Below are 72,089 nucleotides of genomic sequence, written 5' to 3'. Positions count from 1 at the left end.
CCTGCAGAGCACTAACCAATGTTTCCTTATTCATGTGATCATCTATAATGCCCTGCGCTTCCCATACAACTTTCACGACGAGCTTCCCATACAGCTTTCACAATGAACCTGAAGTGGTCTGGGTCCTCATTTCCCAAGCCTTTAAATAAAGGCATCTTCACTGAATTTTCCATGCTGAACTGCGGTGGAGGTGGATGTGGTATGGGTAAAGTCGCAGGTGATGGTGGTGAAGTTGGAGGTGGTGTGGGTGGAGGTGGAAGTCATAGGAATCCTTGTCTTATTAACTGAATAGCACTTCATGGAGAGGCCTGCACTACTCCCTCTTCATCACCCAATGGAGGTGAAATCAATGGACTATATTCAAGACCCTTTCTTCATTCGTTCTTGTAAGTTTTTCTCCTTCACATAGCTCTGAACATCAAGGTAGATGCATAACTTGATTTTCACATAATAACATCTTAATCTAGCTATTCAAAGATTCCAACTACTTACCTTGTGGTCTTTTGAAAAAATGCCACTCCACCTCACTTTGGCTGACTGAGGTGTCGACCACGAATTCATCCACAAATCCTCCTATGATGTGATCAAGCCAATGATTGAGAGTGAGGGTGATCTCATCCTTAGAGGCTTCTAGTCTCTGTACTAACTCCAGATTCCAAACAATAGGACTGTCAAGTCTCCACCTTCCTTACCTATTTGCTAGCTTCGCGATCCACTCATATAGCTCAATCGGAAAGGAACATAAAAAGATCTCGTGTATTTCTATATATAGCTACCTATCCAACCACTATTCCTATGTCAATCACGGGCTTCTATTCTCTTGCGCTACAAATTTGTGGATCTTCTTATTGAACTATTCTTCGATCTCTTTCTTAGTTGTTTTCCAATGATACAACATCACACATCTCTTATGTAGATTCTGGTTCTGACAATGAAACCATTTGTTGGCTTGGTGGGGCCTGACCCAGGTTCAACATTAGTTAGCCAAAGAAATCCCTACACTACTGGCACTTTCAACATTAGCCCATAGACTGCGGACCAAAGTCTCGCCCGAAGTAGTATGGGGGGATGCTGGAACCAAGTTTCTGCACCCCGAGATGGTTGTGATGTCGATTTATTCCTTCTATTCCTACCTTTGTGGAGGTCGTACAGTTGTAGGGATCTGTCTGTCTATCCCTTTACTCTGCCCTTCAGAGCCCCTGCGAACGGGCATGATCAGCCTTTACACAGCCCTGACCTGCAGTTTAGGTGGTTTCACACTGTTGGGGAAGCGTATCATGCAGATTCCCAACTAGCTTAAGTGTCTTACTTATTTTATTAAACAATCAAAGTTAGCACTGTGTAAATAGATATCATTATTTGAGTTCAATTATCCAAAGTAATTACATACATTTGCACATCACATAAGCATTATAAATGAAATTCATACACAATATGACAAGATGCATTAACCAGAAACAAAGACACATAATTTGCAGAATACTTCTCTTTATTGATACATTCAAGTGATTACAGACTCTATCCACCCTATGCACATAGCTGCATGGGTCCATGCACTCAGCTGCAGACTTCTACCCTAGGCCTCTATGCACTCAGTTGCAGACTTCTACCCTAGGCCTCTGCAAACTCCGCTGCAGAGCCTCTACCTACACTAAGACCCGAAACTTAAAATTCTCTCCTTATCGCTCAAGACTTCATCTACAACTTATCGATTACTACTAAGACTACTTAGAGCTTAATTACTTAGCTCTTTTTATACAATCTTGTGGTAGGTGGACCATGGGTAGAACTTTACATCCAACTTTACTTTACAAAAATAAGGGTGGACAACCATTCATGACTTATGACACCTTCATGCTCCACGACCACAAAATGCAGAGACTTTACACTTTTATTACAAAATTCAACCCAAAACATGGGCTTTTAGCCCCAAAACTATCCTTGGGTGATCCTGTTCCCAACAAGTTACTTAAATGAATGTATGTAATAAGATGGTAAGGTATGACAACATCCATTAACTCGACCTTCAAGTCTGAGAGTGAATAATATACAAGAAACATATTCATAATCAATTTCATGAGATTCACAAAACCTGAGAAAGTAAGATGTATGCTCAACTATGGATGTCTCTCCCTTGCCATAAAAATTTAATTGAGACAATTTATAAAAGGCTTATGGAGGGATTAAAATTTTAGATTTGAATATACTAGGAAAACATCTAGGGAGTATGATTTGGGAATCATCAATTTAATATAAGAGATTCAAACAGACTCAATGTGCACAGCTTGTCATCTCACCCTCCTTCTAGTGACAAAATTTTGATGGTTCTAGAAATTTTGCCAACCAAGGGGGTCTCTTTGATGTGAAGTTCAAATGAGACCTCAAACCATTTAGAGTAAGATCCCCATCCAGAGTATCATCCCAATGACCATAACTCAAAGGTTTTCCTTAGCCGCAATGATAAACATAAGAGAGTTCGTAGACAACCTTTGAAATTATCAAGTTGACACTACAAAACACCAATTGTAATGTGTAAAATGAGGCTTTCATGGGAGGGGAGTAAAGAGTGAGTCTTTAGAAGGAAAGTAATAGTACTATACTAAGAAAGGCACATAATATCAAGGAAATATTTGTTAATTATCTAGTGAAGTAGTTCACATAGACACAACAATCATTAAAGAAAATACAATATGCATTTAACAAGATAAGCACCAAGTCTAATGAATTAATTAATTTATTTAGTACATGAACCCAACATCTAATGCAAACATCTAAAGAATATTATTACAATATTCATGATACATGCATGAATTTTTTTTGGCTTAATGACCTTTTGATAATTAATTGAAAAGTACAAGTATACGGTTACGATGGTGAGACAATAGCTCCAATAGTGGAACATTAAGTCACTTCTCGCTTCTCTAAGGAATTCTCTTCTCTCCTATGCCGAGCTAGAGAAGCCAGGGAAAGCTCTCCAAATTCTAGGCCTCTAAAATCCTTTTTCTTCAGTTATGAGGTTTCTTTTATAACAAGACGAATGACCTTTCATATCTCCTATGACTCTTGAGTTACCCTCATAACTTTGGACTTCCTAAGTAACGTATGAAGTTATATTACTCTTTGGTCCTGCTAAGGCCTCAAAATTCAATGCTACAACATGGTGGATAACCATCTTGCCTGGACCTTAAAAGAAACTCGTTTTCCGTTTGGTATAGTGGCTTTAACTAGGGATAATGGGACCAATTTCCCAGAGATGATATATTTGATAATGTTGTTGGGGTGATATAAGATATAACAGAGAATGATTCAACTAAGTATAATCTAATCTAAATAATAAACACATTCATATATCTTAATCTAACATTATCTAACTATAAATATACCCGGGAATAGTATAAGTATGTGATATATAAAGATGTCTCAAAGAAATTGGTAATAAATATCATTCAAATTCCAAAAGAAATGAAATCGTTGATGATAATTTTTTTTGGATAAATAGTTAGACAAAACAATTGAGAAAACTTTATTGCATATAATAATTGTTCATGTATTCAATAAATAACCAGAGATGAAACATCTTATAAAAGTGCAATAATGTAGAACTATAACTCATGTTTTCATATATAAGAAAATCAAAGAAAGAGTATTGCTAATGCATAAATAAACCACGATTATAAGTTAAAAGTACCATATAGGAAAGTTCCTGCTCATGGGCTCAGCAATATTGATCCACTTTCATCCAAACAAATACACCCTAAGCATACATAAGTGCAATTTTAGTAGAGCATGCTCTATATGAAAGAAAATTAGATCTTGTTCCAATAATTTCATCAAAACCTTCATCGAAATACAAAAGTGTAATGTCTCGAAAAGTGTTTTTGACAAAATTTTGGATATCTCTCTAAATACATGAGAGGGGTTTTAATACTATAATACATACCTCAAAAATATATTATAACAAAAAAAGTTGAGGAGGTTTCAAATAACCTTCCTCAGAGTAAGAAAAATTAAAACTAAAAATAGAATTTAAACTAATGACAAGCTTCTTTCAACTTGAGTTATCCTAGTCTGCTAACTTGATCTTTGAGATTGCAAATGTCAATCATTGGTTTGACCTCAGGTGGCTGGATGATTGTGGATTTTAATTGTCCTGCAAATATGGCATATGACAGAGCTAGCACCATTTTTTGTGCATAGATAGTTAAGCATCGTACAGTCATCCACTCATTATGTGGTTTTACCAAATACTGCTAGTATTTCTCCCAACACAGTTTGGTCAGTTGTTTAATTACTTCTTATTTGGTCTGAGCTATTTGTTTCCATTTTTTCTCCAGTTGTTTGATATCTGAGAGAGCCCCTAGTATGAATTCTTTGACAAGGTTGGCACTGTGGAGGTTTTCATTAACAACCTCAATTATATTGTTTCTTACGGTTGCTATTGTCATTGTCGCCCTTCCTGCATGCTTTAACCCTATATCCCAATCTACAAATAGAATGTCTTTGTGGGATTCTTCTATTTTTGGTAGATTAGCCTTTCTTCCCTCACCAGATTCTTGCCATTTAATAAATTCAAAAATATTTTTATCGATTTCTTCATATTCAAACCCTAGGTCAATCACTTCGTTTGTCAATTTATCACTTGTCACATGGTAAGGATTGATCTGTGAGATTTTATGGTAGAACATCTCTTGTTGCTGTATCAATAGGAAACTTAGATTGATTTCTTCTTTGAAGAACTCATCTGTTTGAGGGTTATCTTTAAATATATCTACCATGGCCTTCATTTAGGAAATCTATGAGTCCTTTCTGATATGGTTTCTTGGTGTTGTAACATCATTTGCTCCAATTCCCTCTGAAGCTAAGCTACCTACTATTTTTCCTGCTAGCTGGTTTTCTCTTATTCTAATTTCTTTTCAAGCAGAAGAATTATATGTTCTTTTTCTTTTGGCAAGAGTCGGAGTTCTATTGATTTATCAATGGTCGTTGTAGCATAGGCACTTGCAAACTATGACAATTTCGTAAGGTTTTCTTATGGATCAGTGCTATCGGGAAATCTAGTGTCTATTCAAAGCTGCTAGTCCCACTAAGATGGGTAGCTATCTTAGAAACAGATAGATTAAAGTCACTTGTTTTTTCCTTTACGAGAGAGAGATGAGAAAGAAGTAGAGAGTACCAACCTCAGTCTTCCGTTTGGCTCCTTGTTTGTTTCCTTTCCCCTTTGACAGAATCTCGCCACTGCTTCCTTACTTGTCCCACTTCAAAGAGCACCTGTAGATTCACAACAGCATAATACCATCAAAGCATAGAGATCTTTCACTGTAAACAATATAGGATAAGATATATATTGACCATACAAATTCATATATCAACAAATACACAATAATATGGAGGAAAACTCAAATAGCTTTATTAGTAAAAGTCGTAGAAGAGAGGATTACAACCACTTGGTCTGACCTAGCGTCGTCCTCCCAGCTTGAAAGCCCTCTTCACCTCACACAAAGCAAGATCACCCAACAATGTCTTCAAAGAGAAACCAACAACACCTCTTTGCAAATTACCCAATTCCAACCTTTGGATCTTTGGGATGAGGGATCCATTTACAGATATTTGTAGGGGGTGAGTCAGCTTCTGGCATTTTGATTAGTGTCATCTCTCTGATAGTTCTTAGTTCCACTTGGAGATTTCATGATCTTTTACTCATCCTTGGGCGAACTCAGGAGGAAAGTGTCAAATGAGAAGCTTTTAGAAGATTCTTAGGTTCTCCACTTAGCAGACTACTTGTGCCATTTGTCTTCTCTCACTCATCACACCCTACAAAAGGGCTTTCTAGTATGCATTGCACTTTTTTCATGTGGTAGGTGAGATGCATCGCACCCTTTGCACTGGGCAGTTTGTATGGTCCTTCTTTGACCAGTTCTGAGTGGTTTTTTCATGGAAAACTTCTGGGAGATGATGTAATCAGCTGACCTTGCTCCTTTAGGGTATGAAACAACACTTTAGGGACTTAGAAGCCCTTGGTTTATGGACATATGTGATTGGGGTTGCAGTGCCCAAATATGTCTATAATAGTTGCTCCCTAAAGAATGAGGTCGTAAATCCTTTTTGATGTCGGTTAAATGCTTTATAATGAGGATCCGAGGTTTTTCACACTAGAAGGTGACCTGTAATAAGATACAATACAATATATTATCTTCATAATATTTTCATGATCTAACTGAGGCGGGCATTCCCATGCTCAGCTTTGATAAATTCATTTTCATGTACATAGGATAGACAACTGTCTGTGTGCAGACTAATGATTCTGGTAGAGCGATCATCCCTTAGTTTGGATGATTATCTGTGCAACAATGATGTGCATTTGATGTCTTTATTTTGCTAAATATATCGCAACCTGAATGGATGAAACTAGATCCAAGGTCTTCAAAACTCATTCAATCTTGACGTGAAGTACAAGTTGATCCATGTGAATAGATGTTCTGACGTTGAACATGGAAAGACATCGCCTGATTACCAGCCAATGATGTAAGTTGTTAACAGACATGAGAGGAATCACCGATAATGATGATGACCCTCAAGGTACTACAGTACAATTCACGTGGTGTGAATACATGAGTTGATGTCAAACACCACACAAAGTCTTTCGGTCGAAGGCCATTAGTGTAAACCTGTCGCCAGATGTGAGAAGCTTGCCATTGAGGCATGCAAGCTTCAAAGTACTAAAAGGGTTGTCCCTAGGTTGGCTTCTTGGATAATGAGATGATGTCGACAAGAATTGACCCATCGTAGGAGGGCACTAATGGATCCCACATCTATGACAGGGAACAGAGCAAATGCTTTTGTAGAGGTGAAAACGATATGATGATACAAGGTTCAGGAAATCTAGTGTCTATTCAGAGCTGCTAGTCCCACTAAGATGGGTAGCTATTGTAGAAACAAACAGATTAAAGTCACTTGCTTTTTCCTTTACGAGAGAGAGATGAGAAAGAAATAGAGACTACCAACCTCAGTCTTCCGTTTGGCTCCTTACTTGTTTCCTTTCCCCTTTGACAGAATCTCGGCACTGCTTCCTTACTTGTCCCGCTTCAAAGAGCACCTGTAGATTCACAGCAGCATAATATCATCAAAGCATAGAGATATTTCACCGTAAAAAATATAGGATCAGATATATATTGACTATACAAATGCATATATCAAAAGATACATAAGAATATGGAGGAAAACTCAAATAGCTTCATTAGTAAAAGTCATAGAAGAGAGGATTACAACCACTTAGTCTGACCTAGCACCGTCGTCCCAGCTTGAAAGCCCTCTTCACCTCAAACAAAGCAAGATCACCCAACAATGTCTTCAAAGAGAAACCACCAGCACCTCTTTGCAAATTACCCAATTCCAACCTCTGGACCTTTGGGATGACGGATCCATTTATAGATATTTGCAGGGGGGTGTGTCAGCTTCTTGGATTTTGATTAGTGTCATCTCTCTAATAGTTCTTGGTTCCACTTGGAGATTTCATGATCTCTTACTCATCCTTGGGAAAACTTAGGGAGGCAATTGTTAAATGAGCAGCTTCTAGAAGATTCTCAGGTTCTTCACTTAGCAGACTGCTTGTGCCATTTGTCTTCTCTCGTTCATCGCACCCTACAGAAGGGCTTTCCAGTATGCATCACACTTTTTGCATGTGGTAGGTGAGATGCATCGCACCCTTTGCACTGGGCAGTCTGTATGGTCCTGCTTTGACCAGTTCTTAGTGGTTTTTCATGGAAAACTTATGGGAGATGATGTAATCAGCTAACCTTGCTCCTTTAGGGTATGAAACAACACTTTTAGGGACATAAAAGCCCTTGGTTTATGGACATATGTAATTGGGGTTGTAGTGCCCAAATATTTTTATAACAATTAGCAGTAATGTCATTCCACACAACTTCCATTGATTCATTGTCTATAGTTGCAATAGTCATGATGTCTAATTTCCTCTTCATTCTTTGTCTTTTAACCACATCCTTATGTGTAGGACTGTAAAATATGTTGAGTGGAGGTATCTCTTCAATTTTTAAGAAAATTTTAGAACTGGGAAAAGCCAAAATAACCTCAATATCTTGAGTGTTTGTAGCCCCTTGGTGTATTATCTCTATATTTGCTTTCTTCTGACCCTATTTGGGGGTCTAAAATCCAAATTTTTTCTCAAGACTTGTGCCTATTTTGAGCTTCTAATTAAATTTCTCCCATTCCTTGTCTAGGTCAACGACTAGAATCTTCCCTATTTGAGATGAAGTGGAGTTGACCTCTGTCTGTTTCTTGGCCAAGGCCTATTCGATCATTTACTCAGTATTTCCTTCTATATATTTCTCAGAATCTTTAGTAGGACTCCCTTCTCCATTCTGAGATTGTTTCTTTGGCTGTTCTGGCTCATGAGTTGATTTCTCTTGCACTTCCTCATCATTATTTTCCTTTTAAATTCCCTCTAGGCTCATGCTAGGAGTAGGTTCTCATATTGGTTCAATTTGTAATAGGTTCAATGGGACGTTTAACAATATTTTATTACTATATACATGAAATGAATTAATATCATCTTGGCTTAACTGTAATGATGCTAATAGGATCTGTGTAAATGATTCAACTCCTTGAAAGAGGTCATCAAATGGATCCTCTTCATGAGTAAACTATTTGGCTTTAACCATGGTGGTGAAGTCTTTAGCAACTTGATTTGGGTCATACTGTCGCCTTGGAACTATGGCCAATTTTAGATCTTTTACTGTGTGCCCATATTCATGTAGTGTGAAAGAGCCACACTGTAATGTGAAGGTTGGCCAAATGGCTTTCTTTTGTTCCCTCAGGGCTTTGGTTAAACCCCCCCCCCCCTACTGTATGGTAAGTTATCTCTCTCGCTAATAGCTCATACGCAATATAATATGGGAGGAAATGTAGAGCTGCAATGCTCACAAAAACTCTTATATGAGTGAATGTTTCCTCACCGAACCATCTTACGACTAGCAAGATGTCTGTCTTCGATTTCATCAAAAATCTTACGGGTCATTTTATCAAAACTGGTTTTATAAATAGGTAGCATAATACCATGGAATATTTTGTAAAAATTGGAATTGAATTGTGATTCCCATAAGATTTTATGGTACACATGGATGGGGAGAGGGTTTTGTATAGTCCATTTCCAACCCATGTTTGGAAATTGAGAACAAAAACAAATGGTGTCCATTACATAAGCACTCATATAAAAAGGGGGAATAATTCTTGAGGAAACGCTTCTCTTTTGCCTATATTCCCTAATAGCCATAGCTAAACTGTTTGATAAAATCTGACTCCAATTTATAATCATTGTGTTAACCATTGCATCATTTAATGGAAGCCACTCTATAGAAAATTTTATACTATCATCTTTACCAAGTAATCTACACATCATTGTAGCTGTGAAATTATGTGGGGTAGGGAGGGATCCAATTTGGTACATACTGGAATTCTCTCGTTTGAATTTTCCTAAGCCTGACCTCCAGGTCTGTGTAATGTCCAATGGGTCCTCATTCTCTTTGGAAAAATGATCAAGGAAATCTTTGTCATAGAGCTTTTGAGGCTCTGGTAGATGCCACATCTAGCACAAGTTGTCTTGCATGAAAGACCCCATGACCTCATGTCTTTCATTCTTGAAAGTTATGTATGAGATATTCACATTACCAATCACCCATTTTACCATATCTATTTATGGTAATATCTTAGGTGTTGGAACTATTCTATGTAAAAATGAACATGCTGCTTCAAAGTAGGAAGCGTCGGACGATTCTTCTGCATCAGTTGTTGCCTTCATTTCTAGTGGCCTGGGTTTCTCTTCTTCCAGTAGGTTATACATAACTTCCCATGATGTGCTTCCTCCATCTTTGCTGTAGGAGGTATCGAAGAAGTGTGCTATCATGTTTGATTTCTCAGATGCAGTAGTTTTTCCCTTCTTTGCCTTGTTTTCAAACATTTTTTCCTTCAAAGGCTCCCTAAAATTGAGCAATGGATATTATCAGATAGATATAAAAAGAGAAAATGACAGTGAAAATTAAATGATACAGTTAATTCTAAAAGGTGACAAGGAAGAGGCTTTTATTTGAAAATGAAGATGAAAGATACTAAATCATGTCGAGCTGTTTTAAACATAAATGCCATTAAAACTGATTAAATATGCCATTAAAACTAATTAAAACTTCAAGTTGATGAGTTTGAAGCGTGTGATTCTAGTTATGCGATTGTGATAAAAATTATCACAAATCCCAAAATCTCACTTTCGATTATAAGTTATTTTGAATTTATTTAGAATTTTGCGACATGCAATGTGAGCGGTGTACACTTTATCGTTTTGAGCGCATTTTGGTTGAATGAATGCTTATTGCATAAAGTGACTTTTTACTATGCCCCATGCCTAACCAAATTTATAACAATTATTGTATACTTCCATCGGGTTTGGGTCATATCACATTTCACAACCTTTCATGGTTCACAAGATTGGTCTTTCTGTAAGCCTCGCGATGTGAAGAGCATTCGGCTTGTTATGTCACAATATCGCAACATCGCACTTTCAGTTTTGCTTGTTTGTGATTTTTTGAATCCCTCTATTCATTTGTGATAGGCACTTTATCTTACAAGAAATACTTTCATTGTTAGTTTTAATGAGAAGTTTAATGACACCATAAGTCTATTATAGCGGTCCCTCTTATCGCAATTCACAGATCCTGATTGTTAATTAACCTTTGACACACATGCTCCAACGATATGCCATAAAGTGAGAACAACTAGTCACAAAGGGATTTTGGCTTGATACCTTATGCTTATTTAGAAAATTAGTTCTAATAATTCAAAAAAGAAGCACTTAAGTGCTAAGTTTTTTGGAGAATATTTATAAAGGGTGCCCAATTATCAATAGAATATTAAATATTAAATCAATAAATGGGGGGGATGTTGAATAGTACAATAATTGGTGATTCACTAGAAGAACTAGTTATCTATGATATTTTTTTGGAAATTCTAAAACTTATGAAATAAATATAGTTCAGAAAATAAGAATTATGTGAAATTTAAGACAAGCAACATCTCTCTAAATAAGAAAAAAAAGTCACCTAATTATCATCCACTTGATATCCTCCTGAAACTGAAAATTCCTTTGTCTGTATCAGTCTTTACTTGGTTTAAAGATAAAGTTGGGGTCTCTTGCATATTAGCTTTTAGATGTACTCATTCGTTATAGGTAGAGCCTCTGCTACCAATAGGCGTCCATAGCCTCAGTAGGGTTACCTTTTTAACCATCAATGATTCAGTATCCCATCCAGATAAGAGTGCAATTTTTAGAGATAAATCCAGACACCTATACTTATTCTCTTCTCTCTTTTTAAAACAATTTATTTTTCTTCTAAAATATTTCCTTTTTTCTATTCAAAAGTCACTATCTTGGTTTGGTGGCAAAAAAGGGACAATGCCATTCAATGGTTGTAATTCAACTAAACACGCTGGCTTGTGATGAAACCCCTTGTCTTTTGATTAAAATAATCTCAATCCATTACCCTGTTTTGATATAGAATATTGGTAATGTCAGTTTATTATTTCCCTACAAACATGGTAAGTTGGATCTGAACAAGACCTCTTATATTTTAAGTTTTAGTATATTTTAGAATTACACTCTAAAAAGAGAAAATTTTACTAGATCGGGAGAATCATTGACTCCTTAAGAGTTTCTGTATGACAATTATAGAGTTAAAGATTCTTATCTGTAGAGAGTCTTTTCTTTTTTAAAGATAATTTTCTTGACTGATAATAGAACAAAGGTTTCTTTACAAAGTTAGGGTTTAACAAAGAACAAATAATTTTGGTGGAGAAAACCAGAATTCAGAGAGATAGAACTTAGATTATTTCAAAATGTCGTTATTATTTCCTTAACAAACTCTATTTATACAAGAAAAAAATCAAAATATCTAAAGATATTTTTTATTGTAATGCCAAAGTTAAATACTATTTAACTTTTATTTTCCTAGGAAAAGTAAAGGCAATAATGTACAAGGGATAGAAGAGGTTGTCTTCTATGAAAAATATTTCTTCAAAATCTATCCATTGACAGGCAAAGAATCTCTCTTGCATGATAAATAATTCAATAGAAACATTGATAGGCCAATTTGTTCTACAATCTGAAATGGGCCAAGCCACATTCTTTTGAATTTGGTATGCTTACCTTTTCCCTCGTGTGCTTTATCCCACTTCAATACAAGTTCTCTTAGTTGAAAAGATTTATGACTTATAGAATTTGTATCAAATGAATATTTGACTAACCGTTGATGATGTGAATGTATGATCTTAGCTTTATCTCTTTCTTCTTCGAGTTTGAGGATTTGTAATTGCCTTAATTGCGTAGAAGAGGAAGAAGTTTCTTCAATAAATTGGACGAGGGCTAGAGAGGGAATCACTACATATGTAGGAAGAACAACCTCTTTCCCATACACCAAATTAAAACGAGAAGTGCATATTGATTCCTTTTCTGTTATTTGATCTACCTATAGAGAAAATGTTAAATATTTATGCCAATTTTTCTGATTCTAATCAATAGTTCATTTGATGATCCTTATGATATTTTTATTCATTGATTTAGCTAAACCATTTCCCCAAGGATAATAATTCGAAAAATATTTAAGTTTGAAACATCTTTTAAGAGAAAATTATGACATAGCATTACCTATAAAATAGGATGCATTGTCACACATGAGGGCAGTTGGTAGGCCAAATCTGGTAATAATAATTGATCAATAAATTCAATTATGTTTTCAAAATTGGCTACCTTGAGTGGAATTTTTTCCACCCACTTAGTGAAGTAATCAGTTGATGTAAGAATATACATATGCTGATTTGAAGAGTGAGGAATGATCTCACCTATTATGTCTAGTCCCCATTTCTCAAATGGTTGTTCAATGTTGATCGGTTGTAATGGTAATGTGGGATTCCTTTGTCTTGTAGCATTTGTTTGACAAATTTTTCACTTCCTTACATATTCGTGTGCATATTTGAATAAGGTTGGCCAATAACAGCCAGCATGTGGTATTTTATACAATGTTGTGCCTCCTCCAAAATTCCCAACCACTTGTCCATCATGGAGTTCTGGCAAAAAATTTTCTTCCTCAAAATTTTCAAGGCACCTAAGTAAAATAGAATCATAATTCTTCCTAAACAAAACATCATTGATTATTTCATATTTCTTAGGTTTTAATCTCAAAGGCCTTTTTATTTTGTAACTGAAGTACATAGTGGCATATCCATTTTTCAAATAAAAGATGATATCAACATATTTAGATTCCGTATCATTGAGGCTTACCTCACACATTTGTTTATCATCGCCTGAATATTCTGGTGTTGGTAGTTTGGATACTCCACATATCATTATGCAAAAACCTTTAACTTTAACAATTTCAGTTTGTCTAATCTCATTGTCATATTCTTGCAATGATATTACCCAATTTTCTCTTTTTTCACCTAATTCTCTTTACATTAGTAAATTTCTCACTGATGAGAATGGAACTATTACTTTAGTGTGAGTTTTAAGAAGAAAGGGTCTAAAATGTTTGATTGGTTTCAAAATAGAAAAAGCCCATTTTTCAACACCTGAGTAATTCAGTTAAGCACCCTACAAATTGGAGCTAAAGAAATAAAATGGTGCTTCGGCTTTCTCATGATTGACTTGAGTCAATATAGCTATAGATGATGTTTCAGAAGAAAATGTATATAAAATGAAATGTTTAGAAAAATTCGGAGTTGATAAAGAGGAAGCATTTATATTTTCTTGTTTGATAAGATTGAAAGCTTCATGCTCAGTATGTCCCCATTTAAAAACGAATTTTTTTCTTGATCATAGGTTGGAGGGGTAAAACAATTCATGAAAACTCAGGGACAAATATTTTGACAAAATTTATCTAACCTAGGAAAGATTGCATGGATTTTTTGTTGTGAGGCAAAGAGATTTCAGAAAGTTTTCTTACCCTATCAGGATCTATGTGAATTCCATATTTAGATACAATAAATCAAAGAAGTTTACCTTCACTTCAAGAAAAGAAATATTTCTTTGGATTTAGATAAATTCCATATCTTTGACAACATTCAAATATTTGTTTTAAGTACTTTACATGATTACTGCACTTTTTTGAATACACAGTTATATCATCTGAATAAATTACCATTGTTTTATTCCCCAAACCTTTGAAAGCTATAGCCATGGCTCTCTGAAATGTTGCACTAGCATTGATTAATCCAAATGGCACCTTTTGATAAGCATATGTTCCCCATTTAGTTCTAAATGTGGTCTTTAGTTGATCATCTGGATGCACGAGAATTTGATTATAACCCAAAAAACCATCTAGAAAATACATTAACCTTGAGCCTGCAACTGACTGCAATATTTTTTCCATAAGAGTCAATGGAAAGTTTTCCATCTCACAAGATTTGTTGAGATTGTGAAAGTCTATACAAATTCAAATATCACCATTCTTTTTCCTGACTAGAACTAGGTTAGCAACCCACCTTGAATGTCTATTAGGAAAAATTATTTTGGCTTTGAGAAGTTTATTTAATTCAGATTTGATTTGATTTTCTAAGTTTGGGTGAATCAATCTGAACTTATGTTGTACAAGATTTTCATCGGATATCATAGGAATGGTATGTTGAATGATGGAAGTATCACATGGCTTAAGATATTCATAATTCCAGGAAAGAACATTTTTGTATCTCTTCAAAAAGTGAATAAAGGCTAAACTTTCATCGGGTGTAAGACAAAGACCCAAATTAATACTTTGACATTTAAGGTCAGTTCCAATATTAACTAACTCAAACCTTAAATTTGAACTTTGAAGCTTCGAGTTAGTTGGTTTCTTGAATCTGTCCTGAAGGTCATACAGATCTTCTAGCTTAACCATAGATTTAGGTATGGGATTTAAATTTGTTTCTTGCTTAAGCTAGCTAGCATGTTGGTATTCATCTTTTATATGGTTATCATAAGAGCCTTCATATGTTAAAAAATTTATGATATCTAGATCATTATTAAAAACTTGCCAATTGGTAATGTTATCGGGAATAGAAGGCCTAAAAATTAATTGTATAGAAAATCGATCAGGACAATAATATCTTCATAGTATTAGCTTGGATGCAACGTTATCCAAAAGATCAACACTTTCATTTTGATGTCTTTGAATTGGAGAAATTTTAAATGCTACGAAATGTGAGGTGAGGTCTTAGACTAATGATTGATAATGCTTCAAACGTCCAGAAAGACAGTGTTGGCCCTCATTTTCTATCCAATTTTTCTTAAGAAAAAACACTTAATTTCTATATTATCAATCCATTTTCCATCATATACACATAATTTTGATTTATTTATGCATATTCACTTATATAAATTTAGTTTTGCAGTTTCTAGATGCTTTTATGAAAATTGAATTTTAAGTGTAGTTTTGGATAGAATCAGCAATCCCTCTAATGGCTTCATGGATGTCACATTTTTAGGACACCTGGGCACGAGATGAGTACATTTATAGAACGCTTGGGAACTAATATTGAAATAAATCCTATTGGTTCATTCAAAGCAAGATTAAACAGGCCTAGTCAAAGCTAGTGAAATAGGACCAACCATTCAGGAAATCCCTAGGAAATAGGGTGGTTTTATTATTTCAATGGATTTTCCATATTTTTAGTGATGCGATGGGTGATTTCAACTTGGATAGATAGGATATGGATAAATATAGCTGTTAGAGACATTTTATATCAATTTGTTTCATATTTTTCTATTTAAGCCAAAACATTGAAGGCTTATGGTATGTAGAATTTGCATAATTTCATAGTGAGACTTCTGAATACTTTGTGTTAATTTGAGGAACATGTTATATCTTCATTTTTCTCTTCAATGGTGTGGTTGAATGACTGATTTTTTAGTAGCTGATAATCTCTTCAAGTGTGCAAGGCAAGGGTGGAGGGCCCCCACTCCAAGCTACTAGTACACTTCATGGTTAATCTAGCTTGATTTTCATAAACTAGTTTTGCTTCAGATTTGTTTATTTGATTTGATGTATGATTATTTATTATGTTTTCTAATGAATCTTGGTTTATTTATCATCTTTATATGAAGGGACAACCTAGTGTTCAAGTTGAACCCTCCTTCTATTGGATTAATGAATAGAAACTAAAATTCCTCTTTCTAGCTTTCAAGTGATTTTCTAAATTTTTTGTTTTATAATAATGGAATTAATAATGAATTAATTTGCAATGAAGAATAGAAAGGACCTCCTTAGTGAGTAGCCTCTTCCATTATTTTTTTTATACATCTTAAGTTATTCTCTATTAGTGCTTTTTTATTTATGTTCATAAAGTAATATTCTAGAGGAAGGACAAATCTGGTTCTCCTAAGTTAGTGGTCACTTCTCCTACTTATTACATAATGAATTAGAAATTACTTAGTTGAATTTTATATTTGTAATATGTACTTCTAATTAGTTTATAATTGAATTTCCTTCAATTTCCATTATCTTCTAAAGTTGATTATAGTTGATATCCATACATTTTGGAATTCCTTTAAGTTCTACAAACCTAGATTGATAATGAAATGATTGTGTTAATTTACTCTATAGATTAGCCCAACATTTTAGCACTATCGCCGGTGAAGCATTCATCAACATAGTCAATTAGAGTATTAAAAAAAAAGAAAAAAAACATAACAAAACAAAAAATGAAAACAACAAAAAATTGATTTTCCTTTTAGTTATGTTTCTTTACACCTAAAGATGGAGATCAAAAATATAGATTCATTAAGAAAACCCCTCCCAAAAATTCAACCATCAGAACTAACTACATCGGTTGCTGGTAAACCAACTCTAGAGGAATTATAAGAAAAACAAAGAGCGGGACAAAGATTGACTTTAATTAAACGAAAAACCTTGTTAGCCTTGGAAGTAAAAAGAAAAAAAAAACCACAAAGCAACACCAACTATAGAAAAAAAAAAGGAAATAAGGAAAATTTTTAAACAAATAGATCAACCCATTCTCAAACCAATACATCAACCTATTTTCGACAACAAACAACAACTTAAATCGCAAGTTTCTATAATAGTTGAAACTGTGATAGAAGAAGGACAAGGATCCACTATCCTCGCTCTAGAACAAAGACTTCAATATAAAAAGAACAAAGAGAATGGAGAAGACAAAGAGAGGAAGAGGCAAGAAGAGAAGTTGAAAGAAAAAGAGAAGAAGAAAGAAAAATATTGTATGATAAAAAAATACTAAATGATAATGAACAAGAAAATAATGATGATCGAGAAGGTACTTTTGGCTTTCCAATATTAGATACAAGTGCAATATTAAGAGAAGTGAAAATGAAAAACATTCCACCTTCTGTATTTCTTAACTTTTATGGAATGTCAACAGAAGAACCTGACTCAGTTATGTTTGTATTTGATATCTTCTGTAGAACTTATGGATACACAAATAAAACACACAAGCTTCACCTCTTTCGTGCTACTTTGAAAGTAGCAGCGTTAAAATGGTTTATGGGTTTAGGAGAACGTACAACCAGTTCTTGGGATGACATGAAGAAAATATTTCTAAAAAAATATCAAGCTTGTTGTAGGCCTAGGGACTCGAAAGAGGATGTTTTTAGAATGACACAACAACAAGATGAAACTTTAGAAGAATATTTGGAAAGATTTTCTTACAATATTCAAAAATCTAAACAACACTCTCTAAACCTTGATACCATCCGTACAATCTTTCTTAAAGGTATAAGAGATGAATATCTTAACATTTTGAATGTAATGGGCAAAGGTGATATTTCAAACTTGCCATTTAATGAAATTGCATAACTATGTCAAAAATATTCTAGAGGAAGATCAAAAACTATAAGGAGAGATATTAGTTCAAAAGCTTCAAGATCAGCTGTAGGAGGGGTAAAAAGAGCAGAGATATGGATTTTGCTAGAAAACATCAAAATTGATATTCTAGGCACATTAGGACAAAAGTAGATGTTTTTAAAGCTAAAAAAAAGAAATAGGAACAAGAGCAAATTTTAGCAATCTTTTGTTCCAAATGTAGGAAGAAACACCCATTAAGAGAATGTTTTATGGATAGTATTCAGGTATGTGGCCTTTGAACATAAAACCATTCAACATAAAACTCTCTCAAGTTGAAAGAATTGCAAATGAATCCAATGGAAGAAGTACAAGGGGGAGATGGCCTTTACTATGTGGCACCAAGAATACCTTGGCAGCCAAGGATTCCTCAGCAATTCCCTCAACAAAAATATTAGTATCCTCTTCAAAATTCATCGAATACCCCAATGTCGTGGCAATATTGGCCTGTACAATAATATCAAAACTGACCTGCACAAGGTTGAAGAGGATATAGTTATGGAAACCAACCACCTCAACAAATGTATCCTCAACAATACCAGCAACAATATCAACAGCCAGCTCCATAACAATAGTTGCAATAGTATCCACAACCCATGCCATTTCCACAACAAAATCCTACACCATTACTAACTCAATGACAACAAGTTCATTTGACTTCAAACCAGCCTAGACCAACTCAACTACCAGCTCAGCCAGTAGTAAACCCAAGCAACAAAATGGATAAACCTGCATACAATATGGAAGAAGCAACATATTTTCCGACATACTCCATTATTTCCATAAATGATGTCCATTTAAGGTCTGGGAAAGTATTTCACAAAAATTCTCCTCTGATCATAGAAGAACCAGCTAAACAATGAGAAAAAATTGAAACATCACATTTAGAAAATCAAAATAAGAAAGGAAAAATTGTAATAACTCAAACACCACCATATACTGAGAGGTTAGTAGAAAAAAAAATTCAAATACCTCTTCCTAAATTTGATATTTTGGATGAATTGAAATATACTTATGTCAAAATTCTGTTGTTACAAGTAATAAAATAAATTCCAATTTATGCTAAAACAATAAATGAGTCATGCATCAAGAAAATTGGTAAAAAGAAAAAGGATCCTACTACAATCCAAGTCATTGGAAAACTAGCTAGCTTCATGTCTACAAAGACAATAGTCCAAAAATATATTGACCTTGGTATCCCTATGGTTACTATTTCAATTAATAATTTTTCAATTCCAAACCCTCTAATAGATTTGGGAGTAGCTATAAACGTTACAACTACAGAGGCTATGAAACATTTAAACTTAAACAATATTAGATCTACTACAACCATTTTAGAGTTAGCAGATAGATATAAGCTTGTACCAGAAGGAATATTAGAAGATATAATTGTCTCTTTGGATTCATGGGAGTATCCTATAGACCTCCCCATTTTGCAACCAAAAACAAACTTGGGAGGACATCCTCTAATTTTAAGCAGACAGTGGTTAGCCACCACAGATGCCTTTATTGGATGTAGATTGGGAAGTATGATTATTGCACATGGGGATGAAAGAAATGACATCACACTTTATTCTCCAGCACAAGAACCTTCTTTATTAGACCTTTTCATCTCAGAACCAAATATTTCTGAGCAACTTAGAGTAACTAAGTGTGAAGCCACAGGTAATATTTTGAATCATTGTTTTCAAGAAACCTGCACAATACAATCACTGTAAGATTCATTCACAAATATTTTTCTTGTTAACTCAATTACCAATTCAAAAGGTAAAGTCATTGAAATTTATCCTGGAAAGAATTTCAATATTAATAATAACTTGCAATCGTCACAAGAACAAGAGGTAATAGCACTATTAAAGAAATATTCAAAATATTTTTCTTGGGATTACATAGACATGCAAGGGATTCATCCCAACTCATGTATCCACCACATCTATACTGATGATCATATCAAACCTGTAAGGTAGCCTCAAAGGACGATGAACCCCATGATGAAGGAAATAGTGAAAGAAGTATTACAGAAATTGTTACAAGTTGGATTCATCTATCCTATTTCTGACAGTGAATGGGTTTCTCCCTTAGTGATAGTGCCAAAGAAAAATTGGAAGTGGAGGATATGTGTAGATTACAGGGAATTTAACAAAGCCACATCAAGAGACCATTTCTTGCTACCATTTATTGATCAGGTACTATATTCATTAGCTGGGAAGAAGTTCTTTTCTTTTCTAGATGGATTTAGTGAGTATAATCAGATTAGGATAGCAATGGAAGACCATGACAAAACAACATTTACTTGCCCATGGGGAACATATGCATACAATGTTTTTCCTTTTGGGTTGTGTAATGCACCTGCCACTTTCCATAGAGCATTCCTTGCAATATTTGTTGATGTGATCCATGAATGTGTAGAAGTCTATATAGACAATTGTTTGAAAAATATTGAGAAAGTTTTGAAAATATGCATAGAGACAAATTTATCCCTAAGTAATGAAAAATGATACATGATGTTAACAGAAGGGATTGCGTTGGGGCACCATATTTCCTCATCAGGAATTAAGGTGGACCAAGAAAAAATACAAGTCATTGTGAATTTAATGTCACATACAACTCAAAAGGAAGAAGTTTCTTGGGTTATGCAGGCTACTATAGGAGATTTATTGAAAATTTAAGTAAAATAGCTCTGCCTCTATTCAAGTTAGTTGCAAAAGATGTTGAATTCCAATGGACAAACCATTGTCAAAATGCATTTCAATTATTGAAATAAAAATTATTAGTTGCCCCCATTCTTTGAGGACCAAATTGGTCTTTTCCATTTCATATCTCCACTGATGTATATGATACAACCATAGGTGCATCACTTCGATAGAAACAAAACCAATTCAATTATGATATATATTTCATAAGTAAAAATTTAACACCAACAGAATTGAACTATACAGTTACAGAAAAAGAGATGTTAGTTTTAGTACAAGGAGTAAATAAATTCAGGCATTACATAATAGGCTATCAAGTATTCATTCACACAGACCATTCAACCATCAAATACTTAATGAATAAAGCAATCACAAATGGTAGAATTACAAGATGGATATTGTTAATGCTGGAATTTAACATTACAATTCAAGATCGACCAGGTAAAGGCAATCAAGTCGCTGATTTTCTTTCAAGGCTTCATACACCTGGTGATCTGAATCCTATTTCAGATAACTTCCCAAATGAACTTCTATTTGGAATAACTGCCAAAAAATCATATAGCAAACTATTTATCTTCTGGAAAATTACCATCCCACTTCACAAAGAAATTAAAAAGAAAAATAAGTGCTAGATATAGCTTGATTAATGGTGACCTCTTTTATACTAGTTCTGATTTGATAATAAGAAAATGAGTTAGAGAAGATGAAATCTTAGAAATTTTGAAAGCATGTCCTGACAAGCCATGTGGTGGCCATTTTGTAGACAAGAGAACAACTTATAATGTGCTAAAACTTGGCTACGACTGGCCAACAATATTCAAGGATACCAAAGACTGTGTCAAAAGGTGTGATAGTTGCCAAGGAGTAGGAAGGCCAATAACATCAGATGAAATTCCACTTAAGCCCTAAGTACTCATAAAGCCATTTGAACAATGGGCTCTAGACTTTGTGGGACCAATAAACACACCTTCAAATGGGAAGAGGTACATCTTGGTATGTATTGATTATGTTACTAAGTGGGTTGAGGAAAAGGCGGTACCAAGAGAAACATAAAACACAATAGTCACATTCCTCTTCAAGGAAATATTTGTTAGATTTGGAGTACCGAGACAGATTGTAACTAATCGAAGCACAAAGTTCTGTTCTAAACTTTTTCATGGCCTTACGAAGAAGTACAAGATCAAACATAGAAAATCAACTTCATACCATCCTCAAGCAAACGGAAAAGTAGAGTCAACAAACAAAGTCATGGAGACTATCATGACAGAAACTATACAAATCAATAGAAAGGACTAGTGAGAGAAATTGAGAGATGCAGTATGGGAATACAAGATAACATGTGAGAACACAACCGGGTTCAGTCCATATCAGTTAGTGTATGGAAAATAATTCTTGTTACCCATAGAATTTCAAATACACACTTTAAAATTAGCAGCAAATTTGGGAATGGAATTATCTGAAGCACAACAACAACGAGTAATGGAATTGAATCAACTGGATGAAATAAGACAACAAGCAGTGGAGAACACATCTCTTGTGCAACAACAAAGGATAAAATGGCATGATCGATTCATCAAGAACAAAACACTCAAAAAGGATGTTGTGCATTATTGTTTGACTCTAAGTTTAAAGATTTTAAGAAAAAGTTTACAACCCATTAGCTGGGGCCATATGAGATAGAAGAGATATTTGATAATGAAGCTATCAAAATAAAAAAAATCAATGAAACATCTATTTCATTTGTAGTTAACAAACATAGGCTTAAAGTCTAAAATAAGCCTATAAATAAAGAAGATTTCATGAATAGAATTTCAATACACACTGATCTGGAAATTATGGAACAACATAGAAATATGCCTTCCATTATTCCAGAAGAATAAAAAATAATAAAAAATAAAAAATAAAATAAAATTAAAAATTAAAAATAAAAAATAATAAGTTTTCTTGTGAAAACCTAGGAAAATCGCACAAAGCAAACTTGAATTCATAGAGAAAAATCAACTAATTTGGACCGTATGAATTCTCAAATTTGTTTTACAACAACTTGGTTTTGTAGAATTAATCCTCCAAACAAAGACAAGACTTGAGGACAAGTCTTCACATAATCAAGGGGGAAGTTGCAAAAGGAACTTGAATTGCAGCTGAAAGTTTGAGGAGCCAAACTGCATATTGAACTTGAATTTCATGTCAGAAGGGACCTGAAACATCATTGAAAATATTTTACGGAAGGGACCTGAAATGTCAAAAGAAACATGTATTATATGACAGATGCAACATCCAAAAAAAAATACATGTCAAAAGGGACCTAAATCATGATGTAAAAATTGGGACCTGAATAACATCAACCTTCAAAGATCTTGAATCAATGACGGATGTGAAAACATGAAGCAGAAATAATTCTACATTGTAATCTATCCTGAAAGACGCATCAAAGACATTATTAACTATCATTTGACCAGAAGACATCATCAAATACTTTATGGGAGTAAAGTACAGTGAGTAATTTTTATTTTTTTTTGCTCTTCAAATTTCAATTTTCTTAAAACAATTTCTAGAGAGTGTTAAGACTAATTTAGTACTTGATATGCATATTTACATACATCTCATCACCTTCATTATTCTATTCATTATATTCCTATTCCTATATCCATTATCCTACCCATTTAATTATCATTCCATATACCATATTTCATTTCATACTCCATATACCATATTTCTTTTCATATTCCATATACCACATCATATTAACCCTAAGTTTCTTAAAGAAAATGGACTATAAATAGAGAGCTCAATAGTCAAGCCCTAGATTGACCTAGAAAGCCATAAAACCAAAAGTTAGTATCATAAAATTTAATTTTAAATATGACCATGTTAGGGTCATTTTAAAATTAAATTGAAAATAATGATTAAGAACATATTATGAAATCATACAAGTCATAACAAAATCGAAAAAGTTGAATTTCAATAAGACATAACCAAACTGCATAATACAAAAGGATACAACGAAATCTAAAGTTACAATGATGTAATGAAACGCCAAGACAAATGATGCAATGACATGTAAATAATGCAATGAAACACAAATTATGAAATGGTATTATGATGTGTTTAGGCGGCATAATGTGTTTGGAATGGATATAAGATGGATCCATCACGCATTTCAATGGGCACGAGGCCATCCAATCACACCATGATGCATTCCAATGGGCACGATAATCAAACCATGATACATTTCAATGGGCACAAGATGGAGCATAATATGTTTCAGTGGCATGCAAAGGTATGGAAGTATGGGTATATGGCGACATAAGTAGAACAACAAACATGGTATATAGTCATGAGGAAAGCCGAGAACGTTGAGGTATACACTGTGGAGCAAGTATGTAGGACTAATCCACGAGGGTGTCTCATTCAAAAGTTGAAGCATGAAAAAATGGTCAAACAAGTTTGAAAACACAATGATATAACATTTCAACCAAACAAACTCTGTGCTCCTCCGTGATTTTCAAACCCACAGACCTCTGTAAAATCTTATTTTCTTCACCATCATAAACATTTGTAGGCTTAGGGAGGAAATTAAATGCCATCCAAGCTATTGGCACACATTCGAAATATCCAGTGAAGAGCGAATTGGTGGAGAAAAATGCAGGAACAAAGGAAATCGAAATGAGGAAAGGAAGCATGAAATACGCAGTGGAGGAACGAAGAGATAAGAAGAGCAAGCAGAGTTGACTGGGAGTTAAGCCAAGAGATCTGGTAGTCACGTAGCAAGAACACGTAATCTAAGTGTAGAGATCTCATGAAGCAAGAAAGTAAGAGAAAAACCCAAACTTTTCTCATAAATGCAATGGATATTTCGATGAATAAATCTCAGGATTTGGAGGAGAACGCAAGTTAACCTCAAGTTATAAATTATTGCCTCTGCCATTGTTTGAAAGTTGTCATTTCCATCATTCCTTTAAACTCTACCACCAATAAATACATAGGATTTCTGAGTAGAGTTTAATGGTGGAAAACATTATGAAATGCAAGGAGATAAGGCCATGAATCAAAGGAAATATCTAAATTTCACCAAAATTAGGTAAATCAAATCAGATCTTCTATGATTCATTCACAAAATCGCTAAGTTTTGTTTGTTGAATAGAGTGTTGCATAATAAAAAAAATTGTGAATTATTTGTTGTTTGATTGTACAAATAGTGAATTAAAAAAAAAACTTCAGTTTGTCATATACTGAATTTGTCAAATATAGAGAAAGAGTCATAAATGAAAATTGATAGGCAGGAGGAACTATGGCATGATTTTTTATTTATTTTTATAGTCCACATCAAAACAGAGTTTCGATTTTCATTTCGCAAACAATATTTCTTTTCCTATATACAATAGAGACAATCTATGAATGATTTCTATAGGAAGATAATTTCATGCATAGTAAGGAACAAAACAAGGTTTTGATGAATTGGAATAGAACAGAGATTGGTTTGTGAATCAGAGAACAAGAAAAAAACATGAGCGAGATTTTTTTCTTTTTTATGATTTTCATCTACAAAGAGTAATCTTTTAAATAACAATGACTCATTTTTGCAGTAAAACAAAGATTGAACAAGGCCGACATCATTGTTTTTAAAAGAGTATCAGAGAGGAGGTAAGACCTACATGAATGAACCAATAAAGATCTATATGCATGCATAGTTTTTATTTTCAATTTCAAAATGAGAATGATGACAGTGGAGGGTTATATCAATTGGTGTTTAGAACACATGGCTACAATAATAGAACCAAAATTTCAGATTGAGAAGTGGGAGAAAGAAACAATAGAGAAACTTTATCAAGCTAGACTTATAGGTTTTCTTCAAAAGTTTAATGGGCACAGTGAAAGCATAACCAGAGAATTTATAAACAATTATGCCTAAGACCAAACTATGGTTGGAAACATAGCTATTCCTTTGACTCCAGAATTCATCTCTTAGGCATTACATCTACCATTAATAGGAGAACACTGTCATAAGGGTTAACACTTCAAAGAAAAATCATGGACTTTATTTTTAGAGAATAACAGGAAAGGAACCTTTGATAGAATGAAAGGCATACTTAGAGAATGGTTCAATGAGCTTTGGGGAGAATTAGTTTTAATCATTCAGAAGTTTTTCACATGTGATAGAGGCCATAGTGTGGTACATCTTTACCATGTCAGACTGTTCCAGCATATCAAAGGAGGAGTGAAAATTAACTTGGCATATATCTTCTCCAGGAATATGAGTAAGATGATAAAGACTGTGAAAAATGAAACTAAACTGAAAGAGGCCCAAATCTATCGCCAAGGACTTATAAAAAAATCTTGTAGAATATCAAGTGATAGCCAAGGGTATAATTTGGAAAGAATTTTTAGTCCAAAATCGTCATGAAGAACAGGCCATAGAAGAGAAACAAGTTCAAGAAAGCAGAAGCATAATGGATTCACCTCTCCATCCAACAAATAAATCCAAAAATAAACACAATGGTGTTATAATTGAGAGGGAGGCATCCTTCATATGCACTCGTAGGAGGCATAGGAGAAAGCATCCAATAGAGTCAAGTAGCAAATATCCTGAAGTAAAAATTTTAGAGACACCTTCTACAGAGAAACAAGTACATGATATCATTGAAAGATTGGAAAAAGAAGCATTGGAGAAAGACTCATATTTTGACAATGTTGAGGCCACATCATTTTCATAAAATACACAAGAATTAGAAAAAGAGTTGTAAATGAGCAAGATAAAAGAACTGACAGATTAATTAGAGATAAACAGGATCTTAGAGAGGCACTTGAAGGAAGAGAACAAAGCATATAAGAAAAAGAATGCAAAGTTGGTCAAGGAAAATGAAAAACTAAATGAGGAGGTAGGAAAACTGAAAAGAAAGAATGATCTTCTTTGAAAACAGGCTTTCAAGCGGCTCAAAGACAAAAACTTGTGGAAGAACAAGTAGGAGAAACAAAAGGTCAAGGCTACAGTTTACAAGGAAGAAAAATACAAGGGGATATATTGTTTACTAGAAGAAGCATAAGAGGAAGCATGAAGATCATGCACAGGGTTTACAACAAAGGTTAGAAGATCCAAGAGGAGAAAGCAAGCATGACGACATGCTTGTGCATCAGCAAGGGGGAGATGTTGGCCCTCATTTTTTATCTAATTTTACTTAAGAAAACACACCAAATTTCTATATTATCAATCCATTTTCTATAATATACACCTGATTTTTATGTATTTATGCATATTTAGGTATATAAATTTAGTTTTGAAAATTTTAGACGTTTTTATGAAAATTGAATTTTAAGTCCATTTTTGGACAGAATCAGAAATTCCCGTAATGGTTTCATGGATGTCATATTTGCAGGACACCTAGGCATGAGCTAAGTACATTTCTAGAAATATTGGGAACTAAGATTGAAATAACTCCTATTGGTTCAGTCAAACCAAGCTTAAACAGGCCCAGTCAAAGCTGGTTAAAGAGGACCAGCCATTCAGGAAATCCCTAAGAAATCGGGCAGGTTTATGATTTCATTGGATTTTCCATATTTTTAGTGATAGGATGGGTGAGTTTGACTTAGATAGATAGGATATGGATAGACATATATATTAGAGACATTTTAGATCAGTTTGTTTCATATTTTTCTATTTAAGCCAAAAAATTGAAGGCTTATGGTATGTAGAATTTGTGTAATTTCATAGTGTGACTTCTGAGTACTTTGAGTTAATTTGAGGAACCTATTCTATCTTCATTTTTCTGTTCAATGGTGTGGATGATTGACTCATTTTTCAGTATCTAATCATCACTTTAAGTGTGCAAGGCAAGGGTGGAGGTCCCCCACTCCAAGCTGAGTACACTTCGTGGTTAATCTAACTTGATTTTCATAAAATAGTTTTGCTTCAGATTTGTTTATTTGATTTGATGTATGATGATTTATTATGTTTGCCAATGAATCTTAATTTATTTATAATATTTATATGAAGGGACAACCTAGTGTTCAAGTTGAACCCTCCCTCTATTGGATTAATAAATATAAACTAAAATTCAGCTTTCTTGCCTTGAAGTTATTTTCTGAATTTTTAGTATTCTAACAATGACAATAATGATGAATGAATTTGTAATGAAGAAAAACAAGGACCTCCTTAGTTATGACCCTCTTCCATTATTTTTTTACACATCTTAAGCTATTTTCCATCAGTGGTTTTTGATTTATGTTCATAAAGTAGTATTCTAGAAGAAGGACAAATATGGTTCTCCTAAGTTAGGAGCCACTTCTCCAACTTATTACATAATGAATTAGAAATTTCTTAGTTCAATTTTATATTTGCAATATGCACTTATAATTAGTTTATAATTTCATTCCTTCAATTTCGATTATATTCTAAAGTTGATTATAGTTTATATCTATACATTTTGGAATGCTTCTAAGTTCTACAAACCTGGATTGATAATTAAATACTTGCGTTAGTTTACTCTATAAATTAGCCCAATTGACAATGAATAGTTTTCCTCACCTGTTTTGTTACAATTTCTGAATCTCCAAATACTTGAAGGTATTTTATATCAAGGCCTATGGATTTATAAAACCCTTAAACTAATGCTTCATATTCTACAGTATTATTTGTGCATTCAAATTCAAGTGTGCATGCCAACATAGTTTTTTCTCCTTTGAGGCTAACCAATATGCAACCTACCCCAGCTCCATCAATAGATTTAGATCCATCAAAAAATAATTTCCAAAATAAAAATTTGACTATAGGTTTATCTGCAAAATTGATACATTTAGAAGAATTTGTTTGAGAATAATCTTCAATTTGTGATGTAACAGAATTTTCCAAAAAGGGTGAGGTATGCACATTAAAATTGACTAAAAATGATTCGACTGAATAATTTCCAATGATATTACTACTGTATGCGATGGGCTAATTTTCGCCTTCCAGTTCTGTGATGATATACTTTAAATGTTTCTCACGGTTGACCCTTATTTCATTTGTCTTACCATTATAAAGAAGCCACATATGGGACTAGTCTATTGTGAAACATCCATGAAGCTTTTCAGACCAATCTCTACTGAGGATCAAACCATAGAATTCAGGGATGCCAACTGCAAGCATGTTAATCACTTGACATACTTTCGGATTTGATGAGAGTTTAATGGTAACCTGATTGATTTCTCCTATGACTTTGACTTGAGATCGATCTAACATTACAATGTGAACACCAAATTTCTAGGGTTCGACATTCAATTTTGCACAAATATTTTTTGGCAAATTTGTTGGATGAGGCTCCAAAGTCTATTAAACAGTTGTGCAAATTCTTATTTAAGACTTCAAAATTCAAAATAAAAGGAGGTGTATGGGATTTATATCTACCACCTATTAAATCAACATTATTTGAACTCATTTTATATGATGAAGTACTGTGAGGCCTACCCATTTCTTGAGCAGCCTAAGAAATTACAGCAGCAGGAAGAGGAGAAATGGGAACCACTTTTACTTCTTTCAGAAATAGCTTTTGTTGATGTTTAAGCTTTCTAAGCTCATGGAATGTGATATTAGCTCTAGTCTTATTCATGTATTTGATGATGTTGTATTCCATCTCATCGTACACTAGAAACGTTTTTGTTGGGGGTGAAGAATTGGATTGAGGAGGAGTCATTTGAGTGGATTTGGGAGAATATTTCTTACCTATTGTTTTATCTTTGAGAGCAAGATTTGATGATTTTTGTTTTTGATTTGTTTGTGGGAAATAAACAATTCTCTTTCTTCTAGTAGTTACATGTAATGCTTCTTCTAATTCTTCATTATCTGACACAGGAAGAATAAAATCCCACATTCCTTATACTTCAACTATTTCTTTGTCATCGGTTTTTTCTTCAGTTGTTCATAATTCTTCTTCCTCCACATATTCTTCAACATTTGATATTGTATTTGGAGGTTTGGGATCAGAGGGGGGATTTCTTTTGTAAGGTCTAAAAGATTTCCTCGAATAAGTCTCAACTACGTTCTTTTTAATGTTGACCATTTCACTAGACATGGTTTTAAGTACCTTTTGCAGACCCTCAAGGTCGAAAGGATCTTTCAGTGCTTTCTTCTTAGATTCATCCCTGAAAGTGACCTTCTTGGATTTTCTTTTTTCTAATGCATTTTTCTTTTCTAAGGATAAAATTTGTTTTTCTGCAACTAAGGCTTCTCCATGCTTTCTGCCAATGTTCGTTTGGAAACTTTGTGTAAAGAAATAGCTGCATTTGAGGGAAGAGCAGGAATTTACCATTCATTTTGAACTTCAGTGATTAGCCTAGATGCCACCGTAATTTTGTTTAATATTTTGTTAAAACGGGAATTGGAGTCCTTAATTGGCTCTTTAGATTTAGCTTTTAAGTTGGAGATATCATTAAGAAGAGTAGTTGTTGAATGGTCATGTCCAAACTTGGTTAGGAATTGTTCCTTAAATGCATTCCAACTATCAATAGAAATAGATGGTAGTGAAAAGTACCAGGATCCTACTGATCCTTGTAAAGTATAAGGGAATAATCGTACAACTACGTCTTCTTCTACAACTCCGTTTAGATTTACGAACAACATGAAGTTGTTTATGTGTTCTTCAGTAGGAAGACCATCATTAGGATTAAATTTTGGCAACCATTTTGATGGATGAGTAGGTAATTGATGAAATGGTCCTTCCATTTGAACAGCTCCCAGCTTTTTCCATGATGGTTAAACCATTATGGGTATTTTTGCGGAAGAAGATGTACCAGTGGTTGAAGGTGATTAGGTGGAGGAGGATTGTTCTCTTGTACCTATGTAAATCACAATCTCACATGGAGAGGTGGATGATTGAGTTTGTGATGATGATGTTGAAATGAATGAGCGAGTTTTTGGTGATGATGAAAGAATATCACTATGATTTTTAGAGTCTTATTTCTTAGTTTTTCTTCCTAGAGAAAGTAGATGAGATTCAAATGAAGGAATTCTAATTTCTTCACTCTATGATCTAGTTAATATTTGAGAGGAAGGAAGATGAGAAGAAACATTGGCTTGAGATAATTCAGATTCTTTTTCAGCCAGAGAAATCCCTTATAACTTGTGAATTAAACACTCAACTTCGGGAGTTTCTATAGAAGAAGGTTGATTTTATTTCCTTGGAGAAACAACAGTGGATTGTAAAGATTTCTTCACAAATTCACATTTAGGATTTGGGGATTTGTAATGTGACCGATAAGTCAGAGGTGATGGTGATGGAGTTTTACTCTTCAAAGGGCTTTCTAATTTGGATTTTCTTTCCATTCACTGTTAAGCCCTCCTTGTAGTGCAGAAATGTTTAAGCCTCAAAATTCATTTCTACAACATCGGGGATAACCACCCGATCTGGAACTTAAGAAAAGCTCCTTTATTTTTGGTATAGTGGCTCCGACTGGGGATAATGGGAGTAGTTTCCAAGGGAGGATTGATGTGATAATGTTGTTGGGGTGATATAATATATAATGGAGAATGATTCAACTAAGTATAATCTAATATAAATAATAAACATATGCATATATCTTAATTTAACATTATCTAACTATAAATATCCCTAGGAATAATATAAGATATGTGATGTACAAAGATGTCTCAAAGCAATTGGTAATAAAGATCATTCAACTTCCAAAAGAAATGAAATCGTTGATTATAATTGTTTTTGATTAATAGTTACAAAAAACAATTGAGAAAACTTTAACGCATATAATAATTGTTCACATATACAATACGGAATCAAAGCTGAAAAATCATACAAAAGTGCAACAATGTAGAACTATAACTTAGGTTTTCATACATAAGACAATCAAAGAAAGCGTATTGCTAAGGTATAAATAAAACATGATCATACGACAAAAGTACCATATACGAAAGGCTCTTCTCATGGGCCCAAAAATATTGATGCACTTTCATTCAATCAAATACACTCTAAGAGTATAGAAATGCAATTTCAGTAGAGCATGCTCAATATTCAAGAAAATTAGATCTTGTTCAAAAATTTCATCAAAACCTTCCAAAAAATACAAAAGTGTAATGTCCTGAAAAGTTTTTTTGATAAAATTTTTTACGTCTTTGTAAATGCATGAGAGGGGTTCAAATACTATAATACATGCCTTAAGAATAGATTATTACAAAAAAGCTGAGGATATTTGAAACAACCTTCCTCAGAGTAAGCAAAAATAAAACTAGTTATAGAATTTAAACTATTGACAATCTTCTTTCAACTTGAATTATCTTAGTAGTCTAACTTGATCTTTGAGATTGCAAATGTCAATTATTGGTTTGACCTAGGGTGGCTGGCCAATTGTGGATTTTAATTTTCCTGGAAATATGGCATCTGACAAAGCTGGCACCATTTTTTGTGAATAGGTATTTAAGCATCGTAGAGTCATCCACCAGCTATGTGGTTTTACCAAATACTACCACTATGTCTCCCAACCCAATTTGGTCAATCATTTGATTGCTTCTTCTTTGGTCTAGGTTGTTTGTTTCCACTGTTGTTCTAGCTGTTTGATATTTGGGAGAGCCCCTGGTATGCATTCTTTTACAAGGTTGGCACTGTGCATGTTTTCATTAATGACCTCAATTATACTATTGGTTGCACTTGCTGCTGTCATTGCCACCCTTTCTGCCTACTTTAATAGTGTGTCCCAATCTGCAAATAGAATGTATTTGCCGGATTCTTCTATTTTTGGTAGATCAGGCTTTCTTCCCTCCTAAAATTGTTGCCATGTAATAAATTCAGAAATATTTTTATTGATTTCTTCATATTCAAACATCAGGTCAATCACTTGGTTTATCAATTTATCACTTGTCTCACAGTAAGGATTGATCTGTGAGATTTTTTGGAAGTGTTGCCTTAGGCTGAAAAGACAAGGTTCTAGGTCCACATCAAACCATGCTCAGCCTCGTAGATAGCCCTACGAGGAAAGGAGAGGGTTCTCTCCTGGTCGATCTCGGCAAAAGACAAGTGATGGGGCTTGAGATGACTGAAATAAAAGCTAATTTTTTGCTAGGTATGAAGTACAAGGGTTTTTTGTGAGTTTTTTGGGGTTTTGTGTTGGAAATAGGGAAAGGCAAATTGGGTACGGGGATGAGGCATAGTTTCTGTAGAATTCTAATTGGGGCAAGGAAGGCAGCCATTTTGATGCTTTAAATTGAGTGAAATGGATAGATCGGACTAGTGAGGAGCTAAGGAGAGCAAGAGAGTCTCAAGAATTCTCCTTAAATAGAAGAAAACATGGAAATTTAAATAAATTCAAAGGCATAGCATAGCAGTTAATGGATTCTACCTTAATCACTCATTTGTTCAAATTCAGAGGAAGAGACAGGAAAATGATACACATAACACTAATGAACTTACAACTACTTAGAGGAGAACACCATCAAAACATAAAGCCACATGGATCCCAAACAGTGCTACAAAACCCTGGTCTTTCCTTAGCCAAAAATGGAGAGATAGAATGTACAATGATATGCCAAAGCAATCCCAAGTGTCCAACCCTGAAAATGACTTAGGAACTACATGATATAGACTATCCCAACCCATTCCCTTGCCTTTATGGGTCGACCTCATCATTCTAGGAGCTGTTTCAACCAATTCTAAACAAAGCACTAAAATCCATGCAATCAAAACAACTTGCCTCTATAAGGTAGGAAACTAATTCATTCATTAAGTTTTCACTTTTTAGTGAATGAATCCTCTCGAAAAAGTAAATAAGTGCCAAAATTACATCATGTTTATCCAATTACATCAAGATAGATCAAAAATTACATCACAAAGAAAAACTAGTCAAACTGGCCGAATTTCTGAGCTGGAAGGTGAAAAATTGAGCAAAAATCCTCTATGCGTCGTGCCAAAACCTGTATGCATTGTGCCACTTTGAGGCTGAGTTTGAAGCACTTCCTGAAGTCAAAATTAAGCCCAAGTGTGATTTTTCAAAATCCCTGCCTGTCTAATTTCCAACCCAAGAGGAATTCCTAAATTTGGTGCCATTTTGCCCCTCCAGAACTTCAATCTCCCAAGACTGCTTCCTGTGTGTCAAAATAGGGGCAGTGAGGTCATTTTTTGAGTGTTTTTGACCTCCTGGGGACTCAAAACTTGCCCAAACTTCTTGGCCATGCACCAATAGTCATGATTTTTCATTCCAAATCCAAAAAGTAGACTATTTTCAATTTGGAGCTCCCTAGCAAAATCGAACGCCACGTGGCGCGGCGCATAGGGAGAAAAACCCTGTTTTTTGTACCAAAATTTGCCAAAATGCCAAAAGTGCCCCAAATTTCTTGAAATTTCGATTGAAGGTGCCTCATCAAGCATCACGCTTAGCCAAAGAGGCTTTTGCCAAGATTCAGAGACGATCCTCCCTTTTATGGTGTTTTAGTGCCCTCTTGGTGCATGCAGTTTCAGTTGTAAAGTCACTGTCTTGGTCATATAATGTATCGGTGCCCGCCTCCATGGTGTTGAAAGTCTATGCCAAGTGTATGTTTGGTTTGTTGAGAATGATAAATGAGAACTTGGTGTCTTGTTTCAATGCCAAATGTGTGCCAAAGAGAAATGAGGGACTGTGGCAAAAATGGGACAGTGGGAACAATGAAGTCTTGCCAAGTGGTAGTTTGCCCTTTGACGATTTGACAAACTTTGGAGGAGGGGACAACCACTGAATTTTGGAGTAACTTGGGATTTTACAAATGAGATGGGAAAATAGTAATGATAGGGAATGATGTGACTTAGGGATAGGAAAAATGGGCTTAGGAGTGAATGAGGGAGCTTTAGGGATAACAGCTAGGGTTTGGGATAATGTGAGTTTAGGAATATAGGGTTAGTGAATTTAGGGATATGGGAATTATGGATATGGGGATGAAACTAGAAAATTAATGTGGGAAACAAGGAGTGTGTAAGTTAGGGAATGGAATTTGGCAGCAAAACACCAACTACAAACCCTAAGCACTTGTTTGTGAGCACAAATTCCAAGGTATTAGGGTTTGAATTTTCTTTTACACAACCACCATAAATTGCTTGAAAAAATCCTTCACTCGCAAGGAAGAGGGCTTAAATTACTTGCAAACTAGAAGAGTTGAGTGATTCTGGAAATTTGAGGGAGGTATTGAGAGAAATCATGCTTTTTAGCCCAGTGCGCCGTGCCTTCCTAGTGCGTCGCGCCAGTGTAAATTTACACTGGAAATTAGTGGCCAATGTGCCGCACCTTCCCAGTGCACCGCACCTTTTTCCAAGCGAATTTTGGAGGCCTTCCAGGTGTCCAAATTGGGTGCAGGATAGCTCATTGGAAATTTCTTTGATTCTAATTTCCATTCCAACTAGAATTTTTCAATTTGGTGTTCATTTTCCCTGTCAAAAATCAAATCTCCCTAGACTGTTCAAAATGTGCCAAATGAGGCTGCCTCAAGGCAGAGTGTTGTTGTAGTCAACTTTTGAATGCCTTCCTCAACTCAAAATTGAGCTCATGATAGCTCATTGGAAAGCCCGTTGTGTCTAGTTATTGTTTTACTCATCATACAAGTCATTTAGCTGACTAAGCTAGGATAAAACTTGATTTTCCCAAGGTCACTTTAGAGGTGCATCAAATCTCCTGAGGCAATTGTATTTTTGACATTTCTCTAAAACCATGACACCTCTGTAAAAAGTGAAGTAATTATTTCTTCCTTGGCCTGTTTTGGATAAAAACCTCTCTCAATTTTCCAAAATTCATCTTTTCTTGCTCAGAAACATCATTTGAGTAAAACCTACCCCGATGTGTGGAACAAGAGATTTGTCGAAATGAAGCGAAATAAAGGGGATAGGGAGCTTCTAAATTCTTGAGGAAATTTTTTGAAGTAGGGAGGGATGTTAGGAATTAGGGCAAAGTGTAATCTCTGAAATTGAGTGAGGGGAAGGGGTCCAAAAGGGCAAAACACAAGCCTAGCCTAAAAGATAGGGTTTGTAGCAAGAAACTATGGTTTGTGTGAAAATGAGGAATTTGGGGGATCTCAGTGATGGGAAATGTTTAATAAGGTAAATTAAGGATAGGGGAAGGTGGATGAACATTAGGATACAAGTTTTGCTAATGATTTGACCGTCCAAGAGAAATTGCCTTCAAAACCATAGGAGAGGGAAATGACCTTACCTAGGCGCAATTGAAGCATGAACAAGGTGTAAAATGACCCATTGGAACCTGACATGATGATGAAAACCCTCTGAATGATGGTAGACTCAACTGAACAGTGACATATACTGACATTTGGACAACTTTGAAAGGAGTGAAAGCAATCCCTAGACCTAATGCCTAGTGACCAAATTTTACTTGAAGACTCAATGAAATGATAAAATTTGACCTTCACACCTTAAAATCACTTTGTAAGAGCATGTTTGATCACTGGAGGAAGGCTGCAAAAATTGACACTAACATTGGCTCCAATGGGGATGGTAGCTCCTTGGAGGTGCCAATAACGGCGGATCTTTTGGAGAGCAGACTAGTGCCTTATCCATTGGGCAATGGAGTCATTATTTCGACAAACAACGCAAGACTTTGACTCATTTATTTGACTGAAAATCTGACTAAATTTTGAAACTGAAATGACTGAAAGACTTGACTCAACAGACCAAACATAAATGACTTATGACTGACTTAAAACAAAAGCTTTTGAAAAAGGCAGCAGTCCATCAAGATTTGAAATCATGATGACAACCACCTGTGTTTCTTACAAGACAATATACCATCAAACTATATCAAAATGCCAATGCAACCAATCAAGAAGATGCCTTCTTGATTGATTCTCCTGATCAGATCTTCTGGTCAACAATGAATACTGGTAACTGGGCATCCAAAAACACAGTTGACCATGACCTCCTTCATCACTGAATACTGCAATAATCACCTTCACTGCTGACTGCAACAAATCTACCATTGGATCATGAAAAAAGTGAAGATTTACCTCCTACTGAAGAAACAAGGTATCTTTTTCTTTTGATTCTGGTCTTTCTTCATAATGTACTTCAATAAAAATGTGTTACTGGTCCTCAAATAATTCTGAACAAGTAGATGAACAGATTTCCTCTTCAAAGGACATTTCATAGCATGAAACATAGGAAGAAGAATCTGAAATGGCATCCTGAATGGTCTGATCTTCGGTAGTCTGACTATATTTTAGATCATCTTCATATGATATGACAGCTAGATTCTCATTACATTCATCAATCATGAGAAAAGAAACTTCAGATATTTCTTGATACTCAACACTATCATTGCTATCCTTTACCATAAATTCATCCACGGGAACTTTTTCACTTACTTGAATGAAGACCTCATCTTGTTTTTGTTTATGAACTGATTGATTGCCCCTTTATGAAGGCTTTGTTCTGATGACATGAGAACGTTTGGATTCATAACTCTGTCTTCTTTATTCCAGATGATTTCAACAGCATAGTTCTCCTCCATGGGATTCAGTATAAGGTATTCTTGGTCATCACAATCTGAATCTGGAACTGAAATGGAAGACTTAACGTTATCACTTTCTGATTTCGAAACTTGAATTCCCTGCATGCTGTTTTTTTCTATGGATAGATCTGAAACGACACTTTTTTTTTCATCACTTTCAGCCATATGGAACTCTTCAACCTACTGATCTATAAAGTTGTTTACAGAACTGTCATCCTTTTTAGAAGAGGAAGAAGTTCCACCATCACCTTCTTGACCATGTTTACACTGTAGATCTGCGTTAACTTGAGCTGGAACATGATCGTTCAAGAGTTGATCTATCTCGTCTTCAGACAGAGGAGATAATACTTTTTGTTTTCTTCTGCTCAAACAGTGATTGTCTTCATTAATTTCAAGTGAAGGAGTGTACAAATTTTCCTCATACTGCTGATCTATTTCATGTAATTCCTGTTGGCTGTCAAAATGCAAAATTCCTTCATCTTCCGCCATACTAAGATCTTGATCCTGCTGTACATTTTCCTGATCATCTTGATAAGTATCACTCTCTTTATGCTGCTGGAATGGATTTTCATATAGGGCTTCCATGATCTCATCATCCATGAAATTATCATCTTCATAAACTTTCTCAATATTTTCAATAAAACTATGAACATGGCTACAATAGTCCCGAACTAAAGCCAAGGATGGATATGATTTTTTATACCTTTCAAAGAATATTGCATGAAAATATTTTAAACCATAAATAGACACCGGTGGCAAACTTTCATACCAAGATCAGGCTTCGTCTTCCAGAGTAGCCATAAACAGTTTCATTAAACAGTCTTCAGGGAAAGTGATCTTTAATTTATGCACATGAATGTGAAATTTCACCAGATGAAGAGCAGCGTCATTACCTTCTGCATTTCTAAACATAGAAAAATTATTTGACCAATCTACCTTGGGAATTTTATTTGGAAAACCTGGGATATGATCACGGCTCATGGGAGCGTATCTTCTTGCAACCCGATCCATCTTGAAAACCTTGAAGCTTACAAAGGATTTTTCAACGAAGATCACATGAGACATCATTTGTCGACGCATTTCAAACCATCCAGTGTGATTCATCGTCAGGACAAGTTGAAGCTACTAAAGCTACTAATCTTCCTATAGTGGGGTCACCATCAAGCATTGATTTCTAGATTTTCTGTGAATGGAGTCGCCAAGTGAATGATTTCAGCCTTCTTATGTTTGATCTTTGTCCACCATCAACAATCAAATCTGAACTTGATACATGTACTGGGGCAATTAACAAGTTAGATGTCACGTTTACAAGCTAGACCGGAGATTGACTGAAGCAGCGTTTATCTACTTGCGCTAATGGAAAGAAAAAGTGTTTCAAAGCCTTCTTGGCATAACTTCAAGCTCCGTCTGTAGCTTATAAAACCAATGAGATCAACAAGCAAACCATTTTCTTCCCCAGTATGGTCGCCACTATGTTAGAGCCTAGATTTTCCTCAAGCTAAAAAGACAAGGTTCTAGGTCCACATCAAACCATGCTCAGCCACGTAGCTAGCCCTATGAGGACAGGAGACGGCTCTCTCCAGGTTGATCTTGGGAAAATACAAGCGATGGGGCTCGAGATGAGTGAAATAAAAGCTAATTTTAGGCTAGGTATGAAGTACAAGGGTTTTTGGGGGTGAGTTTTTGGGGGTTTTGTGTTGGAAACAGGGAAAGGCAAATTGGGTCTGGGGATGAGGCACAGTTTCTGCAGTGTTCTAATTGGGGCAAGGAAGGCAGTCATTTTGATTCTTTAAATTGAGTGAAATTGATATATCAGGCTAGTGAGGAGCCAAGGAGAGCAAGAGAGTCCCAATAATTCTCCTTAAGTAGATGAAAACATGGAAATTTAAACAAATTCAAAGGCAGATCATAGTAGTTAATGGATTCTACCTTAATCACTCATTTGTTCAAATTCAGAGGAAGAGATAGGAAAATGATACACATAACACTAATGAACTTACAATTACTTAGAGAGGAACACGATCAAAACATAAAGCCACATGGATCCCAAACAGTGCTGCAAAACCTTGGTCTTTCCTTAGCCAAAAATGCAGAGATAAAATGTACAATGATATGCCAAAGCAATCCCAAGTGTCCAACCCTGACAATGACCTAGGAATTACATGATATAGACTATCCCAACCCATTCCCTTGCCTCTATGGGTCGAGATCATCATTCTAGGAGCTGTTTCAACCAATTCTAAACAAAGCACTAAAATCTAGCCAATCAAAACAACTTGCCTCTATAAGGTAGGAAACTGATTCATTCATTAAATTTTCACTTTTCATTGAATGAATCCTCTAGAAAAAGTAAATAAGTGCCAAAATTACATCATTTTTATCCAATTACATCAAGATAGATCAAAAATTACATCACAAAGCAAAACTAGTCAAACTAGCCGAATTTCTGAGCTGGAAGGTGAAAAATTGAGCAAAAATCCTCTATGTGTCGTGCCACTTTGAGGCTAAGTTTGAGGAGCGTCCTGAATTCAAAATTGAGCCCAAGTGTGCTTGTTGGAAAGCCCTACCTGTTTACTTTCCAAACCAAGAGGAATTTCTGAATTTAGTGCCCATTTGCCCCTCCAAAACTTCAATCTCCCAAGATTACTTCCTATGTGTCAAAATAGGGGTAGTGAGGTCATTTTTTGAGTGTTTTTGACCTCCTCGGGACTCAAAACTTGCCCAAACTTATTTTCCATGCACTAGAAGTCATTATTTTTCATGCCAAATCCAAAAATGTAAACTTTTTGCAATTTGGAGCTCCCTAGCAAAAGCGAGCGCCACATGGCACGGCGCATAGGGAGAAAAACCCTGCTTTTTTATACCAAAATTTGCCAAAATGCCAAAAATGCCCCAAATTTCTTTAAATTTGGACTGAAGGTGCTTCATCAAGCATCATGCTTAGCCAAAGAGGCTTCGGCCAAGATTCGGAGATGATCCTCCCTTTTATGGCGTTTTAGTGCCCTCCTGGTGCATGCAGTTTTAGTTGTAAAGTAATTGTCTTGGTCATATAATGTATCAGTTCCCGCCTCCATGGTGTTGAAAGTATATGCCAAGTGTATGTTTGGTTTGTTGAGAATTAGAAATGAGAACATGGTGTCTTATTTCAATTCCAAATGCGCGCCAAATGGAAATGAGGGACTGTGGCAAAAAAGGGACAGTGGGAACAATGAAGTCTTGCCAAGTGGTAGTTTACCCTTTGATGATTTGACAAACTTTGGAGGAGGGGACAACCACTGAATGTTTGAGTAACTTGGAATTTTACAAATGAGATGGGGAAATAGAAATTATATGGAATCATGTGACTTAGGGATAGGAAAAATGGGCTTAGGAGTGAATGAGGGAGCTTTAGGGATAACAGTTAGGGTTTGTGATAGTGGGAGTTTGGTATATAGGGTTAGTGAATTTAGGGATATAGGAATTAGGGATATGGGGATGAAACTAGAAAATGAATGTGGGAAACAAGGAGTGTGGAAGTGAGGGAATGGAATTTGGCAACAAAACACCAACTACAAACCCTAAGCACTTGTTTGTGAGCACAACTTGCAAGGTATTAGGGTTTGAATTTTCTTTTACACAACCACCATAAATTGCATGAAAAACTCCTTCACTAGCAAGGAAGAGGGCTTAAATTACTTGCACACTAGAAGAGTGAGTGATTTTGGCAATTTGAGGGAGTTTTTGAGAGAATTTAGGCTTTTTAGCCCAGTGCGCCATGCCTTCCTAGTGCGTCGCGCCAGTGTCAATTTACACTGGAAATTACTGCCCAATGCGTCACACCTTCCCAGTGTGCAGCGCCTTTTTCCAAGCAACTTTTGGATGCCTTCCTGGTGTCAAAATTGGGTGTATGATAGCTCATTGGAAATGTATTTGAGTCTAATTTTCAAACCAACTAGAATTTTTCAATTTGGAGTTCATTTTCCATGTCAAAAATCAAATCTTCCAAGATTGGTCAAAATGTGCCAAATGAGGCTGCCTCAAGGCACAGTGCTGTTGCAATCAACTTTTCGATGCCTTCCTCAACTCCAAATTGATCTCATGATAGCTCATTGGGAAGTTCGTTGTGTCTAGTTATCATTTTATGCATCATGCAAGTCATTTGGCTGACCAAGCTAGGAGAAAAATTGATTTTCCCAAGGTCACTTCAGAGGTGCATCAATTCTCCCTAGGCAATTGTTTTTTTGACATTTCTCTAAAACCATGACACCTGTGTAAAAAGTGAAGGGGATTTTTCTTCCTTGGCTAGTTGTGGAAAAACACCTCTCTCATTTTTCTAAAATTCATCTTTTATTTTTCAGAAACATCATTTGAGTAAAACCTACCCCGATGTGTGGAACAAGAGATTTGTCAAAATGAAGCGAAATAAAGGGGATAGGGAGCTTCTAAATTCTTGAGGAAATTTTTGGAAGTAGGGAGGGATGTTAGGAAGTAGGGGAAAGGGTAATCTCTGAAATTGAGTGAGGGGAAGGGTTCCAAAAGGGAAAAACACAAGCCTAGCCTAGAAAATAGGGTTTGTAGCAAGAAACTAGGGTTTGTGTGAAAATGAGGAATTTGGGGGATCTCAATGATGGGAAATGTTTAATAACGTACATTAAGGATAGGGGAAGGTGGATGAACATCAGGGTACAAGTTTTGCTGATGATTTGACCGTCCAAGAGAAATTGCCTTCAAAACCCTAGGAGAGGGAAATGACCTTACCTAGGCGCAACTGAAGCATGAACAAGGTGTAAAATGACCCATTGGAACCTGACATGATGATGACAACCCTCTAAATGATGGTAGACTCAGATGAATAGTGGCATAGACCGACATTTGGACAACTTTGAAAGGAGTGAAAGCAAACCCTAGACCTAATGCCTAGTGACCAAATTTTACTTGAAGACTCACTGAAATGTTAAAATTTGACCTTGACACCTTAAAATCACTTTGTAAGGGCATGTTTGATCACTAGAGGAAGTTGCAAAGACTGACACTAACAGGAAGAACATCTCTTGTTTATGTATCAATAGTGAATTTAGCTTCATTTCTTATTTGATGAATTCATTTGCTTGAAAGTTATATATAAATATACCTACCATGGGCTACATTTGGCCAATCTGTGAGCCCTTTTCTGATATGCTTGTCTGGTATTGTAACCTCATTTTCTTGAATTCTCTCTGAAGCTGAGCTACCTATTTTTCTACCTGCTAATTGGTTCTCTCTTTTTCTAATTGTTGTTCGAGCAAAAAGAATCTATGTTCTTTTCCTTTCAGGAGGAGTCATACTTTTGTTGCTTTATGAATGGCCATTGTGGCATAGGCACCTACAAACTGTGACAACTCTATAAGATTTTCTGATGGGTCAGCAGGAGTGTCTTTCCCCACAATTTCAATTGATTCATTCTCTTGATTTGCAACAGTCGTGGTAGCTAATTCCCTCTTCTTTATTTGTCTTTTAACCACAGCCTTTTGTGTAGGGATGTATAATATGTCGAGTGGAGGTGTCCCTTCAATTTTTCAGACAATTTTAGAAGTCAAAAAAACCAGAATAACCTCAATATATTGAGTGTTTGTAGCCCCTTGTTTTGTTGTCTCTTGATTTTCTTTCTGCTAAGCTTGTTTGGGGGTCTGAAATCCATATGTTTTCTAAAGACTTGTGCCTATTTGGAGCTTCTAATTGAATTTATCCCATTCCTTGTCTAGGTCAATGGTGAGAATCTTCCTTATTTGAGCTGAAGTGGAGTCGACCTCTGTTTGTTTCTTGGCTAAGGCCTATTTGGTCGTTTCCTCAGCATTTCCTTCTATATCTTTCTTAGAATCTTTATTAGGACTCCCTTCCCCATTCCTAGATTATTTCTTTATGTGTTGACTCGTGAGTTTATTTCTCTTACGTTTCCTCATCAGAATTTTCCTTTGAACTTTCGTTCAGGCTCACACTAGAAGTAGGTTATCTTATTGGTTCAATTTGTAAGAGGTTCAATGGGACCTTTAACAATATTTTATTCCTATATACATGAAAATAATTAATATCATATGGGCTTAAATGTAATAATGCTAAATGTAGGACCTCAGCAAATGATTCGACTCCCTGAAAGAGCTCATCAAATGGATCCTCTTCATGAGAAATTTTTTTGACTTTGACGATGGTGGTGAAGTCTTTAGCAACTTGATTTGGGTCATACTATTGCCCTAGAATTGTTGCCAATTTTAGAGATGTAATATTCTCTAGCTCTTTTACTGTGTGCCCATAGCCATGCAGTGTGAAAGCACCACATTGCAATGGGAAGGTTGGCCAAATGGATTTCTTTTGTTCCCTCAGGGCTTTCGTTAAACCCTCCCCTATTTTTCAGTAAGATACCTCTCTCTCCAATAGCTTGTTTGGAACATAATATGGGAGAACATGTGGAGCTATAATGCTCCCAAAAACTTTGATATAAACAAATGTTTCTTCACTGAACAATCTTGTGACTAGAAAGATGTCTATCTTGGTTTCTTCGGAAAGCCTGTGAGTTTTTGTATCAAAAATGGTTTTATAAATAGGTAGCATAATACCATGGTATATTTTGTAAAAATGGGAATTGAATTGGGATTCCCATAAGATTTTATGGTACACATGGATGGGGAGAGGGTTCTGTACAGTCCATTTCCAACACATGCTTGGAAATTGAGAATGAAAACAAATGCAATCTATTACATAAACACTCATATAAAAAGGGGGAATAATTCTTGAGGAAACACTTCTCTTTTGCCTATATTCCCTAATAGTCATAGCTAAATTCTCTGATAAAATCTGACTCCAATTCATAATCATTGCGTTAACCGCTACATCAATTAATGGAAGTCACTCTATAGAAAATTTGGTATTGTCAGCTTTACCAAATAATCCACATGTCATCGCAGCTATGAAATTATGTGAGGCAAAGAGGGATGCAATTGGGTACATACCTATTTCTCCCATTTGAATTTGCTTGAGCCTAACCTCCAGGTCTGTGTAATGTCCAATGGGTCCTTATTCTCTTTGGAAAATTGCTCAAGGAAATATTTTTCATAGAGATTTTGAGGGTCTGGTAGATGGTACATATGGCGCAAGTTATCTGGTGTGAAAGACCCCATGACCTCATGTCTTGAATTACTGAAAGTTTTGTCTGAGATATTCACATTATCAATCACCCATTTTACCATTTATGTGTATGGTAATATCTTAGGTCTTGCAGCTATTTTCTGTAAAAATGAACATGTTGCCTCAAAGTAGGAAGCATCAAATGATTCTTCGGCATTATTTGTTGCCTTCGTTTCTAGTGGTCTGGGTTTCTCTTCTTCCAATAGGTTATACATAACTTCCCATATGTGGTTCCCCCGTCTTTACTGTAAGTGGTGTTGGAGAAGAGTGGTGTCGTGTCTGATTTCTCAAATGTGGTAGCTTTTCCCTTCTTCGCTATCTTTTCAAACGTTGTTTCCTTTGGAGGTTGCCTGAAATTGAGCAAATTAGTTTATTGAATAAACACAAAGAGAGAAAATGATAGTTGAAATAGAATGATACAATTAATTCCAAAATGTGACAAGAAAGAAGCTTTTATTCGAAAATGCAGATGAAAGATATCAAATCACATCGAGCCATTTTAGAAATAAATGCCATTAAATCTCATTAAATACACACTAAGATATTTTCTTATTTCCGTTATTATTCATTTAATCCATTGCATCACAAATGTGTAAGAAAAACTTGAAGTTGACAAGTTTGAAGGGTGCAATGCTGATTGATTGCGATAAATATTATTGAAATATAACAAATCGCAACATTGCACTTTCAGTTATGCGTTATTTTGAAGTTATTTAGAATTTGGCGACATGTGATGTGAGCATCATACCTTTTATCTTTTTATTGCATAAAGTGACTTTTTACTATGACCCAGACCTAACCAAATTTATAGCAATTATCGTATACTTCTATCAGGTTTGGGTCATATCACATTTTGCAACCTTTTATGTTTCACAAGATTGGTCTTTGTCTAAGTGTCACGATGCATTGAGTGTTCAGCTTGTTATGTCGCAATATGGCAACATCACACATTCGATTTTCCTTGTTTGAGCTTTTTTCAATGCCACTATGCGATTGCATTAGGTACGTTATCTTGTAAGAAATACTTTAAGCCTCAGTTTTAATGAGAAGTTTAATGATACCATAAGTTTATTACGGTGGTCCCTCTTATTGCGGTTCACAGATCCCAATTGCTAATTGACCTTTAACAAACATGGTCGAGCGATGTGAAATAAACCGAGAACAACTAGTCATAAAGGGATTTTAGCTTGATACCTTATGCTTATTTAGAAAATTATTTCTAATAATTCAATAAAGAATCGCTTAAGTGCTAATTTTCTTAGAGAATATTTATAAAGGGTCCCCATTTCTCAATAGAATATTAACTATTAAATCAATAAATGGTGGGGGGGGTGTTGAATAGTACAACATGTCCACATGTGACTTTTAATATTACACATGCAACTCTTAGAGTTCCACACCTTTACATTTTTTAATTTTTGAAAATACATGATTGCATTCCACAACATGTAGGAAAATTCATGGACAACATAAGACTATTTGATGAAACATTGAGAGGTCATGAGTTGGCCATTATGAAATAAGACTTCATTGTGATGTATCCTTTCCAAGAGCCTCTCATTGTTTTTGTGTCTTTCATTCTTGGTGATACATATAATCTGTACATCATGAAAACCCTCTAAAGGGTCTTGGATCAATGTTGGAACCTTTTGAGTCATCATACAATGTTATCTTTGTGTCATAGTCCATGATCTCTTTATGTCTTCATGATGGTTCCCCTTTGTGCTTCTTATTTGTTAGTAATTCTTTGTTTGTTATCCTTCACATATTCCTTTAGCATCACCTTTCCATTTTGAGTTGGTACATGTCCAATGAAGTTCACTAATGACAAGGAAAGATAAATCCATTAATCATCTATTATACCTCTAATTGTCTCATGGAACAAGCTAATTATGAAGGCCCTATGAAAGAACCGAGGAGGAAAGGATTGCGAGGACTTGCAAAGTTGACCTCAGTAGCGGCTGAGGGAAGGCACCACTATTCATGCGAAATGCATAATCTGCTATAAGGGTGTGCTCTTGAGGGTCCACTGTAGTGAGAAAGTGCAAGAGATATGGTTGATGAGCCTATTGATTGAAATTGCACAATGCACAATGATCAAGGGAAAGGAAGGTAGTGACTACCTAGGTGAGATTCACAGTGACTTAGCAAAGGTCTCAGTTTGCACTAGAACTACACAATGCATAGAGAGAGACTACTTAGAACAAGGCATGCCTCAGTGAGGGGTTACAGTCAATAAAGGAGGCCAAACTGGGAACTGAAACTAAGTAATGCATAGTGCTCTAGGGGAAGATTCTTATGGCTGTGGAGAAGTTCCTAAAAGGTGGACCCACTATCCACTATTAATTGACACTGCACACCAGGAGCCTCACTAGTTGAGGAGATTTCATAGTGGGTGGAGAGAAGCAGTTGGAAAGGAAAGTCACTTTTCCTTCAGGATTTTCACTATAACATGAAGGTGAGGAATCCTTTGTATTACATAGTTTATCAGTGCAATTGGATGGAGAAGGAATTTCTATCAAGTAGAAGTGATCCAAGTGCTATACAAAGCATAACTAATCAAGTCTGAACGTAGTAGGTTAGTACAAGCAACAAGTGATAGTGACCATGCTTTGAACGTCTTCAATGTGAAATAATAGGAGCCGACCATGAGAAAGACTCAATGAAAAATTATGGAAGGAAAGGATTTCATCAATGTGTCTTATGGATAGGTAGTCCTCATCACCTCGGTGAGAAATTAATTCTTTCATAATTTGCACCTAATAACAGAACTAGGAAGAGCTCCAAAATGTCTTAGTGTGGCACCAATGGAGTAATAGAGAGAAGAGAATTCGAATGGGACTCAAAAAAGGATCACACACATGAATTTCATTAATACGAATGCACAAGGCTTACAATTATCAATATCACCTTCAAATGAAATAAAAGTAACGCTTATTTCTATGTGTGGTAATTGAAACTTTACATTGCGACACTTAGAACAAAAGTTGCGATAGAAGTGTCAACTATGACTAGGAAGTGTGTTCAGGTGTAGAAATGTGTCTAGCGCATAATCTTATGATATATAGCACAATATAATGCATAAGAGTGCACTATATTTTCCTCTAGTGAGGCACAAATGTGCCACACATGTAGGAGTGACGATATTGAAAGTGACACATGTGACAATAAGAAAGAGTGAAAATGGCACTTCCGAAAGCTAAATAAAATGAAAGAAACACTTGTGAAAGTAGAGGTGCGCAAAAGAACCAGTTGAGGAAAATCACTGGAATAGAATTAAAATTACAGCCAAACTGAGAGTAATACTATCAATGGATACAATACACTAATTGTCGACATAGGTTGGGTAGTTTATTGTAGAAAACATTATGCAACGAGTATTCCTAGAGATTACTCAAGCCTTACTTTTAGGAGCTATGTGATGTCTATCTAAGATTTCATAGAATGGAAGCGAATTTATGAATTCATCAAGGACTAAGCATGTATGAGAATGTGACTTTAACACTTAGAATTAGAGAGGAAGACTTGAGTGCTCCATGAAGTGATCGTGGAATGATAGATTGCAAGATCCTCGGTAGGATCCAAAATTGAAGTGTAAGAAAATTATTGGAAGGTTTTTATCACAATGAAAATATGTTCATTTGTAGTGTTTTCTAGAGTTACCACGATCTAGAATCTTCTAGCAATTGTGTATTAAATTTAATCATAAGGTATTGGAAAACAAGCTCATTTGGAATGTAGGCACAAAACATGTAGCATCTTTGTGAGGTTAGTAGTGTCTCTTTCTTTTTGTATGTGATTATTAGAAAATTCACATAATATATGTTATAGCCCTCTAGAAATGACATTTGAAACTCAAAATGTTGATAATATTTGAGTTCTTTAAACATTCATACAATATATGTTACCATCCTATAGTCTTGAGGTTTGAAGTTGAGAATGTGAATATTGAACTAGAAATTTTGTAATGTCATGTTAGTGAGCTAAGTATATTAGAAATTATTTGTTTACTATGGTTTTATAACTTTTCCTATGATATTTTAATTGATTTGAAAGACATAAATTAATTTTGCAGTTGGGGGGTTGTTAAAATTGGCAACCAGGGCAAAACTTCATGTGGGTCATCTTATTCATGGCTGATAATATTTTTATTAGATTCCTCTCGTCGAGAGGTGTAGGATTGATATAAAGATCATCCGATTCCGATAAGTGTTCATGGAGATATGAATTTATTTTGATTATGGAATTATTATCAAGCCGACCTACAACTCATGTAGGCTCAGAAGCCCAACAGTCGCATCTATTCACCCACCAACGTTGTGTATAAATATAAGAGGACTTTTCCTCATTTGGACTCACTCATCTCATCACATCTCTCTCTCTCTACTGCGCAGATATGAGTCTCTTGTCTACTGCGCTAAAATGGGTCTCTCTCTCACACACATGTGAAGCCGGAAGCTGTTGAATTTGAAGCTGCAACTGCAGAAGTAAAGATTGACTTGCGTGGCCTAGAATATCTCCTCTTTGGAACTGCACTGTAGGTTCATCTAAACCTCCTTTGAAAGCCGCAATGTTTGGTGGTGGAATGAAGTCAATCCGACGAACGGTTTGCAAGATATCGACTGCCCTAGTTTGAAGCCAGAAACTGCTGAAACTGAAGTTGCAACTGCAGAAGTAAAGATTGACTTGCGTGGCCTAGAAGATCTCCTCTTTGGAACTGCACTATGGGTTCATCTGAACTTCCTTTGAAAGCCGCAACTTTTGGTGGTGGAATGAAGTCAATCCAACGAACGGTTTGCAAGATATCGACTGCCCTAGTTTGAAGCCGGAAACTGCTGAAACTGAAGCTGCAACTGCAGAAGTAAAGATTGACTAGCGTGGCCTAGAAGATCTCCTCATCTGAACTGCACTGTAGGTTCATCTGAACCTCCTCTGGAAGCCGAAACTTTTGGTGGTGGAATGAAGTCAATCCGACGGTCGGTTTGTGAGATATCGTCTGCCCTAGTTTGATAATGAAGCCGCTAATGCTGATGCTGCTGATCTAGGGTTTGCTACTGCTGATATGAATCAGATTTATTGTACTATTTCTCTCTGCTGAATTATTGAAGATAAAAGAATATTTGATCAAAGGGTTTCCCCACACATTGTGGGGTTTGTCCCTGGCTAGCCGCCACATCTTGTGTCTCTTGTCTTGGCTTGTTTTCTGTCGATCGTTTAATGTTCTATCTGCACTTTACTTTATGTACATGTGATTGCTAATCGGTGGAATATAATAAGAAAAAGAAGTAAATTGTTATAAGCATAGAACATACCATAACTTAATAGGGGTGGGGGGGGGGGGTGGGGGGGCACTTGTTACAAAATATTTCCTTGGGAATGATTTCCTGGCTAATAGTTTTGTTAAATGCTTGAGGAGGATGATTTATTTTATAAGCTATATTGTGGTAGTTATGCTAGTTGCATTATGTGATTGATTTTTTCCATAAGTTGTGTGCCAAAATTTAGTGTGGAGGAGCTTACTGAGACAGCGGGCATTTATTTCTGTGTGTTTGTTGCTAGAGTAAGGAGTACACAAATAAGTTGATATCAAAGTGTTTTCATTGTGACAAACACCCTCCAAAATGTTTCCTATATTGAATTTTGGAGCCTACCGTGGATCTTGTAATTGGTCATTTTGTAGCCAATTTTGGGTCGGTTGGCACTCTGTTAAGTCTTTAAGCTCCCTTGTTCGATGGTATGTTTTGAAGTCACCCTCTCACACATGCTCAAACTGTAATGAATTCATTAACATATTTCTTCACTCAGGCATGAACAGGCCTAGAAAAATCTATCAAAATAGTGCATGTGAGATTTTCAACCTATGTCAAACGTCAATGCGCATTATCATTGGCAGTTTCTCACTTTTCATTATGTTTGTGCTTCTGTTTTGGTGATTTTTTCAAACTGTCGCTTTGCTCACATTCGCTTTTGCGAGTGTTGTTTTCATACTTTAAACTATCACCTTTCCTTGATTTCACTTTAATTAGTTTCATTATCATGCTATGTTTTCTATGGAATGTGTGTCTTTCACGATCGTTTGCATATCATGAGCAACGTTCGCATTTTTCTTTTCATATAGAAAATTTCATCTTTTAGCATGGCATGCATCACACACCGGATAAAGGTATTTTTTGTTTGTTCTAAGGGGTAATAATTTTTTTAATGAGTTGGTATTATCAAGTAAACATGTATTTCACCCATTCCCAAAGTTTCAAGCACTGTCTCATAATTTTCTTCATTATCGTTGCATAGTATACCTTTAGTGTTATACTTAGAGTGAGCTGTTGCAATGTTGTCTGATTGATAAATTCTATTGTTCATGTGTTATAGGTGTCATATGTTGTGATTTAAAATGATATAAGTGTGTTATGATGCTTGAGTCTTGTTCTCTCCATCTTCATTTCACTGATCCCACACTTAGTGAAAACTAGGAAAGTCATCGACCAAGCCACTCAGCCTCATCCAACCCTCTTGAACTATGCACTGCATAGTCTCAATCCTCAAGAAGTAGCGTTTCCTCTTGGAATTTCATAATCTACATTTCCTGCTTCCTAAAACTATGCATTGCACAATCATAGAGCTGAATCCCTACCCCTCAGCTCTAGAACTACGCATTTTTCTTCTCCATTGGGTCCTTCATTGTGCATTACATAGTCCTAGCCCTCAAGCCTCAACCTTGAGATCCTAAAATGTGCCAATGTGAAGTCACTTGGATTCCTCTCCTTCCAGAACTGTAAAATAGGGAAACTTAGTGCTCAATCTCTCAACCTTCCTCCTTGAGTTCCCCAATTATGCAATTGGTAAATCTAGCCCATCCTGAACTGCACATTGCACAATATTAAGGCTTAGTCTAGGACCTTGGCTACTTGAGTCACTCAACTATGTAGTTCCTTGAGATTTTCCATTGGGAAACCTCAATCATAAAGCCCCATCCTTGATCTCTTAAACGCCTCAATTAAGCAATTCCTTGACCCTAGCCATCTTGAACTATGCATTGTGTAGTCTCAAGCCTCAGCCCCAGACCTTGGCCTCTAGAATTATCCAATCATAGAGTTAGTCACTCAACGAGTCACCACTTCTATCCCTAACATGTAATTTAATGAATCATTATAGGCTAAGGGTTTTTCAAACTTATGTCATATTGTCATGGGTGGATTGCAGATGCAGGTATTATATTATGTCATGATAGGATCATGATGAAGGATATGGAGAAGAAGACCATGCTAGAAGACACCTAAGGATATGAGGAGATAAGATGATCATCGGGAAAGATGAAGTATCATTGGATTACAATAGAAGAACAAAGATCAAGACCACATGAATATTCCATCAAATTCACAACCCTATGGAGGGAACATATGAATAATAAAGCATACCTCTCATGAATACAGAGTATTGGATAAATATTTTATTAAATACAAAGAAGCTGGAAGGAAATCTTGGCACTGCCACATCATCATGCAGTCCATGTCATCAATGTCATGTCATGTCCGATCGAGAGTCATTATTTTCCACATCATTTGTGGATTATGTAAATTCAATATTGGAAAAATGTAATGTAAAGTGGAATTCCAAGATTCATCCATGTAATGTGAAAAGTCATGTAGGAAGTTGAAGGCTCGTTGAGAAGTTAAACAATGATGAGGGTAGTCCAAGAGTCACAAGGGAGGTAAATGGTCACCCCATTTGTTATATATACACCCTCATTACTCATGTAAGGGAATTTTCACCTTGCCTCCTCCTACCAAGCATTGGAGAGCAAGATAGTTATTTTGGAGGAGAGAGTGATTGCTCTAATCCTCCAATAGTAGGGCTAGTGGTGTTTAAAGTCTTGATGTATCTTGGAAATTTTACTTAATTCAGAATCTCATTGAGCTAGCATTCTTTCATACATTTGTCAACAATATTGTAAGACTATTCTTTAAATGTTTACGATGTATGTTGCTTTCATATGTACTAAGGAAATTTAACTATTTCAATCTCTTTGGTACTTACCTTGCTGAAGATGTGTTGTATTTGCTTTAATAATCATTGCTTCCTTTTGAACTATTTCGGTGGTTGATATACGATTCATTCATATGTATAATCTCATGTGACTTTTGAAGATTAGTATTATTGCTTGTCTTTTAATGGCCCACTTTTCTCTTCCCTTTTGGTAGAAGGATTGATACTTTCCGTAGTTAGAAGTTTCAGAAGACATGCTCACTTGATCATCAAAAAATATTTGTGCATTTCTCTCTTGTTCTGAACTTTGTAGCCACGGAAAATCTACAAGGATACATGGAAGGCATGTCTATACTCTGGATGGGGATCCTACTCCAAATGGTGTGAGGCCTAATTCAGACTTCACATCCAGGAGATCCCCTTGGTTGAAAATTTTCTACCATCGTCAACACGAAGAGAAGGGAAAATCTCATTGTATCTTTATCAAGTAAGTAGGGCCTTCCCTATATGCACATGTGATTAAAGTGTTAATACAATATACATTATAACTAGATAGTTGTGGGGAATAAGATCAAAATGTCCATCTAATTTCATGGTTCAGTTTTAAATTATAGTTTTGTTCCCTATATTATTTTTTACTTTAAAACTTATTACAAAAAAATAAAATTATTTGCAATGTCATCATTCTTGTTATAGTCAAGGATACATCCAAAGTTTCATATAGCTATGCGCTCCGGTTTTATAAACCAGTGATAGGATTGTCTATGATGTGCCTCTGGCACAACTCCTTTGAAACCTAATATCAAATATAGTGAAACCACATTAACAGAATGATAGGGACTACTCCAAAGGTCTAGGGTTCAACATGGTTGACCTTGTTCTACGTAAAAATTCAGTCACTTAGCACCAAAATCGCTTAGACCCTTTGCAACTCTTGGAATGAATGGTTGAGAAATAAGTTTATGAATTTATATATGTTATCTATGTACTTGGATTTCTTATTGATTCCATTGTTTTCGTAGTTTTTGTCCTTTGCTTAGGTTATTTCTTTTTTTAACTGTATTTTTTAGCATTATGAGAAGAAATATGTTGTATGCCCCTATTGTTTCACTTTTATCATTATCATTGGCATATTTGATTTATAGTGCATGTTGCATTCGTACTTGTATTGTTGAAGTAACAATGGCACCGACTAGCTAACTAGAAGCAAATCTATATGACGTAATATATTTGAAATGGTCATATTTTAGGAAAATCAATGTGTTGTGCAAACCAAAATAATTTTCCTACAATGTTGAAAACAATTGATGAGATTATTTTCTGATAGTTGGTACCACCATACTTCTACATTGAAATTATTTCAAAGTTTTTAATATAAATCCAAGCATCTTTAATAAAAAAAATTCTCATGTTGTTCAGTAAGTTATGTAGGCACAAGCAATGTTAATGTCATTTCACTGTCTTATCTATGAAATATGCACAAACTGTCGGCCTTGCACTATTTCTTTTGTCCAAAAGTGTTATATATCTAATAAACACATTTCCATGGAAAATGTTTCTTGTTATATTGGTACTAATATCTTAAATTTATATTTGTATAGCTTGGAACCTTCTTTCTATTAGTCATAAACATTTTATTCAAACAAATTCTTGAAAAGAAAAGAAGTACGATCTCTAACTAGCTAATGATCAACAAAACTAGTGTTCTGCCTCGTTTTGTTATTTCGATTTTTCTTGCTTTGCTATGTGTGGTGTAATATATACTGTTGTAATTGTATGATTCCTATATATATTCCAATTCTCTTTTAATTATCTCTATATATTTGATGTAATTCATATCTTGGGAGCAAGGAAGATGTACACAAACAGAATAGATACACTAAAAGGCAATGATAACTAGGCTAAGAGATATGTCTTTTTCCTATTTACCATCATTTAATTATTACATTATACAACTATATCATTTTTTTCTATATTTTTATATATTGTAATTAAAAGCAATACTTTTTCAATTTTAAGGAAACATATAACACTTAGTGATACAGATATAGGAGTACAAGCAAAAGGAAAAAGGTACTTTGAAGATATGAATAAAAAAAATGTTTTTTTGTTGATTTGAACATTTGCTCATTTTTCAATTTAATATATGTAGCAATGGACTAAAAATTAGAATTTATTGAAACTAAAATCTATTTAGTATTTTACCTATATGCATAGAAATAAAATTCTATCTTGTAACAATGAACCTAATATTAGAGTATACATTAGCAATGAATTTTCAATATTCAGTTTTGTCTTCATAGACCAATTCTTGCTTATCAATTATAGTGTCCTTTCAAGTAGTGATTTTAATGTAGTAATTGTGAACAGGAAAAATAATATTAGATTTAGAATGAGTCTCAAATAAATATATGTTTAATGTTGTGAAGATAGGGATGGAAAAATAACTAGAAATGGAAATGAGCACAACTAAAAAAGTATATATCGCACAAAACATAAGGAAAGGAGTAGAAAATAGACAAGGAATGGAGAAAGAAAGGTAGTTTTGTCCAAGTTTAGCTAACTAGATATCATATTCATTTTCTTTCCTACAATTAATTTTAATTCAATGCTCATGACTAGGAATAAAAGATGAAGTCCATGCCAATTATCATAGAAGATATCAGTAACAATATAACAAGAATATTTTTCCATGGCAATGTGTTGGTTACATATAAAAAAATAGACAAAGAAAATAAGAAAAGGCCAATAATTCGGGAAGGTTTGATAGATAAGAAGGCCTAAATAAAAATAGCATTACTTTATCCTAGACAAATTATCTAATATCATGAGGGAGAACTTATTGCAAATTTTTGTATTTCTATTACAAATTTCGAAAAAAATCCAAAGAAAAAATATGATAATGGTTATTGTGATAAAACCATCTCACTAACTAGCTCCAACATTATAGAAAACATTTGTCCTCCTAAATCGCTAGATAATTAACAAATCTTTCCTTGGTCTTGTATGCCTCTCTTAGGATAGTATTATCACTTTCCTTCTACATAATTACTCTTTAATCCCCTCTCAAGAAATCCTCCTTTTACACATTGAAATTGGTGTTTCACAATGTGAACTTAATTTCTAATTTCAAATTTTATGTGCATACTCTCTTGTGTTATTCATTACAAGTAAGGAAAACCTTTGAGTTATGGTGGTCAGGACAATACTTCAAATGGGGCTACTACTCCAAATGGTGTGAGGTCTAATTGGGGCTTCACTTTAGGAGGCCCCCTTAATTGACAAATTTTCGACACTATCAACATAAGGTTCAATAATTTTATCAATAGTATTATTTAATCCTTAGTAACATTATAATATTAGATTAATAATTGTATATCAATACATTAATTTACACATTAGCACATTAATACTTTTGTTTATAGATAATAACACCCTAATAATATATTAACATATACATTAGCACATGTGAATCATGGTTGACATGGTCAACCATAATCAACATGGACATCATGTTAAACCATGATTAATGATCGACACCATAGGCATTAGGTTTATTAATGAGATATAATAATAATAAGGTTCTAATAATGAAATTAAGATTTTTTAGTATCACTAATATTAAGATTAATAGCATTAATGTGGTTATTAATAATATTTATATTAAGGTTTAGTAATTATTCATTAATAAGGTTGAAGGTTCATTAATGATATTAACATTCATTTTTATTAATAATAACATTTACTAGTATCAATGAGGTTTTTCAATAGTTTTATACTATTATTTAAAATGTAATTTTATAATAATACATTATAAGTATGCATCAATACATTAATTTATACATTAACACATTAATAATATATTTATCGACAAATAATAAGAGATTAATAATATTTTGTCTACACATTAAGATATTAAGCTATACATTAATGTATTAATATATATCATAGCTCATGTCAATCACCTGGTTAACCATAGTCAACATCTATATAGACATTAATATAGTCATTAAACTTAATAACTTTAATAGATTTAGGTAATAAATTTGATATATGTTTAATATTATTTAATATTTAATTTTTTCAATATTTATCTTTTAACGTAACTATAATAATTTTTCCCAGCGATGCAACTATATTGACCATGGTTAAACCAGTTCACTAATCTTGAACCATGATCATGATGATGATCCATGGTTATCATGATCAACCATTGTGAGCACGGTCAACCATATTTATTTATGATTAAACATTAGAAACCATGCTCAACAATGTTCACCAAGAGTTTGAGAAATAACATCTCGCTTAATGAAAGTTTCTAATAATTGTGATTTCTTTTTCCTTAATTTATCTCTTCAATGCTTCTAGTTCTCTTTTGATGTTTAGTTGAACCTTCTGTTATGGCATGATTGGTTTCATCGATTTTTTATTGATTTAAGCTAAAGACTATTTTTGAGTAAAAAAATCATTTTTTTATATTTTTGTCATGTTTGTTTAAGAAATATATGACATTAATCTTAATATATGGCTTCATTTATTATGTGCGCATTTATGTGTTTATCTGAAGCCAAGGAATTGGAGAAGTATCTAGCTATTAGAGAAGCAATGTATAAGAAACCAAAAGAATTTGATATAAAGATTTATGATTCTAAGATTGATAGTCATGGACCTTATTTTCATGTGAAGGCTCTAGAGTGTGAATTACATAGAATATGATTGAGTTGTTTGAATGTGCCAATACCCATTTTGAGCAAAATAACCTTTGTAGCTCAATATTCACCCATTTATTATACATATAATATTTGGGGGGTTTCTTGAAATTTTGATATGGTTCATGCACAAATTTAAAATCATGCAACGATATTTCCCTACACTGGTTTTAAGACTATAATGTGAAGTTGTCTTATTTTCTACAACACTTCTTAAAATATTTATTATTATATGAATTTGGAAATTACATGGCCACTCCACACTATATAGAATTAGTTATATTATAATTTAGACCATAAGATAATAGAAAAATTATTTTCACATTTGTTCTACAAAAAATTTAAGTCACAACATAAAAGCAAGATACTTATAACATCCAAGATACTTCTTAGAATCACTATATGACCCAAATTCATAAATGACATAACTATTTAGCTTCTCATGGAATTTGGCAAACTAAAATTAAGTGTCTATTAGTTAACATTTTTCAGAGTCACTAGCAAGCAACAATTTAAAAATTGAAATGTCACTTTTCTTCAAATAAAACTAGTCTGTTTGTTGTGCACTAAATAGGCCAAGACTAAAAATCTTGACACAAGATAATGTACAATATTGAAAAATAATATATATATATATATATATATATATATATATATATATACATACATACATACATACATACATATATACATACATACATATATACATACATATATACATACATACATATATATATATATATATATATATATATATATATATATCCCCTTCTGATATAATTGTAATTTGACACAACATGTTATGATCGTTATTCCTAAAAATGAAAAGAAGAACATGTATCTAGAAATATATAAGGAAGGTTCCAATACTTGATCAAAACCAAAACCCTGTAGAATAAAACTATGGAATATTTGTTTGATATAATGATCTCCTATTCATATGCCTCTTCACTAAAGCTTCTCAATCACCAATTCTCTAATATAAGAGATATTTATCCATATATTATATGGATAATGGGTCTGTAATGTAAACTTGAACATGATGGTAAAGTTGCAAGTAAAAGTTTTATGTATTGTACCCAATGGATGAATTTGAAAAACAAATAAAGGCAAGTAGGTTCTGTGGTAATGCAAAGAGCCTAGCCTCCTATATATAGTGATTCCTCCATATACTTAAGCCACCCTGAGCATCCCAGTCGGTGGGTCTCCTTAGTGTGAGCCGGCATGAGTTTGTCACCTTATTTGGAAGTCGACATGAAGACAGGTCTGTGTGCTTGTCATTGGAGGGCTACGTAGACTTCTATTTATTTGACATATGCTAGGGAAGAGATATTCATACATGACATTGACTCTTTGACACCAGTGATAAATCCTAAGGCTGTCAATGGGAGCCACTAATAAATAAAATCTCTTTCTCATGAAATGAGTGAACGTCTCCATGAGGCTACCCTCCAAGATTCTCCCAACAAGCCATCACTTGATACAGGTAATATCTCTTGCTTTTTCTCCCTGTTTTCTCAGTTGCATGCACTCAAGACAACATATTAAGAGGGGAAGAAAAATAAAGACAATTAGTCATGGTCTAGAAAACTCATCCAATGTTCCATATCATTCATGAACCATAGCTTCCACAAGGAAAAAATCTCGGATTGTCTCTCAAATGGGGTTAATGAAAGTAAACAACACGTAAGGCTTTCTTTGTTCTCATTTCCTTCAATAAGCATGTTTTCCTGTCTAATGATAATTGGGTGGAAAATTTTGTTCCCTAGAATGACATGTTTGTCACATCTTCAAAAATATCTTCTTTGAAGAAAATTAAGACAACAAAAGTTAAAATTAATGGAAACATAAATAAAATTATGACATTTTCTAATATCTCTAGGATGCATTAGATCTTGGAGTAGGGTTTACTCGAGATGAAAGACAAAAGCAAGTTCAAGTCGTTTCTTGAATGTACTAAAAGGGAGTATCCTCTTAACTCTTTAGCAGAGAATGATCACTTCAAGGAGTTTAATGAGGCAAAAGCCTCTGTTGTAGTTCATAAATATTCTATAATGATGAAGAAAATAAGTTTCTATGAGTAGCGCTTGCTACATGGGTGATTTTTCTAAGGTTCCTATAGCTCAAGAAATCTATGACAAATTAACCAGGCAAGAAATAATTTTTCAATCCATGAGAAGAATGCCTTCTTATGAAGATAATGAAAAGGTGGAAAAAGGCCAACTCTTGAAATGTGGAACCAATGTGTGGCTTAGGAAGTGCCAGCATCGGTGCAAATTTTAAATAAGAGTAGTAATAAAGCAACTATACAAGTTGGGCTGTGGAACATCACTGATATGCCACATCAACAATGTTATTCAAAAGAGATATTTTCTATGGATATAATAAACTTTCTTGATTGGCTTATAGAGTAAATTGCATGGAACACATTGTGAAGCCTTTGGGAAAATTCTTGGCGTTGGAATCAAATAGAATAATATAAAATGATTTTATTTGTTTCTAACTAATCATCACAAAAGTAGGTTAATGGGACACAAATAGGATATCAAATTTAATTAAAAAGTGGGACTGTTAAAGAAACTCCCAAATCAATGCTAACAAAAAGTAGATAAAGATAAGGAACAATTCCCTATCTAAAATATAGGAGTACAAGAGAAATGTTAACAACTAAATCTGGGTGAATGGGTGAAATACAATAGAGAGTATGTCCAAGGATGCTAAAGCTAGCTGTTGAGGCGAAATGAATAGAGGGAGAGGCAAGCTCCTCATTGGAGTGATAAATCACTATAAAAGGGATGATGTACCAGCAAATGATGTCCTCAGGGAAGTGACTGGATGATACTATTGGCGAAACAAGAGCCAGGAAGCACAACTCTCATAACATCCAAGGGGGTGGGGAAGAAGACAAAATGTGGTGTGTTTTAGAGTTTGTCATGGTCAACATATAGAAGCCACTTCTTCCTATAACTTTAATATGAAAAAATTACAAGACCTGTGACAAAATAAGTATACCATGATATAAGGATAAATGGTGAAAATAGGTTGGATATAGACAAAGTGAGCCCAAGGACACAATTATACCTTCCACAATTCCTTTTCACAATGCTTTCAATGATTTAATGAATCAACAAATCTTTGATCATGAAAAAAAAAAAAAATCTTAGAATGTTAGAAGTTTGGTGCACAACGGAAAGAAATATTCAATACTATCAGGCCAAGAGGTAACTCCTCAAATGTAATTATATTATTCATTTAGGTTGTTCATTATTATATACAAGAGGGAGTGACTGTTTAGTTCATCTCCCAATGACTCTCCACTTTCTCTATTATTTATTTACACTAATTACAGTTGTTCACCCAATCCCTATGATTAGGTGTCAACATTCCACCCCTTAATCTGAAGGGATGTTGGTGAGTCCAAGCATCATTTTGAACCTTTCAAGCTTTTCTCTTCCAAGTGCTTTGGTGAATATGTCTACAATTTGCTCATTAGTGGAACAACGACTAAGATGGATTGTTTTGGCCTTAACATGATGTTGAATCAGATGATATTTTGTATTGATGTGCTTCGTTCGTCATGGAACTTTGGGTTCTTGGCCAAATTTATTGCCGAGGTATTGTCAATCATGAGTGGAGTTGATTGTACTTGTGTTACCTCCAAATCTTCAAGAATTTTCCTTAGCCACAAAATTTATTTTGTTGCCTCAGCTACTACCACATATTCTGCCTCTGTTGTGGAATCTGCTGGAACTGATTGTTTGCATGGTATCCAAGAGACAGCTCCTAACCCAAGACTCATAGCATAACCTGAAGTAGATACCCTAGTTTCTTTATCTCCATTGAAGTCTGAATCAGAGTATCCAATCAAGCTGAAATCACCCACCTGTGTATACTTGATTCCAAAGTCTTGAGTTCCCCTCAAGTACTTTAGAACTATTTTTGCAGAAGACCAATGTCCCTCACAAGGCTTTTGCATAAACCTGGAGAGGATTCCAATAGCAAACAAAATGTCTAGTCTAGTAGTAGTTAGGTAGTTGAGACTTCCTACAAGTTATCCATACTTTGTTACATCCTCAAATTCTTTTCCTTCAATGGATGCGAGCTTTAAGTTTTGTTCCATTGGAGTAGTCAGAGGATTGCATTCAGTCATGCCAAACCTGTTCAACAGATCTCCAATGTACTTCTTTTGAGAAAGTGTTGATGCCTCGAAAATCGCTGCAACAACATTGGGGGATAACCACCCGGTCCAGACCTTAAAGCAGCTCCTTTTCCGTTTGGTGTGGTGGCTCCGACTGGTTTAACTAGGTCCAGTTACCTTCTCCCTATTGCTATTGGTTTATGATGTATCTTTACATACCAATAGACAGGGATATCAGATCACTTCTTCTTGCTGATCAGGCAAGAGAATGACCCTTAAGCTAATTTGGGTTCAGCCAAGCCACAACTAAAGTTTTGCCTCTTTGAGGAGAGGACTTAAAAGAATGTAGAATTTACTTTAAATGCAAGCTTATTCTATGATGCAAGCAAAAGAAACTAATCTAAATCCTATCTTAATTAGGCAGATATAGATCTAACCCAACTAAGAGCAAGATAATTAAAGTATTGGGATTTACATATGTCTCGTTTATAATGAATATCAAGTTAATGAAGTAGTTCAATTAACTGATATTATGGTTACCAAAACACATCCTATTGAGACCTATCAACTGAAATAATAAACCAACAACATTCCCGGAAGTAGTTCACAAAAATGATATTAATTATCAAATCAGTAAATCCAATAATTGAATAATGACATGTGGAAATAGTTCACAACACATTACCATTCAATAAATCAGTTTCATAAGACAGATTTCTGAGTAAGTAGTTACTCAAAAATGAGAAATTAATCCATAAAAACAGAGATATATAATAACAAGAATGAAACAAATTACCCATATTGACAATAGTGCACAAACATGAATAAAATGACACATTCCTATTACCATAAAAATAAAACTGATATTTGAAACAGTAGTATTAGAAATACCAATTTATTGCATCCATTTCTCTGTCCTTGGTCTCCAACAGCCCTTTACATTGCTTGAACTTCTACTTTCAAAGCTAAAGCCACAATAGTGCAAACTTTGCCCTTCATGCATAATTCAAGATACAAAGGGAAAATCCTCAATAATCCCCAGATCTGAGATTTTCTCTCCTCTCTCCTGCAACTCTGAATTCCTATTACAGTAGTGCTTTCAGAAGTCTAAAATTGCAGAGGAGAGCCGCCCCTTATTACATTCTGCAATCTATTACTTATACTATCTGTGAATGAATTCTTGAGAGGAAAGTTTGGTGAAGAGAAATCTGCCAAATCCAATTGCTGGAGCATTCTCATTGATTGAGATCATTTTCTCCATATTTCTTCCACTGTTTTCCTGCAAAAAGAAATCAAAATAAATTAAAATGCAACAATAAAATCAACATGGCATTGCTGGCATTTAAATCAAATCCAATCAAATTCTATAAAATATAAATTCTCTATTGATGCCTCGAATGATTTAATTGGCCAAGAATATCATTGATGAGTGAATCTGCAATTAGAAGAGGCCTGGACCAATGAAAATAAAACTCAGAAAAATGATTTTGTTTTCAAAATTCGTAGCTTAATCTTCTGCATTATTTTTGACCCAATAAATGACCAAATCTGTCAATGAAATCTCCTCAGAAATATTCTCTTTGATTTTATCTTTCCAATGAGCCATCTGGGCCTCATTTGGCCAAGTATAACTCAATCTATGAGCCTTCAAAGTTGATGGATGAAATCTGGCATAAATCTGGAAATTCTGTTGCTGGGCTAAAAAGAGAATTTCAATTAAAATTTTAATCCTAAAATAGCATTCTAATTAATTCTAAATTAATTGTTAATTATAAACTAAACTAATTATTTAACAAACTATTATTAATTAAAATTAATCTAATTAACTAATCTAATTAATTATTTTATAAACTAATTATCTTCAATCAAAATAATAATTAAATTTTAATTTAATTAAATTAATTAAATTCTATATATTAATTAATTTATCTAATTTAAAATTTAATATATTTAATATTTAAACATCCTAAATTAAACCTATCTCACCATACGTTAATATATGAACCATTTTAAAACCATGAATGGAGTTATTAATATTGAAGTCAAAGATTGACTTATCGCATCGGAGGAAGTGGTGTCGGGGCATAAGATTTGTATTTAGTGAAGACCCCCGATGCGATTTGTTCAAACCAATGGGTTTTAAAGTTTGGTTAATGCCTTATTTTGCTTTAGTTAATCGGAGGTCGGAGCATGGAGGGTATCGGCAATCGCAATCGGGGAGGTATCGGGGATCTTAAGAAATGTGCTCATTTAAAAGTCCCGATGCGATATCGGCATCGTGGTATGATATGTATTGGAGCTTTTTAAAATGTGTTCCGAACAAGACTTCCGATGTGATACAAACTCCCGATCCGATTAATTTTATTTTATATATTTTAATTTTATATATTAAATTTTAATTTAATTAAATTAATTATATTTTATATAATAATTAATTTAATTGTTTTGAAATTTAATATATAAAATTAATGTTTTGTTTTGATTTTATTTTAATGAAATTTAGTTATGAAATTAACTAAACTACAACCACTTGGAAAATAAATGAAAAATAAACTACAGCCACTTGAATGTTTGGATTTTTGGGATTAGGATTTGATTTGGAAATTGGAGTGAATTTCTTAAAATCCTGATAATTAATGGTTTGGCTGCATAACTAAAAATGGAAAAATGTTAGTAAAAAATCACTATGGGTTAATATTTAAAATGAATACATTATTGAACTAATTTATTTACAAAATGCAATATTGTACATTTTATGCAATTTTGACCCAGACTAGATAAATGATGAGACTTCAAAGGAGTGCCATTTTCAAACCAGTTGACCAAATGAGGCGAAACAAGCGTCAATGGGAAGCTTATAAAAAATCGATTCTAACAAAGCAATCAAAACAAGAATCCAAAGAAAATGTAAAATTAACAAAAGCGTAGGGAAATTAACTAAATAAAAACCCAAAAAGGTGTTTAGCCAAAAATTTTATAGAAAGGGTCCCCATTATTTGAAGTGAACAAGTCAAAAATGGGGGGGGGGGTTGTGTTTTTACCACAACAATGGCGACACATGGGACAAGAACCAGTTATCTCTGTTTAATATGAATAAGATTTTCCTAAAATTAAAGTAAAAATAATTAAAGAAGAGAAAATTATGCTTGAAATGCTTGACTAACTTCATTAGTCTGAATAAAAGCAAGAATCATCTGATTGTAATTTTTCTTAAGATTCCTCATACATTAAAATATTTCACAACTCTTCATCAGTCCTTAATTAGTTGTAGAAATAAAGCAGGGGTCACTTTACAACTTAGCTTTTAAAATATACTCATTTGTCACAGGTAGAGCCACTGCTGCCATCAAACATCTATAGTCTCGACAGGGTTACCTTTTAATCATCAATGATTCAGAATCTCATCTCTTCAAGAATTATTGACCTAGAGATAAATCCATTCATATATATATATATATATATATATATATATATATTTTTTTTTTTTTTTTTTTTTTAATTTTATTTTTTAAGTAAATCTTAAAAGCCATTGTCCTGGTATGGTAGCCAGATAGTTGACAATGCCATTCACTAGTTAAAATTGGGCTGAACAAGCTGGCTCTTGATGAGACCCCTTGTCTTATAATTGTTTGCAATCATAAGCCATTACCTTGGTTTGTTTAGCAATGTTGGTAATGTTAGCCTATTTTTCCCCTATGATCATGGTAAGCAGGCTCATGATGAGACCTCTTATCTTTTAAGTTTAAATATATTTCTGGATTATACTCTAGAAAAATAAGACTCTTTGGGACAGGGAGAATCATTGACTCCTTAAGAGTTAAGAATGACAATTTCAGAGTTAAAGGTGCTTTGTTGTAAAGTGTTTTTACTTAGTTAAAAATAAATTTTCTTGACTGATAATAAAACTTTGAAAGATCCTAATGAAATTTTGAAATCTCAAAATGATTACAATTTGATGAAAAAGAAAATTTTCAGATTTTATGATACTTTGCCAACTTCTCTTGATTGGTAATCTCTTCTTTAAGTATGTCTACCTTTATAATAAGAAAATCAAACTTCACTAAGAGATTCAAGAAAAAGCTAATAGGTAGCTATTAACAATTTTTCTCCACGTATCCTGACAATTGTTAGGTAACAAATAGGTTTTCCATATAAATCACGGCAAAGTCACCAAAATCAAAACTGAAAACCAAAAGAAAATAAGTCTTATGCTAAAGAAATCAGCAAACGAAATTAAAATGAAGAAATTTTAAAAGAGGAAAAGAAAATCCAAGTTTCGAAAGATAAACTCAAACAAGAATGTTTATACCAATGTCTCAACAATATGAAGAAAAGGAAAATAACCGTGTAATCATTCCTTCTGATGTCGAGATTTAGAAAAATCATACCTTGCAGGGTTGTAAGTGTTTTAGGCTTTTTGGATAGCAGTGACGATAAAATTCAGCCACCATGAAAACTTTCTGTCTGATATTAATTTTCTTGTTTCAAAGCATCATCTTAATTGTTTTCTAATGAAAGGAATGCTTAAAGAAACAAACTAAAGGTTCAAAATCTTCCTGGTGTAGCTGTTTCAACGAAGATTATCATTGCTCCTTGAAATAAAGCCAGGAGAAGAGTATGGGACTTTGAAAATATGATCTGGCGGAGGATTGGAGGCTTCAAATGGAGAACTGCAAAACAGATTTTTTACATCAGCGAAACAAAACTGAGAGTAAACTGACGAAATGGAAATTAATGAAAGTGGGTAAATGAATCTTACCATTGAATAATTTCTTTTGATCTTACCTGAAAGGTATCAATTTCTCCAAACTAGTTGACTCCTTATTTTAATTAACATTAAAAACATGAAAAAGTCACACTAATCAAAATCCTATAACCCAAAATCATTATTTATTTTATTTAAACTAAAGCAAGCAGTAAAATGTAAAAATGGAATGCTTAGTGCTCAAGGGAATTGAAATTAAAATAAATGCATCAGAAATGAGAATGAGAATTTGCAGTAATGACTGTTTCTCAAAATATTATAAGTTTCATATAAATTCCACGATTTTATAAATTGTCCAGAATCGAGACCAAATCCAAGATAATAAAATTTAAATATGAAGATAGAGAGGTCTTGAATTCCATTTTTTAATTATGGAATTATATATTTAAAATTGAAATGTATGAGAAATCAAAATGGTTTAAATATGCTGCAAATTGGTCATTAACTACTTTCTTACCATAGTGGTTACCCAAGCTCGCTTTTAAAATAACACATCACTGTATCGGATGATTCGCATCACATGTCTCTTCACCATGCTTGAATTTTAATTTGCAAGACTTCACTTTTGTTGCTATGCCACATATCGATTAAATGTTAATGGCTTAGAGGCATGCATTGGAAGGTATCGCATCGGAGATTTCAATGGCAAATTGCTGATAAGAACATGTGCAATGAAATGAAGTGATCGCATCATTAAAGAAATATTATATCGGGGATTGGGGAATATTGACATTGTGCTTCCCACATCGCGCATCGCACATCGCAGAATCAGAGATTTGATGTAAGCATAAATAAAAATGCGACGAAGCGATTGCGATATCGGCGATTGACAAACTTTTGGTACCCGATGTAACACGATATGATTCTTGCGATGCCGATATGCGATGAATGACGTGGCTAGTCGGCGATCGGCAATTTTAAGCACATGGTGTAACAATATTTGATATGCTGATATGCGATGAAGAGTGGACCCGATAGATTTATGATGGTATTTTAATAACATATCGGATCCAAGACATCTGCCCTTTAAAATTATGCTCCTACCATTATTGCGATTAAACGGACGTGATATTTTTAAAACTTGATTTGAATTTCATATCGGGTCCGGAATTATGTGTTCATCGCAATATTGGTAAAATCAATTATCAGAGATCGACGGTTCACGATAATGGAAGTATACCTCAATTGCAAAATTCCGATATGCGAAATGAGGTATGGCATATGAGTAAGATAATACATCGGAGGTATTTTATGAATGATTTGTTATCAAAATAAATGCTAAGAACTACTTCTGATAAAATCTTATGATGCAAATAGTCTTATGATATTCCTTGAAATTTCAATTGGGTTTACTGATGGTTGAAAGCAAAGTTAAAGAATGCTTAAATTCTACTGAATCAAAAGTAAAATTTCCCTGAACCTGTTGCAAATTTTAAATGGGTTTACTGCTTACTTCAAGTTTTTGAAAACAAATGAAAATTTGTAAATAAAACAGAACACAAATAAAAAATAAACTAAGGAAAAGAGAAACTAATAAGAGATGAGGACGAACTTTGTAAATGCTTACCTGGAAGGAAAATGTCTGCAAATTTTACCTCATAAACCTTCAAATTCTTCCTTTGATTTATCATAATTTTCCTTCTTTTAAAATCATCTCATTATTTATTCTAAATATAAGTGTGCAATCAGCCTAAATAAAATCTGTTTGTTCATGTTCAGTAAATATAAAATTTACCAGAAATAAATATAAAAATACGTTCCCCTTTTGAATTGAAACAACAATTTATTATCTCTACTTATTCTGAATAAATTGAGAAGAATCTGTATTGTTATAACGACTGTTCAAGAATACCTTTAGTAAATGAATATGATGCGTTTTGTAGCATCAAATAATAAACTAAAGATCAGAATGGGATAAAGCCACTAATTGTAGAAAAATATCAAAACAGATTTGAATGTGTGCACTTGGCAAAATGGACATCGTTAAGATCAGCTTTTGGCAAATTCTGAGGAAGATAATATGAACTTCATATGATTACCGTGAAAGGTTATACTAACTAATAATGATTGAATTAGAATTAAGCTTATCATAGACAGTCATACATTTCATGGGATAATGAGATCATGAAGCTCTTATATCCTCAACCTTTATCATATAAATTCCAAAGGAAAATCTTAGAAGGAAATCTCGAAATGAAGAAAAGTGGCTTTGAGGTGATCGATGCCAAGTGCAACCTTAATTGAATTTAATCCAGACATTATTCAAAATAGGCCGAGTAGAGATATCGCTATAAGAAATTTCAAAAAGGAAAGCAAGAATTAAAATTTTCTGATAAGGAAAAATGTTTCCACTGAACATGTATGAGAAGGCTGATTGCTTTGTTTTATTGCAAATAAATTAACTACATAAAACAAGCTAACTAAATTAATTCTACTCCTATTTTAACCATATACATGAAAATGACTAGGTATAGTCATATTTCTAGTGTAGCCATTTTCTCATTTTAATTCCTGCATGTATGTACAGTTCAAATGTTAGTAATAAAAATACAAATCTAATTAAACTAAGAAAATTAAATATGAAATCAAAATGCACAGTTATTGTTAGTAGCTGATTTAAAATCTCTTTCTCTTGAAATTTCCTTTCCAATTGAATACCAATTGGATCATAGAAATCTGGATGGATTTCCATTAATGATTGGGAAACGTTCAAAAGAGGAGATGACAGGCCGAATTGTGGATATGAGTTTTCAAATTCAAAGACCTGGAAAAAATTGTTAGTGTTATGTACAAATGTTAAGCTATTAACCATTTCCTTTGAGAGAAAAATTTCCAAATATTTTTCAAATGAATTAATGAAAAATGGATGGAAATCTTTCAAATGAAATGGAAAGTTATTAATTGAATTGAATTGCTGGCCAGATTGCAAAAATACATTCTCTTGTTGACATTGCCTTTGAAAAAATAGAAGCTTTTGATGAAACATTAGCATTGATTGAAATTGAAATATTGATATCTTTTGATGCTCATGATTATAATATGAAACTTCAATTTCCCAATCGGGCAATGCATCAATTGAGTGTTTGATAGTAAGGTGTTCAATATGCCAGCGAAAAGTGTGAAAATTTTGCAAAATAAAATCAGAAAATAAATCTAAATTTAAACAAAATAACTGTGAAAGAAAAACTAAAATGAAATCACTATTTGTACAACTAATGTTACAGCACAATTGGGATTGTTTTGAAATGATTTCATTTTCACAAGGATTGGCCAGAATTATGAAATTTGGGTAATTTCGAATTCCAACTTGTGAAATAGAAAACGAATTATGATTATGAATAGGAATGAGAGTTTGATCCTTATATGAATCATAAATTGGAATGATTTCTTGAATGGTGAAATCATGAAGATAATTTGCTGCTCTAAAATGAGGATTAGTTGAGATAATTCCTAAATTGAAGCGTTCTTCATCCTCAGATGTTATTTGAATTTTATCATGAGGATTCTCTTGAGAAGAATAAAAATCAACATCCTCAATGTCAGAGTAATCATCATAAATGACTTCACAAGATTGCCTGGAATTCCCTTCGATTTCATCCAATATACCAAAACAAGGAGGAACAAAAATCTCATGTTCATTAGTGGCAAAAGAATGATCAATTATTGTTTCGTTATCTTGATCAAAATTTAATGGTAATTCATTTAAATCATCCTCTTTAATTTTTAAAATATCATTAATACCAAGAGGAAATATATTACCATCATTGAAAATATCAGGATAAAGGGAAAAATGTGAACCTGAAACAATGCATTTAAAACTGTCTCTATTTGAGAACTCTTGTGCATTATGCTCATTGTAAATTTCAGATTGCAGATCATTCATTTGCATGCATATGCTTTCTTGAAGAACGCTGCTTTGCTGCTCTGATTTTGGCTTTTGCTCATCATGGAGAAATTCAGAAATTTGTACAGCAGTTTGCATTTTGATAGTTGTTTGTACTTGCTGATTTACGATTTGATTTTCCGAATTTACTTCAAAGTAGCTTTCAGATTTCAAGGCGGCTTTTTCTCCAAAATTGTTGCTGTTGTCTTCTTGCATTTGAATGGAAATATTTTCCAAGCTTTGTGAAACCACTTCATCACCATTTATTTGCACATCCATATTGGAATTCTCATTTATATTAGAAGGGGATGGAACAAGGCTCGAATTAATTTCATATGGATTGGGAATGGTTGGAAGAGAACAAATATATTCAAACCAATCTAATGATTCTTCTTCCGTAGGTTTATCTTCGTCTTTAAATCTTAAGCAATTCAAATGAAATCACATATTAAAATCATTAACAGACTCATTTTCAAACCTTCGTAGATATTCAATTTCTTCACATACATGTTCATAATCGTAGCCGTCAAATTTACAAATGAAAATTGTAACAAATTGATCCCAGCTATGGATTGAGGCAACTCGAAGATTTTTGCACCAGTTTCTGGCTTTTGCCGCAAATGTGAGAGTAAAAATTCTGCATAAAATGCCTTCATCAATTCCTTGAAAATCATAATTTGAAACATTTTGAATAAATTGAAAGACATGGTTAAAAGCAGAAGAATTTTTCTTACCATTGAACTTTACCTGAGACAAGAGTCTTACCACTTTAGGTGGGATATTGGAAGATGCACGTCCATGGATGCAACTCCAAATTGGAAGCTTAAGAGGAGCCATCGTGATTTAAACAAAATGTTAAAATTGAAAAGACTCCAATAGACAAATTTCTCAGGCCCTCCTTCTAGCGCCAAAAATGTTGATGCCTCGAAAATCGCTGCAACAACATTGGGGGATAACCATCCGGTTCGGACCTTAAAGCAGCTCCTTTTCCGTTTGGTGTGGTGGCTCCGACTGGTTTAACTAGGTCCAGTTACCTTCTCCCTATTGCTATTGGTTTATGATGTATCTTTACATACCAATAAACAGGGATATCAGATCACTTCTTCTTGCTGATCAGGCAAGAGAATGACCCTTAAGCTGATTTGGGTTCAGCAAAGCCACAACTAAAGTTTTGCCTCTTTGAGGAGAGGACTTAAAAGAATGTAGAATTTACTCTAAATGCAAGCTTATTCTATGATGCAAGCAAAAGAAACTAATCTAAATCCTATCTTAATTAGGCAGATATAGATCGAACCCAACTAAGAGCAAGATAATTAAAGTATTGGGATTTACATATGTTTCGTTTATAATGAATATCAAGTTAATGAAGTAGTTCAATTAACTGATATTATGGTTACCAAAACACATCCTATTGAGACCTATCAACTGAAATAAAAAACCAACAACATTCCCGGAAGTAGTTCACAAAAATGATATTAATTATCAAATCAGTAAATCCAATAATTGAATAATGACATGTGGAAATAGTTCACAACACATTACCATTCAATAAATCAGTTTCATAAGACAGATTTCTGAGTAAGTAGTTACTCAAAAATGAGAAATTAATCCATAAAAACAGAGATATATAATAACAAGATTGAGACAAATTACCCATATTGACAATAGTGCACAAACATGAATAAAATGACACATTCCTATTACCATAAAAATAAAACTGATATTTGAAACAGTAGTATTAGAAATACCAATTTATTGCATCCATTTCTCTGTCCTTGGTCTCCAACAGCCCTTTACATTTCTTGAACTTCTACTTTCAAAGCTAAAGCCACAATAGTGCAAACTTTTCCCTTCATGCATAATTCAAGATACAAAGGGAAAATCCTCAATAATCCCCAGATCTGATATTTTCTCTCCTCTCTCCTACAACTCTGAATTCCTATTACAGTAGTGCTTTCAGAAGTCTAAAATTGAAGAGAAGAGCCGCCCCTTATTACATTCTGCAATCTATTACTTATACTATCTGTGAATGAATTCTTGAGAGGAAAGTTTGGTGAAGAGAAATCTACCAAATCCAATTGCTGGAGCATTCTCATTGATTGAGATCCTTTTCTCCATATTTCTTCCACTGTTTTCCTGCAAAAAGAAATCAAAATAAATTAAAATGCAACAATAAAATCAACATGGCATTGCTGGCATTTAAATCAAATACAATCAAATTCTATAAAATATAAATTCTCTATTGATGCCTGGGATGATTTAATTAGCCAAGAATATCATTGATGAGTGAATCTGCAATTAGAAGAGGCCTGGACCAATGAAAATAAAACTCAGAAAAATGATTTTGTTTTCAAAATTCGGAGCTTGATCTTCTGCCTGATTTTTGACCCAATAAATGACCAAATCTGTCAATGAAATCT

Source organism: Pinus tabuliformis, chromosome 4_2, assembly GCF_031772625.1.
Source record: "Pinus tabuliformis cultivar Carrire ecotype Pingquan chromosome 4_2, CPIR1, whole genome shotgun sequence".
Taxonomy (NCBI): domain Eukaryota; kingdom Viridiplantae; phylum Streptophyta; class Pinopsida; order Pinales; family Pinaceae; genus Pinus; species Pinus tabuliformis.
This window is presented reverse-complemented; position numbering follows the sequence as displayed.